The 62,383-nt window shown below is 37.0% G+C and overlaps 2 protein-coding genes and 2 long non-coding RNA genes across 5 annotated transcripts; 1 reads left to right on the plus strand and 3 right to left on the minus strand.

The window, feature by feature from the left end:
- Nucleotides 1-4,185: 4,185 nt before the first annotated feature.
- LOC138315390 (uncharacterized) lies at nucleotides 4,186-6,646 on the minus strand. Its single transcript, XR_011207490.1, has 2 exons — nucleotides 6,544-6,646; nucleotides 4,186-6,101 (listed from the first exon to the last, which is right to left on the minus strand). It is a non-coding gene; the product is annotated as an uncharacterized lncRNA (long non-coding RNA).
- On the minus strand, nucleotides 6,647-19,486 carry LOC138315391 (uncharacterized). 2 transcript variants are annotated; one of them, XR_011207492.1, is made up of 6 exons: nucleotides 19,378-19,486; nucleotides 15,970-16,186; nucleotides 13,134-13,419; nucleotides 12,240-12,377; nucleotides 9,676-10,136; nucleotides 6,647-6,670 (listed from the first exon to the last, which is right to left on the minus strand). It is a non-coding gene; the product is annotated as an uncharacterized lncRNA (long non-coding RNA). The 2 variants fall into 2 exon arrangements; XR_011207491.1 differs by having other exon boundaries at nucleotides 13,134-16,186.
- Nucleotides 19,487-36,038: 16,552 nt separating this feature from the next.
- LOC138316632 (uncharacterized) lies at nucleotides 36,039-36,739 on the minus strand. The gene has a single exon (XM_069258307.1). It carries the CDS (start codon nucleotides 36,732-36,734, stop codon nucleotides 36,039-36,041), a length of 696 nt encoding a protein of 231 aa, XP_069114408.1. The 5' UTR covers nucleotides 36,735-36,739.
- Nucleotides 36,740-46,459: 9,720 nt separating this feature from the next.
- Nucleotides 46,460-61,032, plus strand: LOC138316633 (uncharacterized). Its single transcript, XM_069258308.1, has 21 exons — nucleotides 46,460-46,589; nucleotides 48,550-48,764; nucleotides 49,116-49,230; nucleotides 49,685-49,767; nucleotides 50,425-50,490; nucleotides 51,235-51,289; nucleotides 51,549-51,653; nucleotides 52,103-52,164; nucleotides 52,532-52,649; nucleotides 52,854-52,952; nucleotides 53,507-53,611; nucleotides 56,403-56,620; nucleotides 56,902-57,016; nucleotides 57,441-57,526; nucleotides 58,078-58,143; nucleotides 58,505-58,559; nucleotides 58,941-59,042; nucleotides 59,644-59,705; nucleotides 59,808-59,925; nucleotides 60,457-60,555; nucleotides 60,778-61,032. Exons 1-21 carry the CDS (start codon nucleotides 46,575-46,577, stop codon nucleotides 60,892-60,894), a joined length of 2,076 nt encoding a protein of 691 aa, XP_069114409.1. The 5' UTR covers nucleotides 46,460-46,574; the 3' UTR covers nucleotides 60,895-61,032.
- The last annotated feature ends 1,351 nt before the right edge of the window (nucleotides 61,033-62,383 follow it).

The raw sequence follows: 62,383 nt of genomic DNA on the forward strand, positions 1-62,383 counted from the left end.
CGATTCCAGGCAAATCGGACAAGTAGTTAATTTTATCTATATGCAGTTCAATTTTGAACAATGAAAGTTAATTTTATCTATAAGCAGTTCAATTTTGAACAATGAAAGGCTGCGGCGGCCATCTTGAATGCTGGTCAGAAAAAATTAAATCGGTTGACACATCTTCAGGTCACCAGAAATTACTTCACAAAATTCCATGACGATCGATTTGAGAAAATGGTCGGACAGAGTCGTGACAGAAAAAGAAGAAGAATAATAAGAAACGGAGCAAACAAAATAAGCTCCCCACTCCGTTGAGGGGACTTAAATATAATTTCTAGCCAAAAAATTCGGTGGGGAAGATTTTTTGTCTGGGATAATTTTCAGGTCTGGGATACTGCGTACACGAATGTGAATCCTGTGATTTCTTGCCATTTGTTGGTGAGAATGTGGTGTTTGTTAGTGAGAATGTGGTGTCTCCTCTTCACTTTGTGGAACATCATTTCATTGTGTTATTTTCAAAATTTCATTATTTTTTGTTTATTTTTTTTTGTTCTCTTGTATCTGTGCTTCTGCATTATAAGTTAAATAAGCTCCTCAAAACAGCTTTTTTCTTATGATAGATAGAATCAGTTAAAGGCTTGCAAAAAAAAAAAATGAAAATTTGTCTCGTATCGTAAATATCTAAGTGTTCATTAACTGAAACAAGAACAGTAACTCCTAATAAAATATTGGAATCACAATAAAATACGGTGTAGGTTTCTGTCACCTTTAGATCTATTCATTGATAGTCAACAAAATTACGGCAGAGTATATTTTGCTTTGCTGAATCATTTTTTCTTTGAAAATATCAATTGTGATATGATGGTAAATTATAGATGTTATTAATGAACGGTAGTCTATTCTTGTCTACTTGTTATGGTTAAACATTAAACATTGTCTTCTTTCAAGGATGTACAAACATATATTATATGTATTTTAAGCATGTATATTTACTTATAGTCCGCTAAAACCTGCCAATATTATTAGGCTTTTTTTTTTTAATATATTAGGCAAAAAAATCAATAAAAAAGCCTAACAACAAAGGCAGGTTTAGCTGACTAATTTACTTACAGCTTCCAAGATATGTTTTGAGACTATGGAGATGACTATATAAGTGGAGATATCGATAAATTACAAATGATCAGGTGTTGAGAGCAGATACACATATCAAAACTAGTTAACTCTGCCATAATGTGCAAGAGAAATCTTAACTTAAAGACAAATTAAGTTTGAAAATAACCCTTTAACAAATATAGATGCTGTGACCATATAGCTAATTTAACGTTTCCTTGTAAGTTATTAGCCTGACAACATAATGTTAGGGGTCACATTCCGGTGACCTTTCGAATTGTCCAATCAAATGATTGTGCTTTCAGAATCTTGGAAGTGAATTTCAGGGGAAAAACAGTTTGAAAGAGCCGTTAAAGAATCATTTTCCTTCGGCACTTTCTGTAAACGAAAAAAAATGTTTACGAACAGTGTCGAAAGTTCCCTATTGAATTATTTTCGTGTGCGTAATCACCACCCCCGAAGAGCTCAACAAACTATGTGGATATATATGACTGGGAAGAAATGTTTCCATTTGATGTTTCTCCATTATTTTGTAGGTATAGACGTACAGGTGGTATAATGCTCGCCAGAACGAACAGCGATCTCTATGCATTATCCAATTATTTACATTTTGAAAATTATATATTTAATTGCCTAAGTCTTCAAATTGGTTAACTTGAGCATTGAAGTTGACAATTGAATTTTTTTCAGAATTTTTTTTAAGGTTGGGTGTAAAGATGGTTTTCAAGCTATGTTAAAAATCCAGTAGAAATTGCCCACACCCTGAACTTTTTATATTGAATGTACTACCAGTTGTCCCTCTAAATTAACACTACTTATTCTTTTAGGATTTCACTAAAATTAAAAAAGGTCTGAAAATCATTGTGTTCATTTTCATTAGAACTGCACAAAAATGCAAAATAGGTCATATTCATAAATTATTTAGGTATTCTACTTTACATATCTGAGCCATTTCTTTCACATTTTTTTAAAACCGAAACTATTGTAATAATTTTTGCAAAAAAAAAATACGTTTTTGGGGGGGAAAACGAAAATGAAACCTTGCTTTTTGCCATCTCATTTCACTCTGTTAAAGAATGTGTTCACAATTTCTCAGGACATTTTCTATCTGTATGTGGAAATTTGTTTCGAAATGAAAATGCTGGGAAACCGTTTTTGGGCGACTTGAAAATATTGAGTAGAGTTAGCTACGGATCACTTCTCTGTATGTATACCTAGATACACATTTCCAGTTTAAGATTCGAAAGTTCGATTTTTAAGTTAAAATTTGTGTATAGTTATAATTTTACATGCTAAATATAATGGTAACACCAAATATTTGTTGCCATGGTAACAAAGAAGTCTTTTGATTATCTTAAATTTAAATTGTCAGAATTAAGAGAAATTGTTATTTAGTGGTCATGAGGTATGCTGAATAACATGGTATCATTTTCAAAAAGATAGGTTACCATGGAAACAAAATGGAGGCCTCATTTTGGTTGCAATTTAGATGTTATCAGATATACAATTGCAAGTGAAATTTGATATAAGGTGTTTGAAGTACGTATTCGACCCAATAAGCATTAATATCCCTTTAAGGGCCCCTCCCCCTTTTTGAGGCCTCCGTTTCAATTGCCCAGGCATAAATAAAGACAAAAAAACTACACAAAACTGAAGATTTGCAATAATTTTGTCTTAATAGCACCTTTTCATTTTTTAAAACGCCCTGGGCACTTATTGGGTCAATATGGTATGCTAAATAAGATACTTAGCAGTTTTGAAATACTTTTTTGCCATGGTAACGAATTTAATGTCCCATATTGGTTAAATTCAAGATTGTAACAAATTTCATTTAGAAATCTTTTTCTTTTCCGCTCTTTAATCTAAATATTTTTAATTCAATTTGAAAAAAGTTTTATCGACAAAGAGGAATAGATAATCTTTTGAGTTTAAATAGCTAATGAATACAGGTTTTCCCAAATATTTGATTTCTGATATTTAAAAAAACATATCTAGTTAAGCATTTTTTATACTGTTAGGGAAAATACAATAATAAAAATGCACTTATTTTAGTGTATTAATATGTTAGTTTACATAATTCTATCACTAATTGTCGTTTTATTAGGGTACCTATGGTCAAGTTTGAATTTAATGTCGCCTAGAGCAAATGTTGACTTTTTAGAAAAAATCTCATTGGTTACATTTCAGCATTTGAAAAGCTACTTTCCCGGATATTTTGAAAAAGTATCTGCTTAAAGATCATACCTTAACATCTATCCCGGTCAAAAATTTGAAATACTTTGCTTGAAAAACAATTTGTAGTCAAGCTAATTACTAAATAAATTAAAAATGGATATAAAATAAAGAATGAAACTATTTGCATTAGCAAAAATATTTTAAAAATCAAAAATGTTCAAAAGGTAGATACAAGGGGACCCCTCGACACATACCCAGAATAATGTTAGAAATTATCATTTTAGGCCCTTTATTCCTTTTTAAAAAGGCAAAACAGATAAAAATCTCACATAAAGGAGAAATATACCTAAACCTTTAACACTGTAATATCTGAATGAATCCCACCTTTAAAGTGAATAGTCGGTAAAGAAAACCAGTCTAAATCACAGGCACACAAACTTTTCATTTCAAAATATTTTATATATGCCCTCTCCACATGATTACATGTATGTATTGTGTATAGAAACATATTTTAAGAGCATAACTTTAAAAGCATATTTGCACTGGACTGGATCTACAAAATTAATGTATTTTTGTTTTAATAAAGATTTTATTATAAATTAACTTCTTCCATGGAAATTGATTTTGACACGAAACTTTTTTTTCTATATACCATAAGAAATTATACTGGATATATTAACACTATTCTTACAGACTTTAGCCTATAGACTAATCATCTTAAGAATGTCGTATCAATATTATACTGGATCCTTATAAGCAATGTCTTTCATGATCAGATACAAATTAAATACTGGACAAAGACGTTACTCCAACAGTGTAGACAAGATATGTTTGTTCTGCTTCAAAACTTATCCGTACATAATTATTTCGTTTCTGAATACATTGTATTTCCTTTGAAATAAGAACACAAGACTGATATTCTTTTGAAGACTGTATTATTTTGATGCCGGACAGGTATTAGTGGACGCGTAAAATGTGCTTATCTAAGTCCTAAAATGACCTTTTGTGAAACCAAGCGAGCCACCCAACCTGAAAAATCCTGCAGTGCAGGTTAGCAGGAGGTGCACCAGCACTCAATGCTTAAGATTTCAAATACTGGATTTAAGAAGGCTGTGGAAACGAATGACCGAATAAGATACTAAAGTCTTTATTGAACAGTCTTAAAATGAGTGGCACGTATATACACTGTAACCTCCAAAATTGGACATCACCGTATCGTTAGGTCCAATATATGCTGGTCCTCCAGGATCCTACACAAAGACTAGAACACTGCAACTTATATACACAGAAATCATTCCAAATTCTACAACAGAAAAAACATCATTAGTTCCTGCACAAATTATTTATAAACAAAACTTTTTTGTTATTTATAATTAAATCCCAATAGGTTATGATTTCACTTGCTACAAATAGAGACACAAAAATCACAAAAACTCTGATTTATGCTGTGATGTGACTGGAAACGATTTGTACTTGATAGAATTAGGAAACAAGTAATAAAATGTTGAAATTTTGAAACAAAATAATAAGCTTCATGGAATAAGAGACAGTAGATCAACAAAATATTTTGTAATTTATAACATTTAGATTTTGTACAAAATTATTGTGGAGACAGTACCAATTGCACAAAATAGTTAAATTATGAAAGAGACCCAGAGAATATGTACCACTGAAATTCCTATTACAAATACTGTTCTAGTACTGTATGGAACCTGCCTCAAAATTCTCACTCATTGCTCATATACATTAATTTATTCAATTATTTTATTTAGATGGTCATAATAGCTCAAGCCGGTATTTGAAGAAGAATAAAATTTGAAAATTTAATTCCAATATTTTCAATTAATTTTATTTGTTTTCAATTAACTTACTTTATCTTATTAAACTTAAGATTATTCATTAAATAATACAATTTTGAATTTTTGGTAATATTATTAACTAAAGAATATAAACAATTTTGAATTACATATATGTAATGGGAATATCATTAACTAAAGAATATAGGAGAGAAGTCCTTTGAGTGAGAATGTGAATTAGTAGTTTTAATGATAGGGTCAGTTCGTACGCGCCTCCCATGTCAGTCCTGTCTAGTCGTTTGCGTCCTGTCATTTGGGAGGTTTTTCGTCAATGTCTGGTAGAGTTAGTATAAAGATTAAAGAACCTTGCTTTTCTATATTCTTCAATTGAATACTATAAATCGAATTTGGAAAACAAATTACACAGAAAATGGCATGATATCAGATAGTTTGTTTACTCCAATGGCTATCTTTACTAAAAAATAGATTTTGCATAACAGATTATGAAGGGCATTTGGAAGGTTATAAGAATTATTTTCAAAATCATACTGGTTAATGCAAGAGCTAAAAATGACCCTACTGGTTCCTCTAGGCTAAAACATAACGTTAACAAACATTTCATAATTATATAATTTAAAATTCTGAATTATTTGGAAAATACTACTACCAGTACATGTAGTTCGAAAATGGAAAATAAAAATTTTATCTTCTGTAATATTGATATGATTATTACTTGAACCTAGCTGTGGATAGGACATAGATCAGCCAACCAAACAACTAAAATCTTTAAAATGCAGTGATACAGATACTCTGGATCTCTTGTTCCTTACTTGACAAAGTATTAATAAAATTTCAATATAAGGTGAGTTTTTTTTTAAATAATGGTAAATAGAAATGATTTGACTAAAAAGCTACAGGAAAATACTTTCCTTAATTGCCTTATTATCCCTCCATTTGACAAAGGATCTGACAACATCCTATTAGGGTCACGTTCTGATGACCTTTCGAATTGGCCAATCAAATTTTGAAAGTCTCTCCCTTTACCAAGTGAAGAGAAAATTCAGATCCCTATATAAAAACTGCAGTTTAATTTTACAATATAACTTTTCATGGGAGTTTTACAGTAAATGATTACAGAAGAAAGATTTAGAAGATTTTAGAATTGTCTGTGTTATAAATATTTACGATATGTTCTCCGTCTACAATAACTAACCTAACAGATTGTGAATGTATATTACTAACAAAGTTAATTATTCACCAAGGACTTGATTAGTCATTTGTCATTAAAACTACAATCTGACTGAATGTTATATACAAAAGATGTACTTAAAACTACATGTTTAATAACAATTGCAAATTGTTTTGCAACATATTTTTCTCATGATTTTAATTTTGCATATTATGCCTTTATTATATAAACATTATAATAATGAGATGTTGTAATCTTCAGTTTTGAGGAAATAAAGACTATTATTATTACCTGAATGGAGCTGGTAGTTGTCTCTATCTTGGTAGTTGTCTCTATCCTGGTGGGTGTCTCCATCATGGTAGTTGTCTCTATCCTGGTGGTTGTCTCTATCATGCTCTATCCTGATGGGTGCCTCTATCTTATAAAACAAATAAATCAAAATTTTAATAATTTGGAAAATCATTTTTATTACAGTATTAACAAAAGAGCTCACATCTTCATTTGGCACTGGAAGCTGACTCATGCCAACTTGCCAGCTTTGATTTGTGGACTTTGGTCACAGGTGCCCCATTGGTAATCCAGGCAGGCTTTTTGTGATGACAGTTCCATTTTCTGATTGAAGAACCAAGGTTCTACAGCAATCGCACAGTCAAATCAATGCAGTTGTCCCCAACAGCACAGCACTACCCATTTAAGTTTCCACATTAACTATAAGTCGGAAAGGTTGCCGATAATTATGGGGACGGATTACTTATTTTCTGTCTTTCCGTCAAGAAAAGCAACCCCGCCCTAAACCGGTACACTCTAGTTTTTGTTTATTCTTTTGGAGTGGAGCATCGCTGTTAGTGACAAAAGCGGTGAGTTTGCCTGTGATTGTCATAGAACCATTCTTCAATCAAATGAAATGGCCATCAATAAGCCTGCCTGGATTATCGCCGTGACAATGATGATCGAGTGGGCTTTTTCTGATGGCGGTTCATTTTTTTATTGAAGGGCGAAAGCTCTTCTGCAATCGCACAATTAATTCAATGCAGTTGTTACCTACAGTGCAGCACTACCCTTAAAGTGTCCACATGAACTATAAGTCGGAAAGGTTGCCAATAATTGCGGGGACAGATTACTCATTTTCTTTCTTTCCGTCTAGAACAGTAATCCCACCCTAAATCGGTACACCCTAGTTCATGTGGACGCTTTCGGAGTGGTACACCACTGTTGATGACAAAAACAATGAAATTGACTATGTGATTATCTTTGAACTTCCGTTCTTCAGAAAATTGAACTGCCATCACCGAGCCCGACTGGATTATCATTGTGGCATATGTGACCAAAGCTTTAGTCACAAGTCAAACCTAATGGCCAATCTAAGTGGAAAATAAAGAGGCAAAAATGACAACACAACATTTATTTGATGCGATAATTTTCTATGTCACAAGAAAAGGCATCAATAGGTAGGAGGGGTCCCCTGTCTAACAGAAGAAGCAGCAATGTCATCTTTGCTTGAGAGAATACATGTGGCCTTATGACTTTAAAGTGAAATCTTAAGACACAAACATTAACATATATATAGTGACAAATTACATGCTTTGAAGCAGACAATATTGATACATTCAACCAGCAGCAGCGTTAGCACAACCCTTTCATATCTAACCCTCATACTAAAAAAAACATAGATCACATGTTTGAGTAAACATAATATTACTTTAAAAGATGTATCATATGTACCGTATTAGACCCAATAAGTACCCAAGGCGTTTAAAAAGTTGAAAAAGTGAAAAGGTGCTTAATAAGATGAAATTATAGTTATGTGTTGTCTTGGTCTTTATTTATATTGAAATTTAAGGCATCAAAAAGAGGAAGGGGTGCTTATAGGGACAGTAAATATTTATTTTGTTCAAGGATGCGCTTTATGGTTTCTTAGACATTTATTTATGTATATTTTGGATGGTAATCATGGCAGCTAAACCTGCAAGATCAGAAAATTTGCATTACAATTAAAGGCCCACTACCTCTCCGAAACGACTTTTAACTTTTGAAATGAAATGTTTATTTTCATAACTCGGGTTGTCTTATGTTTCCCGCTGTCATCCTAATTACCGCATATTAGTTGCCTATCACTGGCCAGATGGCAAACCAGTGAAATGAATCTTCACTGTTAACACAAATTACAGAAGGAATCTTCCATTTTTTGGCTTTGTAACCTCATCTTAGGCCATCAATATACATTTTCTGATGTTATTGTTGTTTTCAAAAATATTAAATTTTTTGTTTCGGAAAGGTAGTGGGCCTTTAAATCATAGATGTACTACATAGTTCGAATACAACAATTTAAAATACATGTTCTTAATAACAGTTTTGTAAAACTGACAGATTTGGCCAAACAGGGCCCAAACCATACATAGTCATTTGTTAGAAGTCAATTGTTGATGGCTGGACACTGGACACCGGGGTATCACATAAGCTCAGCTTGGTCCTTCGGAGATGGCTGGACACTGGACACCGGGGTATCACATAAGCTCAGCTTGGTCCTTCGGAGAACCATCTGCAGAACTCTATTACTAGTATCGATTTAAAGGTGTTACCAATTGCCTCACCTCTCCCCTTCACCAAGGATGTTTAAGGCCAATTTTGGTTAAAGAGGACTTGATGTGTATGTCGTTGTAAAGTCGGAACTGGTCAAACTAGCATTCCTAGTACATGCTATTAACACTACTGACTAGTAAAGATAATGGCATAGTAATAACATATACCTTGTGGACTTACTAAACTGATACGGTATGTACAATATTTTTGTTTATTTTGCCAAAATTTACAAACAACACAACGTTCTTCAAGTAAACAGTATACAGTTGTTTTATGCCTTATCAGTCAACAGTCAAAACTCTTTTTCCCCCGAGGGGTTGGTCCCAACATGGAGGGGGAAATAGTTTTGACTGTTGACTGATAAGGCACGAAACAAATGTTTTGTTACCTGATCTTAAACTAATCACACCTTCTGGCGAGAAAGACTTTTGTTGAAAGAATACCTGGGTCCAGCTCGCCAGTGTTTATGATTTCAACAATTGATTATGACTATGATAAGAATTAAGCACATACAAATGTTCCTTACTGGTCAACTGTCAAACTACTGACCGGTCAATAGTTTCTGAGGATAAGCCTGATCGCATATAATTTTTTTATAAACTTGGTTATATTCAAGTATACCCAAGAAGGGATATGTAGGCTCACAAAATATCACTAGCTTAAACAGGGTAATAAACCTTAATGGACAAAAGAACATTTGGACACACTGGACCACAGATAAAAGGCGATTTGAACAGTTCACCATCTGATGATGGTGGGCAAAATGCACATGAGCAATAAAACTGCAGTTTAATTTTACAATTCAAATTCAAACTTTTCATTTGAGTTTAACAGTAAATGTACCTGAATGGAATTGCAGCTGCTGATCACTCATAGTCACTTAATTTTTCCAGGAATGTCTGTCATCTGATGGTTGTCTCTATCTTGATGGTTGTCGCTACCCTGATGGGTGTCACGATCCTTATGGGTGTCACGATCCTGATGGTTGTCGCTATATCCTGATGGTTGTCGCTATATCCTGATGGTTGTCGCTATATCCTGATGGTTGTCGCTATATCCTGATGGTTGTCACTATCCTGATGGTTGTCGCTATATCCTGATGGTTGTCGCTATATCCTGATGGTTGTCGCTATATCCTGATGGTTGTCGCTATATCCTGATGGTTGTCGCTATATCCTGATGGTTGTCGCTATATCCTGATGGTTGTCGCTATATCCTGATGGTTGTCGCTACCCTGATGGGTGTCACGATCCTTATGGTTGTCACTATCCTGATGGGTGTCAATATCCTGATATATGCTGGAGCTGTTATTCGGGTCAAAATAGATATATAATTAGTATGGTTGAAAACATGATATAATAAACAAGAGGCCAAAAGGGCCTGTATTGCTCATCTTGTTAAGTACATGTAATACACATATGTAGAAAAATTGACCCCATAATTTGTTTAACATTGAATCTTCACCATATCAAGATGCTATCAAGAACATATGAATATGAGTTACGGTATTTAACGCTAAGAAGTTGTTTATATGGAAATCACAGCCCAACCATTTGTACCCCATAAGGATGTGACCAGCCAAATTTTGTGAAGTTCCGACCAGCTGTTATGAAGAAGAAGTCAAGGTACTCCAACAATGACAGAGGTATAGCACGACGAGACACTTTTGGAACATTATGTCGTGTCTAACCTCTAACTTCCGATAGGTCATTTACCCAATGTTTGGGGTAACATTTTCAAAGTTTGGATTGTGACAATATAAAACGTTTAAATCATATTTAAATAGTCATCAATGTCTAATACCTACCTCTTTTTCATAAATCAACAAGTATTTTGATAAAATCAGCCCTAAAATCGATCTAAAACAAATATTTACATCTCCTAACGTAAACTTTCATGATCCAGACAAAACTTCATGTTAATAGCGATCCGGCCGGTAAATAGAAAAAACGAATTGCAAAGTCCCCAAAACGCTTGATCTGCCTAAACTTTTACTTGCATTCTGCCCGCTTGAATTCACGTTCCGTTTTTTGTAGTAACCAGCCGCCATATTTAAAACTAGGTCAAAATGTTACGGAAAGGATTCATCATATCTAATCCGCTAAAATACTTTTTTATGAGGCCTCAAGTTATGGTTTTCCTAGATAAATGGGATAATAAATACCTAAAATGTAAGTACACATCAATGTTATCACTGTTAGAACTATAAATATTGATATTATTGCACTTTATCTTCCGCCTCATCTGACATCGGAAGCTGCATCAAAGAAATAACCCTTCGGAAATGAGAGTCGACAGTCTGCAAAATAACGACTGATAAAAAAACAGCTGACCAGTCGACTCTCATGTTATGGGAGTAAAGTCAAGTTAGCTAATAAAACCAGCCAATGCATTATCTATTTATAGTTTATGTTCTATTAAAATGTTAAAATGTATATCTTTTTATTTCCCTCAAATACTTCACTTAAACATATCTTTCCTCTTCCAAAATTCCAGACCTAAATTATTTAAATATTTGATATATTTTGAAAATGAATATTTTTCTTGTAAAAGGAATTTTCGATTTTACCACACCTTTTCCAGTTGTCATAGTAATTAAAGAATTGAAACAATTTTGAAATGAAAATTTAAGTATCCAAATAAAATTTGTACCTGGACTTTTGACTTTTACTTATAACTGTAGTACATATAGGTAGTGTACTACACGGAAATGTGAACAACTGAAATAAACTTTAAGATCAGGGGAAGATAACTCATATTCTCGATCCCCACCCGACATTTTCGGAATTTGTATCAAAATATATCCAGAACTGAATATTTAAGTAAAGCAATGTTTCAGAACTGGCTAAATACTATAGATATATAACTTAGTAAACAAAACAATATCATAAAGAAATGGTTATAACATATTTAATTATGTCATATATATCTGATATAACACAGAGAAATTATGGTGCAACTAATGAAATATGAATTTTCTAAATGAGCCATTTCCAAAATTACAAATGTATACCAATTGATGTAAAAAAAAGTACGTTATTAACCTCTAAAGGATTCCAAGGTCAGATAAGATCAAATCTAGAGCAAAATTTGAACCCAAAAAGCTGGTCAGAACTAAAAAACGTGCCTAGCTATTACAAAGGAAAAGATTTTGAAAAATAAAATAAAACTTATCTTACACTCACATATTGATGTCAATTACATGATCTGGCAGTGAAAGCATTACACCAATCACATCTGACTTCTAAATCAGTCCCTTCACCAAGGACCTACAGACAGTGCAAGGGAGATAACTCCAATTTCACTCAACTATTCACTTGAAAAAATCAATACCACTGATAATGAAACCAAAGAAGTATATAAGAGTAATATATATTTATATATCTAAAAAGACAAATTATACTCACAAATTAATACTCAGGTCATTTATGGAAAGGCAACTCTGTCTGGTGTTTTCATGAGTTAACTTCCCTTGGCGGTGTCTCCAAGTTGGGAATAGGTTGTTAAAACTTGTCATCCCAAAAGATACAATTTTCAAAGCACAGCTGAAATAGAAGAAATGAATGATTAAATGACTAAAATGAATTAGTGAAAGTAGCTGATTAAATATCACAAAAAACAAAGTGTTTTATATAGATTGATTAGGTTTTCATGGTCATTAAAGGATGTATCAATTACTTGTGGGAACCCAGAGTACCCCAATAAAAACCACCGACCTACAGCTTGAACCTATAATCTATTCCTGACCGGTTTTAAACACTGAAGATTGAAAAAGAAGACTGTACTGGATGTCTTACAGAACCAAACAACACTATCCATTTGATGACTATATACATAAAATATCTTATGGGACAAGGATAAAATATCTTAGATACAGATAAATAGAATAGTAATTATGAGAAATAGATAAATACAGGGAAAGAGATAATGCCTAAAGCCTAATACATAATGTATTAGGTTTGAATAACTCCTAATCACTGTGTATCACGCGGATTCAGAGAAGTTTATTAATATCATTGAAATACACGTCCTACATTGTATTCTAAGTCAGCAGACTTCTTTAAACCCAAACCCCCTCCTCCTCTGCCAGGACCCCTAGCCCCTGTGCCATAATTGTGACAAACACATCTTCTGTATTTATCACTTTCTAGGATATTGGTTCATGTGTTTAGGTATATTAATATATGTGTAATGTGAACATTTGACCAAAATCCCCAAAATTTACATTGTCGTTATCAAGACAGGAAGGCCTCCGTATTAAAAATAACTACCAAATATATGTATAAGTACATGCAAAATACCTTCAACATTCGATTTTCAGTCAAAAATATGCAGATTGGGTTCAGGCAAATGGTGTCCAGGGACGCTGAATTTGTCATCCTATAGAGACCGCAGAACCAAATGATTTTCCATAGATGACAATGTTAACGTTTGACACTGTCCAGATTAAATGGAGTTTTCAAGTCTAGTCACCCATCATTAATTTTTGATGAAGCTCTGGTAATCACACTATCAAGGAATGCTCTCTGGTGTCAGGTCTTCATGGTCACTATCTTCATGTCTCATGGTCACTATCTTCATGGTATCCTGAAAATATGCAAAAATTTGAAATAACTATGACATCTTGACACATGATCTTTTTTCTTATTTACAAACTTTTTTCTTATTTACAAACTTTTTTTTTTATTTACAAACTTTTTTTTTTTTTTTTTTGGTTTTTTTTTTTTTTTTTTTTTTTTTTTTTTTTTTTTTTTTTTTGTTTTTTTTTTTTTTTTTTTTTTTTTTTTTTTTTTTTTTTTTTTTTTCATAAAAACATATTTTAATACCCCAGAACATTTGAAGGCTGCCAAGGTTGGGGCCTTGGGGTCAGCCTTTTAGATATAAACAGATGTCCCCTCGCAGGGGGGGCTTTCATTCAACACACAATGCTTTCTTTCTTTGTCTTTCTTTCACTCTCTCTTTCTCTCTTTCTTTCACTCTCTCTTTCTTTCTCTCTCTCTCCCTTTCTTTCTCTCTCTCTTACTCTCTCTTTCTTTCTTACACTCTCTCTGGATTTCTCTTTCTCTCTCTCTCTCCTTCTTTCTTTCTTTCTTTCTTTCTTCATGTATTTAAATACATGTGGCACTTTTATACTTTCATTCCTTTTTTTTACATACAATTTAATTCTACCATGTCTCTTCCTGTTGTCCAAGATTTAGATGGCTGTGGGTGGGAGTGGAATTTGCCAGTGGCGATGGGGGGGGGGGGGGGGTTAGAAGGGCAATTGGAAAATATTTACTATAATTTAACATAATTTATCAGGTTGACCCCAATGGTCAGGATAAAGATCATGCTTTATCCGTTGTTTTTTCATGGGAAGGGGAAGGTTGAGAGAAGGGGGGAAGTGGGGGGGGGGGGGGGGGGGGAGGTGGTAAAAGGGCAAATGGAAAATATTTACTATAATTTAACATGATAATTTATTAGGTTGACCCCAATGGTCAGGATAAAGATCATGCTTTATCCATTGTTTTTTCATGGGAAGGGGAAGGTTGAGAGAAGGGGGGAGGTGGGGGGGGGGGGGGAGGCGGTAAAAGGGCAAATGGAAAATATTTACTATAATTTAACATGATAATTTATTAGGTTGACCCCAATGGTCAGGATAAAGATCATGCTTTATCCATTGTTTTTTCATGGGAAGGGGGAGGATGGGGAGGGGGGAGGTGGGGGGGAGGAGGTAGAAGGGCAAATAGAAAATATTTACTATACTTAACATGATAATTTATTAGGTTGACCCCAATGGTCAAGATAAAGATCATGCTTTATCCGTTGTTTGTCATATCCTGTTTTTAAACTAAATTTTGAACACATTTTGAACTTCTACCAATGTAATTTGCTAAAACATGTCTGATATCATCCGACATGGTCCTTATCAAGAGTTATTATTCTTCAATTTTATCCGAGACCCAAAATGGCCACCAATTCCGTCATATTGAAAACGGATTTTGAACTTCTCAAGTTCTACAAGAGCAATTTAGCTGAAAATTGTGGGAAATGATCCATATATGGTCCCGACCAAGTATTGTTATTTTGCAGGTCAATCAGAAATCCAAAATGGCCACTACAGCATCCATATCTAAAATATTTTAAACTACGAAATGATCCTGACATGGTTTGGAACATATGTTGTTATTTTGGGAATTAATCTAAAAAAACAAAGATGCCCACTTTGACCCCCATCTTATAAGCAAACTTTGAACTTCTTCTCAAGTTCTATCAATGCAATTAAGCTAATGATCCTGAAATGGACCCAACCAAGTGTTCTCTAAAACACATTTTGAACTTCGAGGGGTGCCAAGATTGTCCGATGACCATTAATTAGGGCCATTCATTTTTTTTTACAAAAAATTCAAATCCCATGTGGGGTAGTTGCCAGGTACTAGCCGCTGGCTGGGGTTTTCTCTCGGTCCAACTTTGACCCTGGCATGTACATGTACATACATTTATGGCTATTAATAAGACATAAAACAAATCAATTATTTACATTTTTTTAACAGGTCAACTGAGAGTGTACAGAAAGTAGTGGTTAGAATGTTAAATACTAAATGTGTGCTGTGTTTGTGCTGGGGTTGGTGGGTTGGGTAATGTGAGTATTGTTAGGGGCAGGGACAAAAAAAAAACCTATTAACTACTTTCTGTACACTTCAGTTGAGTCAAATCCAAAATTGTACACAAGTACTGATTGTAATGGGAACCATTACACATCTACCTCAAACAACTGCACAGTCTTATCACTGCATGTATTCATTGTTATCATTTTTATCTTCTTCTAGCAACTCATAAATTTTGACCAGTCAGAGGCCTTCGGTTATCACAGTATCCAAAAACATAGGAATGCTGTTCCGCATCCCTTTAAACCCCCCATTTACCAATGTAGACCAAAATCGGAGACTAAATCTAAGAACAGAAAGTGGACCTGGAAGCCATCTTGGAATTTCTATCACGAAAAACCCTTTAGCACACTCCCACGAGTATGTCTGTCAAGTTTCTCAAAACCCTTATGTACCTCAAACAACCCTTGTGTCACTGCATGTGGTTTAATTAACAGGGTATAGATTTTTGGGTGAGGGATTGGGATTGGGACGATTGTTGAGGGGTTACCACTTCCTCAAGCGACATCAGTCCATGGACTTTACAAGGATATTACAGTACATCACATGATGTAATCCTTGTGCCAAGCTGGTGCCCTCCTCACACGGCCAGACCTACGGACAGACACAGGGGCCGGAGCGGGTGGTGTGGCTGGCTCATCATCGACATCTGCAAGGCTAAGGCTATCCTCCCCTCGGCAGTCGAGCGTAGCAGCAAAGTACACAACCTGCAAGAACACAAGCTACATTTCAGTAAACAAATAAAAGTGCATAATGCACAGTATTTGGTAGATATTCAAGTTAGAATCTGGCCTAACCAATGATCAGATATGTTGATGTGCATATGGTTAACCGATATCCTTATATACATATTTATATATAAATTATAATTAATCTACCCAACGGCCAAAAATATTATTTACTTATTTGTATATCACATTGTATGACTGTTATATATATATTTTGTGATCCCGAGTGCTGAATATCCATAATTCTTCCGGTATCCATACAGTACAGTGCCAGATATTTAGATAGTGTATATACTACCTATAAGTCTCTGACAGTGTATATGAACTTCGGCTATTTTTTATAATATATTTTAAACAAGAGTCCAACTCTTCGCCTACTTTACAATAATATCAAATTACATTGGTGCCAAGTCAATCTAATTAAAACACAGATTCTTAAAATCACTCTGTTACATAAATGAAAACTGAAAAGTCACTTCTCAGTTTCTAGAAGCTGGACATTTGGACAATTCTGATGGTCACCAGAAGGTCACCCCTAATGGATTGTTGCCAGATCCTGTACAGTATTCAACCCAATAAGGCGTTAAAAAATTTTAACAAGAGGCCCAGAGGGCCTGTATCGCTCACCTGGTTTGTAATGCCAAGTAATGTTCTGAATACAGGTTCATTGTTTCTTTTCTGAAGGAATTTGAATATTTACCTCTAAATCCCCTATTGGGCCCCACCCCTCCTGCCCCAGGGGGTCAGAGCCAAAATTTATACAAGTTCTGTTCCCCTTCCACCAAGGATGTTTGTGGCCAAATTTGGTTACATTCCATGGAGAACTCTATGACTAGTAGCGATTTAAAGGATTTACCTCTATTTCCCCTATTGGGCCCCACCCCTCCTGCCCCGGGGGTCAGAGCCAAAATTTATACAAGTTCTTGTTCCCCTTCCCTCAAGGATGTTTGTGGCCAAATTTGGTTACATTCCATGCAGAACTCTAGGACAAGTAGCGATTTATAGGATTTACCTCTATTTCCCCTATTGGGCCCCGCCCCTCCTGCCCCCGGGGGGTCAGAGCCAAAATTTATACAAACTCTGTTCTTATTCCCCCAAGGATGTTTCTGGCCAAATTTGGTTACATTCCATGCAGAACTCTATGACTAGTAGCGATTTAAAGGATTTACCTCTATTTCCCCTATTGGGCCCCACCCCTCCTGCCCCGGGGGTCAGAGCCAAAATTTATACAAGTTCTGTTCCCCTTCCCCCAAGGATGTTTGTGGCCAAATTTGGTTACATTCCTTGGTTACATTCCATGCAGAACTCTAGGACAAGTAGCGATTTATAGAATTTACCTCTATTTCCCCTATTTGGCCCAGCCCCTCCTGCCCCCGGGGGTCAGAGCCAAAATTTATACAAACTCTGTTCTTATTCCCCCAAGGATGTTTCTGGCCAAATTTGGTTACATTCCATGCAGAACTCTAGGACTAGTAGCGATTTAAAGGATTTACCTCTATTTCCCCTATTGGGTTCCACCCCTCCTGCCCCGGGGGTCAGAGCCAAAATTTATACAAGTTCTGTTTCCCCTTCCCCCAAGGATGTTTGTGGCCAAATTTGGTTACATTCCTTGGTTACATTCCATGCAGAACTCTAGAACAAGTAGCGATTTATAGAATTTACCTCTATTTCCCCTATTGGGCCCCGCCCCTCCTGCCCCCGGGGGGGTCAGAGCCAAAATTTATACAAACTCTGTTCTTATTCCCCCAAGGATGTTTCTGGCCAAATTTGGTTACATTCCATGCAGAACTCTATGACTAGTAGCGATTTAAAGGATTTACCTCTATTTCCCCTATTGGGCCCCACCCCTCCTGCCCCGGGGGTCAGAGCCAAAATTTATACAAGTTCTGTTCCCCTTCCCCCAAGGATGTTTGTGGCCAAATTTGGTTACATTCCATGCAGAACTCTAGGACAAGTAGCGATTTATAGGATTTACCTCTATTTCCCCTATTGGGCCCCGCCCCTCCTGCCCCCGGGGGGTCAGAGCCAAAATTTATACAAACTCTGTTCTTATTCCCCCAAGGATGTTTCTGGCCAAATTTGGTTACATTCCATGCAGAACTCTATGACTAGTAGCGATTTAAAGGATTTACCTCTATTTCCCCTATTGGGCCCCGCCCCTCCTGCCCCGGGGGTCAGAGCCAAAATTTATACAAGTTCTGTTCCCCTTCCCCCAAGGATGTTTGTGGCCAAATTTGGTTACATTCCATGCAGAACTCTAGGACAAGTAGCGATTTATAGGATTTACCTCTATTTCCCCTATTGGGCCCCGCCCCTCCTGCCCCCGGGGGGTCAGAGCCAAAATTTATACAAACTCTGTTCTTATTCCCCCAAGGATGTTTCTGGCCAAATTTGGTTACATTCCATGCAGAACTCTATGACTAGTAGCGATTTAAAGGATTTACCTCTATTTCCCCTATTGGGCCCCACCCCTCCTGCCCCGGGAGTCAGAGCCAAAATTTATACAAGTTCTGTTCCCCTTCCCCCAAGGATGTTTGTGGCCAAATTTGGTTACATTCCATGCAGAACTCTAGGACAAGTAGCGTTTTATAGGATTTACCTCTATTTCCCCTATTGGGCCCCGCCCCTCCTGTCCCCGGGGGGTCAGAGCCAAAATTTATACAAGTTCTGTTCCCCTTCCCCCAAGGATGTTTGTGGCCAAATTTGGTTACATTCCATGCAGAACTCTAGGACTAGTAGCGATTTAGGAAATGTTGACGGACGACGACGGATGAGGACGCCGATGGACGACGCGCCATGACACAAGCTCACCGGCCCTTCGGGCCAGGCAAGCTTAAAATGAAAAGGTGCTAATAATAAGATGATATTATTGAAAATCTAAACAGTTTTGTATATATATAGTTCTGGTCTTTTTTTATGCCTGGGCAATTGAAATATAGGCCTCAAAAAGAGGGAGGGCGCTTATAGGGACATAAGCGCTTATTGGGTTGAATACGGTAATAAGGAGAGTTCAATTATAGTGTGAAAACTGTTATGGTTTATGTACATGTATGTACCCAATCTGACTATGCTTTAAAGAAGACAACATTATCTGTCTAGAAATCTTTCTAGCTACAATATTACAGCTTAATAATGCATTCTACACTTAGCGTTAAAATGTAACATCTTACCACGGCCTCCGACAGAGACAGACGCTGGCCAGCCGCAACAGCAATCGACGTTGCTACCCGACTAACCAAGCTAAGGCCACGGAAGGACACAGCCTACAAGATCAAGAGAGACAAAATTTCAGTAAACAAGTTAAGTTACATAATACACAATATTCTGCAGATATTCAAGTAAAAATCTGGTCGAACAAACTGATCAGGTATGTTTACTTGAATAAAATAAATTGATATCAGTAAAATAAGACTCTTTTTTAAGTGGATAGAGAAGTCGGGGATAATCTACCTTAGGGTCATATTTCAAATGTGTACATTATAATGCATTGTATTTGTGACCCAGAGGGTAGAATGTCTCTATCATGTGTATTTGTGACCCAGAGGGTAGAATGTCTCTATCATTGTATTTGTGACCCAGAGGGTAGAACGTCTCTATCATTGTATTTGTGACCCAGAGGGTAGAATGTCTCTATCATTGTATTTGTAGAGGGTAGAACGTCTCTATCATTGTATTTGTAGAGGGTAGAACGTCTCTATCATTGTATTTGTAGAGGGTAGAACGTCTCTATCATTGTATTTGTGACCCAGAGGGTAGAATGTCTCTATCATTGTATTTGTAGAGGGTAGAACGTCTCTATCATTGTATTTGTGACCCAGAGGGTAGAATGTCTCTATCATTGTATTTGTGACCCAGAGGGTAGAATGTCTCTATCATTGTATTTGTGACCCAGAGGGTAGAACGTCTCTATCATTGTATTTGTGACCCAGAGGGTAGAATGTCTCTATCATTGTATTTGTGACCCAGAGGGTAGAACGTCTCTATCATTGTATTTGTGACCCAGAGGGTAGAATGTCTCTATCATTGTATTTGTGACCCAGAGGGTAGAATGTCTCTATCATTGTATTTGTGACCCAGAGGGTAGAACGTCTCTATCATTGTATTTGTAGAGGGTAGAACGTCTCTATCATTGTATTTGTAGAGGGTAGAACGTCTCTATCATTGTATTTGTAGAGGGTAGAACGTCTCTATCATTGTATTTGTAGAGGGTAGAAGTCTCTATCATTGTATTTGTAGAGGGTAGGTCTCTATCATTGTATTTGTAGAGGGTAGAACGTCTCTATCATTGTATTTGTAGAGGGTAGAATGTCTCTATCATTGTATTTGTGACCAGAGGGTAGAATGTCTCTATCATTGTATTTGTGACCAGAGGTTAGAATGTCTCTATCATTGTATTTGTGACCCAGAGGGTAGAATGTCTCTATCATTGTATTTGTGACCCAGAGGGTAGAACGTCTCTATCATTGTATTTGTGACCCAGAGGGTAGAATGTCTCTATCATTGTATTTGTAGAGGGTAGAACGTCTCTATCATTGTATTTGTAGAGGGTAGAACGTCTCTATCATTGTATTTGTGACCCAGAGGGTTAACGTCTCTATCATTGTATTTGTACCAGAGGGTAGAATGTCTCTATCATTGTATTTTGTAGAGGGTAGAACGTCTCTATCATTGTATTTGTAGAGGGTAGAACGTCTCTATCATTGTATTTGTGACCCAGAGGGTAGAAGTCTCTATCATTGTATTTGTGACCAGAGGGTAGAACGTCTCTATCATTGTATTGTGTAGAGGGTAGAACGTCTCTATCATTGTATTTGTGACCCAGAGGGTAGAATGTCTCTATCATTGTATTTGTGACCCAGAGGGTAGAATGTCTCTATCATTGTATTTGTGACCCAGAGGGTAGAACGTCTCTATCATTGTATTTGTAGAGGGTAGAACGTCTCTATCATTGTATTTGTAGAACGTCTCTATCATTGTATTTGTGACCCAGAGGGTAGAACGTCTCTATCATTGTATTTGTAGAGGGTAGAACGTCTCTATCATTGTATTTGTGACCCAGAGGGTAGAACGTCTCTATCATTGTAGTTGTTACCCAGACATAAGAAATCTCTTATCATTGTAATTTGTGCTACCCAGAAGGGTAGATAGATGTGTCTCTATCATTGTATTTGTGACCCAGAGGGTAGAACGTCTCTATCATTGTATTTGTGACCCAGAGGGTAGAATGTCTCTATCATTGTATTTGTAGAGGGTAGAACGTCTCTATCATTGTATTTGTGAGAGGGTAGAACGTCTCTATCATTGTATTTGTAGAGGGTAGAACGTCTCTATCATTGTATTTGTAGAGGGTAGAACGTCTCTATCATTGTATTTGTAGAGGTTGATTTGTAGAGGTCTCTATCATTGTATTTGTAGAGGGTAGAATGTCTCTATCATTGTATTTGTAGAGGGTAGAACATCTCTATCATTGTATTTGTAGAGGGTAGAATGTCTCTATCATGTATTTGTATTTGTAGAGGGTAGAACGTCTCTATCATTGTATTTGTAGAGGGTAGAACATCTCTATCATTGTATTTGTGACCCAGAGGGTAGAGTGTCTCTATCATTGTATTTGTGACCCAGAGGGTAGAACGTCTCTATCATTGTATTTGTGACCCAGAGGTAATGGATAGAATGTCTCTATCATTGTATTTGTGACCCAGAGGATAGAACGTCTCTATCATTGTATTTGTGACCCAGAGGGTAGAACGTCTCTATCATTGTATTTGTGACCCAGAGGGGTAGAACGTCTCTATCATTGTATTTGTAGGAGAGTAGAATGTCTCTATCATTGTATTTGTACAGAGGGTAGAACGTCTCTATCATTGTATTTGTAGACCAGAGGGTAGAACGTCTCTATCATTGTATTTGTAGAGGGTAGAATGTCTCTATCATTGTATTTGTGACCCAGAGAGTAGAACGTCTCTATCATTGTATTTGTGACCCAGAGGATAGAACGTCTCTATCATTGTATTTGTGACCCAGAGGGTAGAACGTCTCTATCATTGTATTTGTAGAGGGTAGAACGTCTCTATCATTGTATTTGTGACCCAGAGGGTAGAACGTCTCTATCATTGTATTTGTAGAGGTAGAATGTCTCTATCGTTGTATTTGTAGAGGGTAGAACATCTCTATCATTGTATTTGTGACCCAGAGGGTAGAATGTCTCTATCATTGTATTTGTGACCCAGAGAGTAGAACGTCTCTATCATTGTATTTGTGACCCAGAGGATAGAATGTCTCTATCATTGTATTTGTGACCAGAGGGTAGAACGTCTCTATCATTGTATTTGTAGAGGGTAGAACATCTCTATCATTGTATTTGTAGAGGGTAGAACGTCTCTATCATTGTATTTGTAGAGGAGGTAGAATGTCTCTATCATTCATATACACAGATGATAGTATCCTATAATCCTTCCTCTCCATATATGATATAGCACCCTTGATACTCCAGGGGTTCCGATCACTGATGATCTCTACACTAATAGTAGTCTCTCTGTAGACTTCAAAGGAAATATTTGTTAGCCTGTGATTGGTTCAGATTTTTTCCTCTCAGTGGCCTTAGTTTTACTATAAGATAGTCCAGGGGTGTTGAGATCGTAAGTGATTGGAACTCCTGGAGTATCGGGGATGTATGCTATTAAACTTGAAGAAAGCATTAACAATGTATCTTTATCGATAAGTGATCAACTATTTTGGGAAACTTTAAAATTAATGATTAGAGGAAAAACGATTGCCTATTCAACATTCAAAAAGCGTGAGAGGGATAAATTAGAAAATGAATTGGAGTTAAAATTAGGGAAATTACAGCAAGAGGAAAATAGGAACCTAAATGAAATTGAAGAAGTAGAAAATGAGTTGAAATTGATAAGAGAACACAAAATTAAGGGCATTATACTGAGAGCAAAATCAAGATGGATAATTGAAGGTGAGAGAAGTTCCATTATTTTTGGCAATTTAGAAAAATAGCATTGTTGTTGTTGTTGTTGTTTTATCGTAAATTCCCTCGTTGACCTGGCGAGGCACCGCTGTAAGAAAAGTTAATCCCAAAGCTAATTATAGAAACAGGTGAGGAAATTACAAACATACAAGATATTTTAGAAGAGCAAAAAATTTTTTATCAATCACTATATTCCAGTTCAAATGTCTGAGTGATACTGTTAATGAAACATTTTTTGATGATGAAAATCCTTTCTTAAATTAACCAATGAACAAAGTATTAAATTAGAGGGGAAAATAAATTACCAGGAATGTCTGAAATCACTAAAAAATATGAAGAACAAGTCACCTGGAATGGATGTATTTACTGTTGAATTTTATAAATTCTTTTGGGCTGATATCAACAGTTTTTTTTAATTCTCTTAATCAAGCTTTATAAGTTATGATGAGGGAATACGAAATCTATATCACAACGCCAAGGTCTGATTCCATGTATTCCAAAACAAGGTAAGGTAAATAAGGTAAATCAAAATTTATATGTAAAAAAAATGGAGGCCTATATAACTTTATTGAATGTAGATTATAAAATAGCTTCCTCAGTTATTTCGAATAGAATTAAAACAGTTTTAGACAGTATCATAAGTGAAACACAAAAGGGCTTCCCCAAAGATAGGTATATTGGCCAGTGTACATGACTAATATTTGATACAATAGAAAATGCAGAGAAGGACAATATTCCAGGTTTATTGTTACTAATTGATTTTGAAAAGGCCTTAGATTCTTGAGAGTTTAATTTTATTTTTAAAACACTTAACTTTTATGGGTTTGGTCCATCTTTTATAAAATGGATAAACACTTTTTATAATAATAATGTTGTGTATTGAATAATGGGCATTGTTCCAATTTTTTTTAATTGTTTGCCGTGGAGTAGACAAGGTGACCCTATTAATCCATATATTTTCATCATATGTGTTGAAATTTTAAGTTCAGCAATTAAAATGAATCCGACAATAAATGGTATCAAAATAAATAACTCAGAATACTTGATAAACCAATTTGCAGATGACACGTCTTTTACTTTATCTGAGGATCCAAACTCTTTAAATTGTATACTTGAAATTTTGAATGATTTTGGTAATATTTCTGGTCTTAGAATAAATGTTGAAAAAACACAAGCAATTTGGATTGGGGCAAAACGGGGTTGTGGTGAGGAAATCCTTGCAGAAAGGAATTTGAGTTGGAACCATTCCGGTAAATTCAAACTATTAGGTATATCTTATAACCTTCAGTCTATAAATATTTTTGAAGATATAATTTCAAACAAAAGTTAACAGCTGTTCAAAAACTTTTACATGATTGGTCATTCAGAAACCTCACATATATTGGGAGGGTAACTATTATAAAATCATTAGCATTACCCATTTTTATTCAAACTTTTACTGTCTTACCAGATCATCCTAAAGAAATTATCAGTGAATTACAAAAATCCTTTGAATGAAAAGACTGATAAAGTAAAGCGCACTGTTATGTATGGCGATTATGATGAAGGAGGTCTTCGAGTACCACATATTGTGATCTCTACATCCCCATCCTCGATACTCCAGGCGTCCTGATCACTTATGATCTCTACATCCCCATCCTCGATACTCCAGGCGTCCTGATCACTTATGATCTCTACATCCCCATCCTCGATACTCCAGGCGTCCTGATCACTTATGATCTCTACATCCCCGTCCTCGATACTCCAGGCGTCTGATCACTTATGATCTCTACATCCCCATCCTCGATACTCCAGGCGTCCTGATCACTTATGATCTCTACATCCCCATCCTCGATACTCCAGGTGTCCTGATCACTTATGATCTCTACATCCCCATCCTCGATACTCCAGGCGTCCTGATCACTTATGATCTCTACATCCCCATCCTCGATATACTCCAGGTGTCCTGATCACTTATGATCTCTACATCCCCATCCTCGAATACTCCAGGTGTCCTGATCACTTATGATCTCTACATCCCCATCCTCGATACTCCAGGCGTCCTGATCACTTATGATCTCTACATCCCCATCCTCGATACTCCAGGCGTCCTGATCACTTATGATCTCTACATCCCCGTCCTCGATACTCCAGGTGTCCTGATCACTTATGATCTCTACATCCCCATCCTCGATACTCCAGGTGTCCTGATCACTTATGATCTCTACATCCCCATCCTCGATACTCCAGGTGTCCTGATCACTTATGATCTCTACATCCCCATCCTCGATACTCCAGGTGTCCTGATCACTATGATCTCTACATCCCCATCCTCGATACTCCAGGTGTCCTGATCACTTATGATCTCTACATCCCCATCCTCGATACTCCAGGCGTCCTGATCACTTATGATCTCTACATCCCCATCCTCGATACTCCAGGTGTCCTGATCACTTATGATCTCTACATCCCCATCCTCGATACTCCAGGCGTCCTGATCACTTATGATCTCTACATCCCCATCCTCGATACTCCAGGCGTCCTGATCACTTATGATCTCTACATCCCCATCCTCGATACTCCAGGCGTCCCTGATCACTTATGATCTCTACATCCCCATCCTCGATACTCCAGGCGTCCTGATCACTTATGATCTCTACATCCCCATCCTCGATACTCCAGGCGTCCTGATCACTTATGATCTCTACATCCCCATCCTCGATACTCCAGGCGTCTGATCACTTATGATCTCTACATCCCCATCCTCGATACTCCAGGCGTCCTGATCACTTATGATCTCTACATCCCCATCCTCGATACTCCAGGCGTTCTGATCACTTATGATCTCTACATCCCCATCCTCGATACTCCAGGCGTTCTGATCACTTTATGATCTCTACATCCCCATCCTCGATACTCCAGGCGTCCTGATCACTTATGATCTCTACATCCCCATCCTCGATACTCCAGGCGTCCTGATCACTTATGATCTCTACATCCCCATCCTCGATACTCCAGGCGTCCTGATCACTTATGATCTCTACATCCCCATCCTCGATACTCCAGGCGTTCTGATCACTTATGATCTCTACATCCCCATCCTCGATACTCCAGGCGTCCTGATCACTTATGATCTCTACATCCCCATCCTCGATACTCCAGGCGTCCTGATCACTTATGATCTCTACATCCCCATCCTCGATACTCCAGGCGTTCTGATCACTTATGATCTCTACATCCCCATCCTCGATACTCCAGGCGTTCTGATCACTTATGATCTCTACATCCCCATCCTCGATACTCCAGGCGTTCTGATCACTTATGATCTCTACATCCCCATCCTCGATACTCCAGGCGTCCTGATCACTAATGATCTCTACATCCCCATCCTCGATACTCCAGGCGTTCTGATCACTTATGATCTCTACATCCCCATCCTCGATACTCCAGGCGTTCTGATCACTTATGATCTCTACATCCCCATCCTCGATACTCCAGGCGTTCCTGATCACTTATGATCTCTACATCCCCATCCTCGATACTCCAGGCGTTCTGATCACTTATGATCTCTACATCCCCATCCTCGATACTCCAGGCGTCCTGATCACTTATGATCTCTACATCCCCATCCTCGATACTCCAGGCGTCCTGATCACTTATGATCTCTACATCCCCATCCTCGATACTCCAGGCGTTCTGATCACTTATGATCTCTACATCCCCATCCTCGATACTCCAGGCGTCCTGATCACTTATGATCTCTACATCCCCATCCTCGATACTCCAGGCGTTCCTGATCACTTATGATCTCTACATCCCCATCCTCGATACTCCAGGCGTCCTGATCACTTATGATCTCTACATCCCCATCCTCGATACTCCAGGCGTCCTGATCACTTATGATCTCTACATCCCCATCCTCGATACTCCAGGCGTTCCTGATCACTTATGATCTCTACATCCCCATCCTCGATACTCCAGGCGTCCTGATCACTTATGATCTCTACATCCCCATCCTCGATACTCCAGGCGTCCTGATCACTTATGATCTCTACATCCCCATCCTCGATACTCCAGGCGTCCTGATCACTTATGATCTCTACATCCCCATCCTCGATACTCCAGGCGTTCTGATCACTTATGATCTCTACATCCCCATCCTCGATACTCCAGGCGTTCTGATCACTTATGATCTCTCTACATCCCCATCCTCGATACTCCAGGCGTCCTGATCACTTATGATCTCTACATCCCCATCCTCGATACTCCAGGCGTCCTGATCACTTATGATCTCTACATCCCCATCCTCGATACTCCAGGCGTTCTGATCACTTATGATCTCTACATCCCCATCCTCGATACTCCAGGCGTCCTGATCACTTATGATCTCTACATCCCCATCCTCGATACTCCAGGCGTTCTGATCACTTATGATCTCTACATCCCCATCCTCGATACTCCAGGCGTTCCTGATCACTTATGATCTCTACATCCCCATCCTCGATACTCCAGGCGTTCTGATCACTTATGATCTCTACATCCCCATCCTCGATACTCCAGGCGTCCTGATCACTTATGATCTCTACATCTCCATCCTCGATACTCCAGGCCTCCTGATCACTTATGATCTCTTCATCACCTTCCTCGATACTCCAGGCGTCCTGATCACTTATGATCTCTACATCCCCATCCTCGATACTCCAGGCGTCCTGATCACTTATGATCTCTACATCCCCATCCTCGATACTCCAGGCGTCCTGATCACTTATGATCTCTACATCCCCATCCTCGATACTCCAGGCGTTCTGATCACTTATGATCTCTACATCCCCATCCTCGATACTCCAGGCGTTCTGATCACTTATGATCTCTACATCCCCATCCTCGATACTCCAGGCGTCCTGATCACTTATGATCTCTACATCCCCATCCTCGATACTCCAGGCGTCCTGATCACTTATGATCTCTACATCCCCATCCTCGATACTCCAGGCGTCCTGATCACTTATGATCTCTACATCCCCATCCTCGATACTCCAGGCGTCCTGATCACTTATGATCTCTACATCCCCATCCTCGATACTCCAGGCTCTCTGATCTGATCTTATGATCTCTACATCCCCATCCTCGATACTCCAGGCGTCCTGATCACTTATGATCTCTACATCCCCATCCTCGATACTCCAGGCGTCCTGATCACTTATGATCTCTACATCCCATCCTCGATACTCCAGGCGTCCTGATCACTTATGATCTCTACATCCCCATCCTCGATACTCCAGGCGTTCTGATCACTTATGATCTCTACATCCCCATCCTCGATACTCCAGGCGTCCTGATCACTTATGATCTCTACATCCCCATCCTCGATACTCCAGGCGTTCTGATCACTTATGATCTCTACATCCCCATCCTCGATACTCCAGGCGTCCTGATCACTTATGATCTCTACATCCCCATCCTCGATACTCCAGGCGTCCTGATCACTTATGATCTCTACATCCCCATCCTCGATACTCCAGCTCGATACTCCAGGCGTCCTGATCACTTATGATCTCTACATCCCCATCCTCGATACTCCAGGCGTTCTGATCACTTATGATCTCTACATCCCCATCCTCGATACTCCAGGCGTCCTGATCACTTATGATCTCTACATCCCCATCCTCGATACTCCAGGCGTCCTGATCACTTATGATCTCTACATCCCCGTCCTCGATACTCCAGGCGTCCTGATCACTAATGATCTCTACATCCCCGTCCTCGATACTCCAGGCGTCCTGATCACTTATGATCTCTACATCCCCATCCTCGATACTCCAGGCGTCCTGATCACTTATGATCTCTACATCCCCATCCTCGATACTCCAGGCGTCCTGATCACTTATGATCTCTACATCCCCATCCTCGATACTCCAGGCGTCCTGATCACTTATGATCTCTACATCCCCATCCTCGATACTCCAGGCGTCCTGATCACTTATGATCTCTACATCCCCGTCCTCGATACTCCAGGCGTCCTGATCACTTATGATCTCTACATCCCCATCCTCGATACTCCAGGCGTCCTGATCACTTATGATCTCTACATCCCCATCCTCGATACTCCAGGCGTCCTGATCACTTATGATCTCTACATCCCCATCCTCGGTACTCCAGGCATCCTGATCACTTATGATCTCTACATCTCCATCCTCGATACTCCAGGCCTCCTGATCACTTATGATCTCTTCATCACCTTCCTCGATACTCCAGGCGTCCTGATCACTTATGATCTCTACATCCCCCATCCTCGATACTCCAGGCGTCCTGATCACTTATGATCTCTACATCCCCATCCTCGATACTCCAGGCGTCCTGATCACTTATGATCTCTACATCCCCATCCTCGATACTCCAGGCGTCCTGATCACTACATATGATCTCTGATCACTACATCCCCATCCTCGATACTCCAGGCGTCCTGATCACTTATGATCTCTACATCCCCATCCTCGATACTCCAGGCGTCCTGATCACTTATGATCTCTACATCCCCATCCTCGATACTCCAGGCGTCCTGATCACTTATGATCTCTACATCCCCATCCTCGATACTCCAGGCGTTCTGATCACTTATGATCTCTACATCCCCATCCTCGATACTCCAGGCGTCCTGATCACTTATGATCTCTACATCCCCATCCTCGATACTCCAGGCGTCCTGATCACTTATGATCTCTACATCCCCATCCTCGATACTCCAGGCGTTCTGATCACTTTTGATCTCTACATCCCCATCCTCGATACTCCAGGCGTCCTGATCACTTATGATCTCTACATCCCCATCCTCGATACTCCAGGCGTTCTGATCACTTATGATCTCTACATCCCCATCCTCGATACTCCAGGCGTCCTGATCACTTATGATCTCTACATCCCCATCCTCGATACTCCAGGCGTTCTGATCACTTATGATCTCTACATCCCCATCCTCGATACTCCAGGCGTTCTGATCACTTATGATCTCTACATCCCCATCCTCGATACTCCAGGCGTCCTGATCACTTATGATCTCTACATCCCCATCCTCGATACTCCAGGCGTCCTGATCACTTATGATCTCTACATCCCCATCCTCGATACTCCAGGCGTCCTGATCACTTATGATCTCTACATCCCCATCCTCGATACTCCAGGCGTTCTGATCACTTATGATCTCTACATCCCCATCCTCGATACTCCAGGCGTCCTGATCACTTATGATCTCTACATCCCCATCCTCGATACTCCAGGCGTTCTGATCACTTATGATCTCTACATCCCCATCCTCGATACTCCAGGCGTCCTGATCACTTATGATCTCTACATCCCCATCCTCGATACTCCAGGCGTTCTGATCACTTATGATCTCTACATCCCCATCCTCGATACTCCAGGCGTCCTGATCACTTATGATCTCTACATCCCCATCCTCGATACTCCAGGCGTTCTGATCACTTATGATCTCTACATCCCCATCCTCGATACTCCAGGCGTCCTGATCACTTATGATCTCTACATCCCCGTCCTCGATACTCCAGGCGTCCTGATCACTTATGATCTCTTCATCACCTTCCTCGATACTCCAGGCGTCCTGATCACTTATGATCTCTACATCCCCCATCCTCGATACTCCAGGCGTCCTGATCACTTATGATCTCTACATCTCCATCCTCGATACTCCAGGCGTCCTGATCACTTATGATCTCTACATCCCCATCCTCGATACTCCAGGCGTCCTGATCACTTATGATCTCTACATCCCCATCCTCGATACTCCAGGCGTCCTGATCACTTATGATCTCTACATCCCCGTCCTCGATACTCCAGGCGTTCTGATCACTTATGATCTCTATATCCCCATCCTCGATACTCCAGGCGTTCTGATCACTAATGATCTCTACATCCCCATCCTCGATACTCCAGGCGTTCTGATCACTTATGATCTCTACATCCCCATCCTCGATACTCCAGGCGTCCTGATCACTTATGATCTCTACATCCCCATCCTCGATACTCCAGGCGTTCTGATCACTTATGATCTCTACATCCCCATCCTCGATACTCCAGGCGTTCTGATCACTTATGATCTCTACATCCCCATCCTCGATACTCCAGGCATCCTGATCACTTATGATCTCAGATCCCCATCCTCGATACTCCAGGCATTCTGATCACTTATGATCTCTACATCCCCATCCTCGATACTCCAGGCGTCCTGATCACATATGATCTCTTCATCCCCGTCCTCGATACTCCAGGCGTTCTGATCACTTATGATCTCAGGGGAAAACATCTGAACCAATCAAAGTCCTGCAAAGGCTCCCTTTGAAGAATACAGAGAAAGCGATGCTCTATTTCAAAGCCACAGTCAACCACAGAGCACCATTATACGGCTCTTTTGATGTACATCAAAGGACTAAACGACCAGTTCTTTCCTGTTGCCTCCAGTTTTACGATGAGATAGGAACCCCTGGAGTATCGAGGATGCAGTTACTGTTAACCAGCTCATTACCATGGCGATTTCATTTCATGTTTTTTCGGTTTAATTCCGTGATACAGAAAAATAAGCTAGCAAAGAATTCTTTGCAAGAAAATATCGATGACTTATTGTTTTCCGATTGCTTGCTTTATGTAAGACTACGGACTAAGGAGATTGGAGAAAGTTGGGCAACAAACATTAATTGTCAAAATCCGAAATGTCTGCCTGTCAGCCATTTTGTTTTCCAATTGCTGCCAAATGAAATATGCAATACCAGAAATCAAGGGGAACCTAGCTATTTGGCAACTAACTTAAAATGTCAAAGTCCAAGATGGCTGTCTGTCAGCCATCTTGTTTTTAAAATCCGCCTTATATGGAATATGAATAACAAGGTACAAACAGAAACCTACATATGGAGTTTGTAAAAGATTCCTACTTTCTGAGAAATAGTGATAACAAGAACTATTAACGGACAGACAGACTGATACTGAACCATCTACAAAGACAATTGGATAATCCACCATCTGATGCTATATCCTGGGCTCTTGTATTGAAAAGGTGATCGGGTAACCAAAACAAAAGTTGGAAACTACTGTTAAAATAATGATGATTTATTTCTTCTATACATTATATACATCTTACAAATATCAAATCTGTACATCAATACATGCAATGGAGATTGTGTATGTTACCTTATAAATGTATTAACTGTTGAGACAACCCCTTCATACATATAACATAATATCACATATTACAGTAAAACAGTTGCAAGAAAAGTTCACAAATCCTCGGTTCTAATTTCAAATTGAGAACTGAAGATAATAATGTTTATGAACATTTATAATTAACGCAGTAAAGTCTATAATTTACCTTGCATACAGAAAACTGATTTATAAACATTTCTCACAGTTGCTCGCTCGGCCTCTTGGTCGAGACAAACAAACTTTTTGTGGATCTCTTGACCCCAGCTGTTAAACAACTCAGAACAGACAAATAAGAGAAATATAAAATTCACAACATTTATTCACAAACAAGAGCAACAAATGGACAATGAGGAAATTACCCCTACTGCCTCATTTAATAGGCTTACCCCTTGAAATCTACATATAGTAGTAAGGCACAGTCATAGTGAAGGTGCAAGGCAAGCCCTTAGAAGGTGCACTGTGAAGGTGCTACCAGACCGTGAAGGTGCTACCTTTACTGAAGGTGCTACAGTGAAGGTGCTACCAAGCACAGAAAGGTGCCACAATGTCGACTAAGGTGCATTATTGGCCTTAAATCAATATAATATTACCACGAATGCTTAATAAATAGATATAAAAGTAGGTTTCTTTGACTATTCAGTCATCATACAAACGCAATCGTACACATCTTCTGAAGGTGGAGGTAGGTCGGCACAGCAAACAGAATGTGCTTAGATAAGCACAAACATATATTTATCAGGTCTGGTTTCTATTCATAACTTATTCTCCAAGTAATTACCTCTGCTGCCATTATACTGGTACTGGATATATATCAGCAAACAGCAACTGGTATAATATATAAAATATATACTCAGGAACACAGCAAGCAGCTCTGGATTTATTTACCGGGCTACCGTTCGAAACAGAATGCCGATCTGAGCTTGTATTCACCGCCTTTTATACACTGCGAGTGACGTCACAACATCTACTGACGTCACACTTGTAACCTCATAGGTTTCCGCTCTTCGCTCGCCCTCGATCATATCAGCCAATCAGCGTCGTCGTAACATCAGTTAGGCAAACACTGTTGCGTCCCGGCGAAGTATACAAGGAACAGCTCTCTCGTTTCGGTGTAAACTACAGCTATTTTCCAAAGAAATATAGACTACTAAACCATAAATATGGTTGATAGGTATGTGTAACATGATTATGAATCGTACCTTGTTACATATTTTTACCGTCAATGCGTATTATGAATAATATTAGTGGTGTAGGTACTTTGTTTGCTGTCGTCTGCCTGACAGTTGACAGCGCGCCATATTGTTTACAATCTCGGACATGCGGTTAGTAAACAGACTGTTCTGCCGTGTATGTAACATTGCCCCCTTCTTAAGAGTCGGCTTTGGTCCTCCAAAGTGGTAAGTTGTCAATATTATTCACAAACTTAACCTTCCTTGCCTGCACAAGTAGACTGTCGTACGTATGTACTTTCAGTCGGTATTAAATGACCGTTCACCTATTCACCGTTTTTGACATCTGCTGTCACATGCATATATTCTTCTTCACTCTGCAATCTGTCTCAGCGAAATCGGTGTGCAGCTTGGTATTTATCGTGGTAAATCCACATTCTAATAGAAAATAGATATATCTACTGATGCACATGTTAAGGTATACTTTCTATTTCATTGGATTATACATTTACAATCACAATATTTGAACATAAATACATGTAGGCCTAATTTTCAACATTGAAATAGGTCTTGATATCAAGAGTTAACATGTTCATGCATGACGTGTAGATATATCTATTTGTAGGGTAAGAATAACTTGAATAAAATTTTAAAATTTCATATTTAATTAGGATTTTTTTTTCTTTAGCAAAATCCTGACCAATTATATTCACAGTAACACATGAATATTCCATTACAAAATGTATGGTCTCGCACACACATTCCATAAGAATGTTTGGATGGAAATCCTCCAATTATTTAAATATTTACATTTAGATATGATTTCTCTGCTCACCACTCATGACAGTCATGTCACAGTGCACCTCAATGCATACAAAAATCTTGGCATTCATATCTAGCATCCCCATGCATTCATAATCATAGTCTGGTACTGTTCAAATCATTAAAAACAGTACTACTGCTACGGTTTCTGACAATTCCTTAAAACTCAAAAGTTTTTCAACTATTCGGCAAAACTTGAACACTGCCACTGGTTAAAAATCTTTACACTCGCGGTTAATAATATTATTAACTGCTATTAACTCCAACTCTGTACACAGATGTACAATGATAGTAACACACTCATTCAAAAATTCACTTTTGTTCAGTAGTGAACAGATTTTCTTAAGGTGTAAGTATCCACCAAAACAAAATACTCAGCATCTTGGCATTATACAATATGCCATGAATTATTATGATATTCCACAATTTGGGATATCAAACTCTATAAAGCTGGAAACTCTATCTAATCTGTAACATGGCATGCTTACATGTATACCATATTCGCCAGGTAATTAAATTACAATAAATGTACAAAAATGAACATTAGTTCATCTAATTTAACTGCATTCCTTTGATTCGGCTTTCCCGATATCTTAGCTGTATTATTGCAAGTAATTATTATCAGGAACTGGTACTTATTATATACAATAGTACATAATAGTAATAATACAACTTTCTGCATTCATTTTCAGTCGTCCCAAGACTTGGTGTGGGATTAATCAACTACTGCTCAGGTTTACTGATCCAAATTCTACGTTGATCTGTTATTACAGCAATTGGTTCCTCGGTCAAGCTGGTGTACTGGTAATTTGTATCAGAAACCTCAGGAATGGGCTTGGTTTGTATTGTGTACTCTCCATAAGCTTAAAGCGATATATAATAAAGACTAATTTTTATCAAAAATGTCTTTTGACTACAATATACATGTACTAAATACTCTAAGTCTACCTTGAGTTACATGTGTATGTGTACACCTTAATTAAAATTATAAATTACTTGCACACTTTACAAATAAAACAAAAATAGTGTGCTATGTAGCATAATTAACTTATGACTTTCTATTAGTTCTCAGATACATTCCCTGATAATTAATTATATTATAACTATAAGTGTATATATACACACTTATGAATATTCAGGATTATATTACTAAAAATTATATATATTAGGTATGAGAAGTGAAGTGTATAGCTAATAGAGTAGTGATATTACAAGATGAATGAAATATAAAATTTGGATGGTACCGTACAGAGACTAAAATTGGCCTAAATTATTAAGTATGATTTGTTTTAGTAGTTACATTAATTTTCCTCATGTTTAATTATTTTCCAGAACAGATGAAATCCTCGTTTCCAGGATCTTGTGGAGGTCATGTAGTTCATAGAATTCTGCTTCCAGCTGGAGCTCCCTAAGTTGTCCAGTACTACTTGGTAATGTCTCCACAAGGATCCTGGTACGGTTTCTATAATAATTTAATATGGTCCGAAAGTGTGTGCTGTCTCTGTCGATGAAATACGTATATACTCCTTCAACGCAGTAAGGTTTCATTCCGATGTTCTTTTGCACCATCCTGTGTAGTAAGCTATTTGGCACCTCAGCAAGGGTTGAAGCTGACGTCTCATACCTTTTCCCCCCAACATTGATAATAATCCTCTTGCTTTGGGCTCTTCTCAATCTATCCATCCTGCGGTCTTTCTTTTCTTTCCTCTCTGTCCTCCTGCTCTTTCTTTTCCTGTCTCTCTTCTTCTTTCTCTCGCTTTTCCCTTTCCAACTTTTCTTCTTTAGCTTTCTCATGTTCCTTGCTTTTCAATCTTTCTTCTTCCTGTCTCTCCTTCTCCTGTCTCTCTTTCTCTAATCTTTCTTCTTCCTTCTCCTGCTGTTCCCTTTCCAACTGTTCTTTGGCTCTCTCTCGTTCTTCACTTTCCAATCTTTCTACTTCCTGTCTCTCTTTCTCTTGCATCCCCTGAGTCATCTTTGGGATCTTGAACTCTTTCAGCTTTGTATCAATCTGAACCTTTCGGCTATCTTCTATCTTTCTTTTCATCGTTTTCTGGTGAGAAATGCTACGGTTTGCCTTGCTCTGGTCTTTTTCCCCGGAGACGGTTGTGATAAGACTGGACGTGGACCGTAAAAATGAATTGTACTCTTCCTCCACTTTCTGGCCACTCTCCATATTGCTTCTCCGCACAAGAACCATCGGAGGGAGCCTCCCATCCTTCGAACAGGCATGCTTGGACGTCGAGCGGTTAAACAGCCCCTTGCATCCTTGGCACTGCCAAGCAAAACCGGAGTGCTGCTCCAGCATGTGCCTCTTGGCTAAATATCTCGCCCTGAAGCGGTACGTATTGCTGCATAAGCCGCAGGAAAACATGCACTCCTGCAATAAAATAGTGAGTTTGCTAGTATATTCAGGATTAATATTTAATAATATTTTAACATCCTCTAAACAGTTACAGTTGGCACCCCTAGATAAGACTTTAGATGATCGTGGTGAACAACCTTTGGTTTTGACTTTGTACTGCGCTGGATACGGTAAATGTTGTCGTTAAGACGGTCAAGGACTATAAAAGGGCCATTCCATTTCTTCTGGAATTTGCTCCTTCGTCCTTTACATTGAGAGTCATACAGCCATACATAGTCGCCACGATTATATCTATGTAATTCTACACGTGCGTCGTATGCTCTCTTCATTCGGTCACTTGATAATTTCAGTTTGTTGCGTGCAAATTTATGAATAGTCTCTAAATGTTTTGCCAAATTATAAGCATAATCACTCTGGAATTCTAAATTTTCTTTTACAGAGTCTACACGCCCAAGAACCAAATCAATCGGCAGAGAAACTTTACGGCCTAACATCATCTCACAAGGAGAGACACCGGTGCTATCATGTGTAGCTGATCGGTAAGCTAACATCAGGAGGTAAATGTGTTGATCCCAATCTTTTTGATTGTTCGAGACAAAAGCGGATAGCATATTCGCGATTGTTCGATTGGCTCTCTCAATCATACCGTCGGATTGTGGTCGATAAGGTGTCGTCTTAGTCTTCTCTATGCCTAAAATTTTACACATTTCATGTATAACTGTGGACTCAAAATTTGGACCTTGGTCTGAGTGTAACTGCATAGGGACGCCGAAAAGGGAAACAACTCTCTCTACAATTTTCTCAGCAATAGTATGTGCTTTTTGATCCCTAATTGGTACAGCATCTACCCACTTAGTGAAATAATCACCCATTACTAGCAAATAGCTGTTGCCTTTACTGCTAAGTGGTAATGGACCCATGATATCAACAGCTAACCGTTCCATCGGTGCTTCAACTATGTATTGTTTTAAGGGAGATCTATGTTTCTTTTTAACAGATTTTCTTTGAGCACACTGATTACAGACTTTGCACCAGTGTTCTACATCTTCCCTCATATGATACCAAAAGTATCTAGTTTTAATTTTAGACAAAGTTTTCTGTACGCCAAGGTGTCCACCTGTAACAGAATCATGTAGTTCCTTTAAAACAAATTCAACTAAGCAGTTAGGTAGCACCTTGTGATATTCTACTACATCGCCAACATCAGACTCCCACTGTCTAGCTAATATTCCATCGACAAGCTGTAAAGATTCAAATCTAGACCAGTAGTACTTAACAGCTTCAGTCAGATTACTTATGTCAGCCCAGGGAGGTTTTTCCCCTTTGCACACCCATTCTCGTATGTGTCTCAGGTCTGGGTCATTTTGTTGTAACTCTTTAAGTTTTTGTGGTGTAAGGTCTTCTGTCACACTTTCTTTTGCATTTACTATGCTATTTGTGTTTGTCTGCTCTTCATCATTTTGTTCAGCAGTCAATTTGCTTGATCTTGTACAGACAGCTACATCTATTGAACAGTCATAACGTCCTTCTGCTTTACTACAGAACCTGCAGTCGTTTTCCCCGTAACACGGACGTCTAGACAGAGCATCAGCGTTACCATGACTGCGACCTGCCCGATGCTCAACTACAAAGTCATATGAGGACAGCAGTTCAAACCACCTGGCTATCTGGCCTTCAGGATTTTTGAAGTTCAACAGCCACCTAAGTGCACCATGGTCAGTTCTGACCTTAAAGTGTCTTCCATACAGGTAATGGTGAAAATGCTTTACAGAGCTTACTATAGCAAGCAATTCTCGCCTAGTTACACAATATTTTCTCTCTGTCTTGCAAAATGTTTTACTGTAGTAGCAGATAACTCTTTCCTTTCCTTCCTGCTTTTGTGATAATACAGCTCCTAACCCATTGTCACTTGCATCCGTATCCAAAACAAACTCATCATCCGATGTAGGATAAGATAGTATAGGAGCACTTACAAGGGCTCGCTTCAATCTGTCAAATGCTACTGCACACGCCTCGCTCCAGGTAAACGGCTGATCATGTTCAGTCAGTTTGTGGAGGGGTCTAGCTATGTCTGCAAAATTCTTTACAAACCTTCTATAATAGGAGCACAGTCCTAAAAAACTACGGATATCTTTGACATTCTTTGGCACTGGCCAATCTTGTACAGCAGCAATTTTGCTTTGGTCTGTAGATACACCTTCATCACTAACTACATGGCCTAGGAAATGGACTTGTCTTTGTAATAGGTTACATTTGGTAGGGCTTAATCGTAAGTTTGCTTCTCTAAGTCTGTCAAACACAAGTTTAAGATTCTCAAGGTGACCCTCGAAAGTCCTTGAGAAAACTATAATGTCATCTAAATATACAAGGCATATCTTGTAGGATAGTTTTGTCAACACCTTCTCCATCAATCTCTCAAATGTACCAGGTGCATTACACAATCCGAATGGCATGGATATGAACTGCCATAATCCACTGCCAGGTATTGAGAATGCTGTCTTTGGTCTGTCTTCTTCTGCAACCTTAACTTGCCAGTACCCTGATTTAAGATCAAGGGTAGAAAACCATTTTGAGCCAGCAAGGGCATCTAATGTATCATCGATTCGAGGTAAAGGGTGTGAATCTTTGATAGTCACGTCATTAAGTCTCCTATAGTCAATACAAAATCTAATAGACTGATCTTTCTTCTTCACTAACACCACAGGCGAGGACCAGGGGCTATCAGAAGGTTCTATTATTCCTTTATTTGCCATATCCTTAATCTCTTGTTCTGCCTCTTGAACTTTAGAAAGGGGGATTCTTCTAGGATTTTGTCGGATAGGGCGGGTAGAACCGGTATCTATCTTATGTTGTACTAAATCAGTCATCCCCATGTCATCAGATGATTTGGAGAAGACATCTTGATTAGTAATCAGCAGGTCTTTAAGTAACTTAGTCTTTTCAGCGGGTAAACTGTGACTAGATCTCGTAAACATATCATTTAAATGTTCTGGTATTTCCTGCTTACTGGGTCTTTGGTCGGTCACTACTTGGCTAACAATGTGTTCCTTAATAGTAGAGTTATCTATGGCTTCTACATTAGCTATTATAGTCTCGCTATGTATGGTGTATGGTTCATTGCCTAGATTAACTACTCTAATGGGAACTATTCCTCTGCTGGGGTCAATAACAGTTTTAGCTATGAGAATATTCTCAGACTGTTTAAATCTTGGTGAGGGCTCTACCAATCCATTGGTTTCCCTCCAGACAGGATCCATAAATCTACCTGTGATAATCATCTCACTATTCGCGGGAACAATCTGTTTCTGTACGACAGCAACTCTTGAACATGAGTGCTTTACCTCGTCGCAAAATCTGAAACAGGGTACATTTAAACCGCCAACCGCTATACACTGCTTACTAAGCAACACATCACAGGAATTCTTAGAAAGGAAATCCATACCAATGATTCCTTTGTCCTTTATATCTGCTACAAGTACATTGTGCAGGAACATATTTGATCCTAACTGTATATTGACCTCACACTCTCCAACAAAAGGTTTTCTATCCCCAGTAGCTGTTACTAAATCTATCTCCACAGGAACAATATTTAAGTCAGTCCCTAAGCTCTGTATAAAAGTATTACTTAAAATAGTAATATTTGCCCCTGTATCTATGAGCATGGGAATAAGTTTATTCTGGACCTTAGCTGACACAAACAACCCTTCTCTTATTCCGCCTGAACTCCTTACAGAAATCTGTTTTCTACTCCCTAACAATTTCTTAGGATTGGTGCTCTCTTTTTGACATTTATCACCCTTTTTATACTTAAGATCCCTTGAGGGCCCATTCTTACTAGTCGAGCTGTGGCCCCCAACTACGACTGGAACTGGTTTCCCTGATTATTATTTCCTTTATTCCACCCCTTGGAGTTTCCCCATTGCTGCTGGTTTGACCAGTTTCTATTGTTCCCAGAATTCCAACCCCCTTGGTTGTTATTTGAGTGCCTCTGCTGATTTGGCTTATTATCTCCCCTTTTATTCGGATCTGAATTATTCTTACCCTCAGATTGTCTCTGGGATTTCACTAAGGCTTTAATCTCCTTAGTGAGTGAACTAAGCTCATCTTTGACTTCTTTTAAAAGGGAGTCTGTTTTGTTAGTCTCGTCAGCAGGTTTTGGTATATTTTCTGATATAGCGCTACAGACAGTATGTATAGGTCTACATCTTTGTTTGTCTGCAAGGCGATGTGTCTCGAGTCTTACAGCTTGAATTTCTGCATCATTTATGTCTGCAGGTCTCGACTCTTTTAGTCGCATTCTAATGTCTGCATCTGGGATAGCCTCAATGAAGTTTTCTAATGCTAATGTCCCTACTAGTCCTGAGTCGGCTGTCGGGTAAGCACGTCGTGTCAGTCTTCTGATTGATTGAGCCAACTCTGGAATTGATTCATTTTTAGAACGGACACGGGTTTGCAGTTGAGCTCTAAATAGCTCTGCTTTCTCTGCAGAACCAAATCTAAATTTTAATGCTTCTACTAGAGATCTAAAATCTCTGCGGCTAGTGGCATCTAATTCACTTAGAACTGCACATGCATTTCCAGACAAACAACTAGCTAAGTACAATGATTTTGAAGAATATGACCAGTTGTTAAGCTCGGCCAAAATTTCAAACTGCGAGATATATTCATCGAAGTCATCACCTCCATCATATGGGTGTGGTTTCATTAGAACCTTATTTACCCCTGTATGTTTTAATTGTAGCGTTTCAACAGGAAGTGTGTTTGTCCGGTTATCATTCCTGTTATTGTTATCTAGTAACGGTGTGCTATGCCTATTACCCGCTATGTGTTCACCACAATCATCAGCCTCCTCATTTTCTACTTTTTGTTCAAGATTTATTAAGATATCTCTCAAGTTATTTATTTGCTCCTTTAAATCATTCTTATTTGATCTGCTCTTAATATTGTTTATATTTCTACTTGCAGATAATGATCTGGCTGGTACAACAACTTCAGCTACCTCAACCGGATGTTGACTGATTGACTGTGCCTCCATACCATCACCTTCATGCGTACTATCATTATCCACGTCAATCAACAAATTACGGCCAAATACTACTTCAGAGTCATCCATATTTTCTGCTGTTAATTTGACAAAATAAAGATTTCAGGACTGCTCTGGATTCGTGGATTATTTTACAGCTAAATTTTCATCAGTAATATAAACTGCTCAAAACGTTCACTGTTCTTTAAGCCTCATTTGCTGCCCAGGTTGTGAATATATCAGATATAAGTCTGAACTGAGTGTTTGCTAAGGACAAGATTTAAAGATCCCACTTCTGACACCAATGTTGCTCGCTCGGCCTCTTGGTCGAGACAAACAAACTTTTTGTGGATCTCTTGACCCCAGCTGTTAAACAACTCAGAACAGACAAATAAGAGAAATATAAAATTCACAACATTTATTCACAAACAAGAGCAACAAATGGACAATGAGGAAATTACCCCTACTGCCTCATTTAATAGGCTTACCCCTTGAAATCTACTTATAGTAGAAAGGCACAGTCATAGTGAAGGTGTAAGGCAAGTCCTTAGAAGGTGCACTGTGAAGGTGCTACCAGACCGTGAAGGTGCTACCTTTACTGAAGGTGCTACAGTGAAGGTGCTACCAAGCACAGAAAGGTGCCACAATGTCGACTAAGGTGCATTATTGGCCTTAAATCAATATAATATTACCACGAAGGCTTAATAAAATAGATATAAAAGTATGTTTCTTTGACTATTCAGTCATCATACAAACGCAATCGTACACATCTTCTGAAGGTGGAGGTAGGTCGGCACAGCAAACAGAATGTGCTTAGATAAGCACAAACATATATTTATCAGGTCTGGTTTCTATTCATAACTTATTCTCCAAGTAATTACCTCTGCTGCCATTATACTGGTACTGGATATATATCAGCAATCAGCAACTGGTATAATATATAAAATATATACTCAGGAACACAGCAAGCAGCTCTGGATTTATTTACCGGGCTACCGTTCGAAACAGAATGCCGATCTGAGCTTGTATTCACCGCCTTTTATACACTGCGAGTGACGTCACAACATCTACTGACGTCACACTTGTAACCTCATAGGTTTCCGCTCTTCGCTCGCCCTCGATCATATCAGCCAATCAGCGTCGTCGTAACATCAGTTAGGCAAACACTGTTGCGTCCCGGCGAAGTATACAAGGAACAGCTCTCTCGTTTCGGTGTAAACTACAGCTATTTTCCAAAGAAATATAGACTACTAAACCATAAATATGGTTGATAGGTATGTGTAACATGATTATGAATCGTACCTTGTTACATATTTTTACCGTCAATGCGTATTATGAATAATATTAGTGGTGTAGGTACTTTGTTTGCTGTCGTCTGCCTGACAGTTGACAGCGCGCCATATTGTTTACAATCTCGGACATGCGGTTAGTAAACAGACTGTTCTGCCGTGTATGTAACATATGTGATCTCACAGAAGAGTTTCACACTTGTAGTAGTTAAAAAGTATACAATCACTCACAATAAAAATCATGAAAGGCTATTAGTACTTGTTTATATCAAATTTTCTTGTCTTGCTGGGCAAGTAATGCAAGTTCAGTTTTTCTTGATTCATATATGATTCCATCTGTTTTCATTTAGTGGAATTGATATCTGCTTTACTGGAGTCTCTTGCTTCTATTGAGAATACTGAATATGACTCTAGTAAACATGTATTAATGGTAGTTAACAATGTTAATCAGTGCTAGCTTTGTGTGTTCACTCAACAGTTACCATGGTAACATATATTGTTTGTGTACTAACAAAAGTAGTTTAAAATCGAGGATCAACATAATTTGGATAATCAAAATACCAGTTAAACATTTCAAGATTGAAACGAATTCTGATGCATACAAATCCATCTGAAGATAACCCTGTCTTTATATCAAATCACAGCAGGTCCTACATTAGATAGACCAACAATCACGATACCATTGTCCTATATTTGGCACATTTGATTTTACAAAAGACAATTTTTAATCCTTCAATCGTAATGTATGGCTTTATAAACAAGCTGATTTAGAAAGGTATAGAACTCTGGATCGGTCTGCCGACTCGCCTTTCCTTCAGTCGAATAATGTAGTTGTATCGTGTGAAAAATCTTACTGAAGTGTGTTAATCTTTCTCACGACTGTATCCCGCATAAGACTATTCAGGTCAAAAGAAGAGATATTCCTTGGATGCCATTTGATATTAAAAATGTTATTTCCAAACGTAAAAAACTACAAAGATATAAAGAGTAAAACCCACTAAAACAGATTATGACTGGTCAGAATTTAGACGTGTACGCAATAAATGTGGCAACCTTATAAGGCAGTCTAAAGATAAATATTTCAGTAAGTTGGCACTAGAATTATCTCTCCCAAATCGACCCAAGTTCTGGTGGAAAATATTATCTAAGTTTACGAAAATGGACACGGACAAATTTAATATTTCTGTCATTTTTAGTGACGGTCACTACTATATTGAAGATGTTGATACGGCAAATATTTTTAACTTTTACTTTTCCAATAAATCTAGAGTTGTTGATTCTGGTGCTGCACTTCCAGGAGATAATTCGTGCAATTCCGCTAGCAAGCTTGATCATATTCATGAATTATCTAATGATGTCATATATACATTGGTTAATCTCGACCCGTCAAAAGCAATTGGACCAGATTTAGTCAGCCTAAAATAACAGATGAAGTCTTTGTAGTCCACTTGACATGTAAGCAATGTCTTCCATGTCTAAATTCACGTCGTCATGGAAAAAGACTTATGTCGTACCAGTTTTTAAAAAGGGAAATCGTGGGAAATCGTGATGATGTAAAAAGTTATCGTCCTATGTCCCAAACAAAAAGTAATTCTAAACAATGATAGTTCAAACTGTGTACCTATTAATCCTGGAGTACCTCAGGGTTCTATTTTAGGTCCTTTGCTTTTCTTAGTGTATATTAACGATATTGTTTCTGATATTGATTCCATTATAAACTTTTTGCCGACGACACTTCTTTGTATATGGTTGTAGAAAATCCTTTAACAACACATGCCATATTAGAATCAGATCTGGCAAAAATAAACACATGGGCAAGGTAATGGCTTGTTACTTTCAATTCAAATATAATGTAAATCCGAAAATATTTTAATAAGTATGAAACGAAACCGCCCAAATCACCCCATTCTTCATATGAACCAAGTACCTATTAACAATGTCGACATAATTTCTAAAGTCTCTTCAAAACTAAACCCTCTGCGATCTTTAAAATTTAAACTTGATAGGGACACTCTACAAACATTTTTTTTTCATTTATAAGGCCCATAATAGAATATGGAGATATAGCTTGGGGAAACACACCTCATGAACTAGAGAAAAAACTTAAGAATTTAAATATTGAAGCAGCTAGAATAATTACATGTGCAACAAAATTGGTTAGCATTGATAAACTTTTCATCGAATCTCATTCTATCAAAAATCTTTTCTTTCTTCTGTTATAAACCAACGGAATAATCTACCACAAATTATTCGCTGAAACCCCTTTCTTTCTGCTTTAAAAACTTACCTTAATCGTAAGCATTCAGAGAATACGCCGTTCTGATACCCGTAAGGGTCAATTATATCATCACGACTAAGAATGGAGTGCAGTGCTCTAAATAGTCATTTATTTGCAAAAAACCTATTGTACCATCTCCGTTATGTATCTGTGGTGTAGTCGAAGACAACGATTATTTATTTTTGACTTGAATGTGGTCGATTTTATGAAATAAGACGACGCTAGATTTCAATGTTACTTAATTAGGATCTTCTTCATTTTGTAGATGAATCTTTTTCTACAAAAGCTAATAAATCAATATTCTTAGCCGTAGAGCACTGCATAATCAAAACGTGCAGATTTGCTTCCGTTGAAAAGTTATATGTAAGATATTACACCCCACAAATTTCATTCGAGTTTAAACGTGTTATGTATTACCATTATTCATTATCAAATGTGAATCGAGTGAGTGAGTTATCGTGTAAGAACGGCGTTATAAAATACATGGTGATAGGTATACATAAGTGTCTGTGACACTTGTTCCTATTTCCTATTTTTATTTTACATTTGTTGTATAATATATGCATATATCGAAATAAAGTTTAAATTAAGGGGATATCATTATTATTCTTTTTCTTGTAGTAAGACGGCCATGTTTAAAGCGAACAGTTGATTTGCTGCCGAGACGACCCATCTTTACCCTATCAACCATGAGCGTCATACAACATAACTACTCCCATGACTGACTCCGAGCTCATACATATTATAATTATTTGTTTATGTCGCCATTTGTACACATACAGCTAAGGTTAAAGGAGATGAAAGTGTTTTGTTACTGAGGATTTCTTATCTGGTATACAGGTATTCATTATTTTTATCATCAACATCCTCTTGATGTACTGGTCAACACATATGAGAACCATTTAATTCATCTAATTTCCCATCTGTTCTATTTTTACATTGCGTACATACCTCGTGTATATTCTGCGTTTATTTAAGCCTTAAGTACACCGTGTACAATTTATGTATCAGTGACATCTACATATATAAGGTATGTATTACACGTTTATGTATTATATATAGCTGGGACCTGTATTGATTTCATGTTATTTACTTTCAGTATCGCTGTACGTGCTGTATTGATCATGATATGACCTTTAGTTCAATGTCAGTGTTAGGGCTATAAATAGCCATGTATTCTATGTGTTACGTGCTCTTATACATACATTTCACTAACTCTGTAGTACAGTAGTAGTAACCGTTCATTCACTCCATTCACAATGGATTATAACGTAGTAAGTAGAAATTATCATCATTTTCAGTTGGTTGTTTATAATTAATTCATTAATACATTTTTGTTATTTAATGTAACATTGATACATTTCTTTGCATACTTTTTTTGTTTTATCTACAGCTGTATTTGGACTATATAATATAATCATGTTTTGGTTGGTCTATGAATGGAATTACGTTGCATTAGTGTTGGGACGATTTTCTCTAAAAATCAATAACTCTGAATGGGAATATTTGTTGTAAATTGTTACAGTTGTAAAAATCCAATAAATTCACTCTCATTCCAGCATTATTTTCAATGAAATAAAATAACTAAATAAAGCAAAACATACTAGATTTCAACCATTTCCAAAACATGCTTCATTAAGCGACTGAATAGTTGAACGCTGTTAGATGTTAATGTCGGTATTATGTAATTTCGGAACGTGGTGTGCATACTTTCGATATAATGAAAGCATATATATACGACCAGTGACAGTAGCATAATTTTAAAACGATATTTGTATGTTATATTACTTTCTTCAGAAATACATTGACATTTAACTGTTTACTGTATTAATCTTGGGATCATGGGATGGGCTTTTCATTTCGCTTTTTTAGAGGCTTTTAAGTAGTGAACGAAAAATCGTATAATACCTTTTATACGTGTTTCTTCACTTGAGCATGCGTTCAAATGTTTGAATAGGGTGGATATATTCCTGAATATACATTGTACGTTTGTATTTAAATGACATACTTACCTGTATCGTTCTTATTAAAATTTGATATTTGAAGTAAGAATTTTCTAACCCTTGCAAACGGTGGCAATATACAGCAGAAACATAATTTCGATAACGTCAAGTTTTATGTCATTTTTTCATAATTTTCAGAATTATTAGATGCCTTATGCTAATACTATCAATATGATAAACTAAAATGCTGCTGGCATCATAACAAATCGCGTATGACGATCACAGGGGCCATTTTTGTCTTTTGTGTGTGTGTTTTGTTGTTGTTGTTGTTGTTTTTATCTATGCCTCTTGTTATTCTGTACTTAAATAGTATTGTCTTCTGACAGTTAGATGGTATGGTAATGTGTGTTTGTAGATTTATAATCCATTTAGTTTCCTATTAAACACCATGTGTGTGTGATGCTGGTAACGTTCTGCTGACGTATCGCATATCTTCGGTCAATACACAATTACAGTCAAAACAACATGTTTCATTAAAATCAAGGTCATCACGATTTGTATATATAGCTGACTTTTACAATTAAAGATAGGGGCACTGCTAATATGACGAAGATCTTATTTAATTTTCATGTTCTGTTCCCCTGACGATGGCCTGTTAAGTATCCATAAAGATTAACCTGGTATTTCTACCGACAACTTGTCATAATGTTGTATCATAAAGCATGCAAGAACGTTTTAGAAATAATGTCATTCTAGCGTTCAAAATGTTGATAAGGATATTTATATTTTTGTAAAATTTCGACAAAAGGGTTTTAGAAAAATATTATGTTTGATATCTAGCTAAGCATTTATCATTTTCGCTCTCTGTTTAAAAGTTAAGATGCTAATGCTAGCTTCCATAGAATTCAAAGTAAACTGCAATGGAATGGTCAATTAAAAAACACATATCTCCATTGTGTTTATTAGCTGCCTTTATTTTAACAATTAAAAATGAATGATTATCATCGCCAGAAACACTATCGATTGAATCTCACGATCTTTAATTGTTCTTCTATAATAATTCGGGGTAGCAGAGGTAGATAAAATGAGACACAGAGTCACATAAGTCAGTATAAAGAACATATATGGGACACAGAAGTAATTCTAACTGTGTGGACAAAACATTGTCAAATTTTCGAGGCGATCTGCCCCTTTATCAAGACACATAAAACAAACAAGATTACATAATATGATACGAACTGTAATACGGGACAATGCAAGTAGACAAATATATTTATATTTATATTTTCAGACAAAAACGCTTCAAACAATGAAGCCAAAGATAGCAGTGATAGGAGCTGGTGTGGTCGGACTGTCCACCGCCATCAATATCGAGGCCATCATTCCAGGCTGTGATATTACCATCATAGCTGACAAATTTGAGGCCGACACCACGAGTATAGGAGCCGGGGGGATATTTAGACCTGTAGAACATGCCATACCAGGGGTACCAGCTGATACTATCAGGTGAAAACAAATAAAACAAATGAAGTTCTTCTCCTAAAAATACATAATATGACTTTTGATGAGTTTAAGATTAATTAAAAAACAACTTGAGTTATTTGTTTGGTGAGCATATCATTAAAAATGCAAATTACAGAAAAATGAAATTTAAATAAAAAAATCCCACATATTTCGCTATTAATGTGCATTTGACAAATCTAAATATAAACTAGAGAATACGACTTGTCCGAAAACAATGTTATTTTCTTAAACATCAATAATATAATATTGTTTTCGAATCGATAAGCAAAATATCATTTCTATATCTTAAATGAGTATGATTTAATGTGTAAATTATTGTTATTTTTTCATAAGGCGATGGTCTTTGGAATCGTGGGATTTTTTCTCCAAGCTTGCTTTATCCGATTTGAGTAGTACGACAGGCCACATCATAATGCCTGGTTATATATTCAGCCAGGAGAAGATAGAGGTAGGTAGTCGGTGTCAATATCCTGTTAACCTAACAGGGCCGAATATAAAATGATTTTTGTAATCCCATTACTGGTATCCTAAAACAAATTCAAAACATTGAATTTTGATTATATATATATATATATATATATATACCAAAGCCGTTATCCAAAACTGACACAGGCAACAAAAACCCACAAAGAATCCAAAACAGGTGCTCTGGAAGAGAGTGCGTTCTATGTTGAATCGACGAAACTGCATACAAAAGACCATATCCAGAATGTGTTACAATTTTGGCGATAACAGAATAACGACAAAATAATTTAATTGATATGGCAAACGTGAACGGTATTTATTGAGGGTAGAATAGCCTAGACTCATCACCTGAATGGTGAACCTATCGCCAAAAATTAAGCTGTTTAAATTTCAATAGTTCATGCTAAATTCAATCTGTTTTCTCTATTGGTCCACAGAATCCTATATACGAAGATATAATATTTAGCTGCCGTGAACTTACCCAAGCAGAATTAGCAAAACTGAACATGTCACAATACAGGTAAGTTATATAAAGAAACATCAATTAAGACCTTTATTATCGAATTAAATGTGCCAATAATATAACGTCATTTTACAGAAAACTTTCTTGGCTATTTTAACCATCAATGTTTGGCTGCTATTTTGAGATACATATTCATGATATTGATCGCGTGTTGTTTTGCTTATGATCGCGTGTTGTATTACTTTTCATCGCGTGTTGTTTTATTTTTGATCGTGCTTTGTTTTACTTTTGATCGTGTTTCGGTTTTCTTTTGATCGGATGTTGTTTTACTTTCGTTCGTCTGCTGTTTTACTTTTAATCGCGTGTTGTTTTTTCTTTTGATCGCGTGTTTTATTTTTGATTGCGTGTTTTATTTTTGATTGCGTGTTTTATTTTTGATCGCGCATTGTTTTGCTTTTGATCACGGGTTGTTTTACTCTTGATCGCGCGTTGTTTTGCTTTTGATCGCGCATTGTTTTACTTTTGATCGCGTGTTGTTTTACTTTTGATCGCGAGTTGTTTTACTTTTGATCGCGTGTTGTTTTACTCTTGATCGCGTGTTGTTTTACTCTTGATCGCGAGTTATTTTACTTTTCATCGCACATTGTTTTACTTTTGATCGCGTGTTGTTTTACTTTTGATCGCTTGTTATTTATTTTTGATCTTCGGTTCCAGGCATGGTTACCAGCTGACCAGTATAATAGTGCAGATGACAAAATATCTTCCATGGTTAATGGAAAAGTAAGAACATTTTTAGATAATTAAAAATGTGTAATGTAAAGATTGTTAAATATATCGTAAATCAAAACCTATTAAAATTGCCTTTTATCTGTTGTCATCTATCGTCCATGGTGTGTCTTACGTCGTCAGTCCGAGTTGAACATTTATACCTCATTTGGCATTGACTAACCCCAGGGGCCTTAGGGGTGAGCAAAACAAAGTCAAAATATCTTAATTTTTAAAGGTTTTCTTTTTACATACATTTTTATGTACACATAATATATGGATGATATCAATAGGATTTTAGCTAGTATAAGTACACAGGGCCAAAGAGTACTGGCACATCTTTGTAACACTCGCGTGACTGTTAATGCTCTTGTGCCTCATATGTTTTCTTTTGCAATCGTGATACTATTGTATAACTGATGTTTTTTGAAGTACAATAACGTCTTACAAAGTCTTCACAACATATAATCAGAGCTTTTAATGACGAATGTATAAATATAAATAACAGTGTAATGAAATGATTTGATCAAAGACATACGGATTAAAGGTGATTTTGAAACTACATCATCATGCATTTTCGCTCAGATTCAGAATTAGTGTGAATCCTTAGCGAGTTGATATGGAATATAAAGTGTGAAATGCCGAATAAAATGAATAATGCCCTATAAGTCTTGAATATTTTGCAAACCATCATCATTAGAATTCGTCAGGTCATAAGTTGAATATTTTCTAATTTTGTACGAACTGTTGTCGTTCAAGGTTTGTAAGGAATGGAGGGAAAACATTGAAAAAGAGAGTGGACGACTTAAATGAGGTAATCTTATTTAAACAATAACTATTGTTTTACATGTCGATAACGCCTTCAAACGTCATTGTTTATTCCCAAACGAACTAGACTGGATTGTGATTTTTATCACTGTTACGTGGCACTAGTTATAACTGTTTCATATTTGCGCTGACAAATTTCTCTTTTAAACCACTTTTGCATTGCGTTTGTTATCAAAAATAATAGAATCTAAATAATGTATATTTCTGGGCAGGCATCCTGCACTTGTTGATTTCTTGTGATATAGTTCCAAGGAGGCCCATACGATGTTGTGGTGAATTGTACAGGTTTAGGGAGCAGAGAACTTGTGCATGATAAATCTATATATCCTATCCGTGGGCAGCTAATCAAGGTAAGCTATTCGAGATTTGTAACCGGAATGACTCCATTCAAAGTTTTAATACCCTGATGGAATTTAACTGTATGGATTAATGTTTACTGTATTTAGACGTTAACTTGAATAGACTTTATAAGTTTTGAAGATATAACACAAAATATGAGACTACGTCTGTCTAAGCTCAATCTACTATTGATTTTGTATTCAAAATTACTAATTCATCTCAGAGACTCTTTTTTTCTATGAAATCATAACGCAGTTGTTTTCGCTGTCGATCAGTAGCGATTTTGCAAACGGCAATGGCATTCCTTTTATAGGTTAATAAACGGAATTTGCAAGCCAATGTGAAAACTTGTTTCAAGCAAGATTGGATTATTTTAATGTAAAACATTAGAGATACCTTGAAATGTTCAAAGTACTTTGACATCCATCGATTGTCATGCTATAACATGTTTACATTACAGCTCGAAGCTCCTTGGATAAACTTCTGGATATACACAGATCATGGTGCATACGTATTACCAAAGTAAGTTTTCTTACATAGACTTAGATCGTCATTCTACGATACAATCACTAACATGATAATTACATTAAATTAACTTTTTATTGTTTCCCTTATAGAGTCAGCTTTGTGTCATTTCAACAGGGATATTTGTTGGACATGTTTTTCAGCTTGTTTTTTTTATCCAAATATTGCCTCTTTGTTCAATTTCTTATCAAACTTGTAGTTTGACGAATACCTATACAAATCATATCCTTTAAGCACCGTCTTTCTCTTTCTATGGTAGCATTGGAAAATATCAAAACTTTTAAGCATCGTGAAACTGGTGATTACTTTTCACTCTAGTTTCTTTTTTTCTGTGTCGATTCCAACTTTTTATTCCATTTGACAGTGCTGAGTTCGTGGCGATAGGAGGGGTACGACAGGAAGGAAGGACAGATCTGGCTGTGGACGCAGACGACCGGAAGGGGATCCTAGAACGGTGTTACGACATGTGGCCTCCTCTTAAGGTACAATAATTAACATATTCTTCAGTTGTATATAATTACCTGGAATTGTGTAGGGGAATGTATATCAGGTGAATGAAAATTCAAAAAATCGATATCTACTTTCTTTGTATTTGATGAAATTGGCTTATTAGTTATCTAACTTATTACAGTGAGCTCAGATTTCACAACATATAACACACTAATCCAAGGATGTATCCTTTATAGGGTGCAAAGATAATTGGAGAATGGGTCGGACTAAGACCCACACGGAAGCCATTAAGGATGGAGAAGGAATATATACGGTCATCGGGAAACGTTCTGAAGGTAAGTAACAATGTATTTTATTCAAAGTATTGCTAATAAAAAAGTCTGATTTAAAAAAAAGTAAAATTTCTTTTCATGGCGTTTTCATATGCTTTGTTTTTACACTGAAAATGAAGATTATGTTAGACCTAAATTAAGGCAGTGCTTACTCGTCGGAAACACACGGGTCAGGTTGTTCAAAGCAGGATATGCTTAATCACGTGATTACAGTGTTCATTTCTCGTTTAATGCAAAGTTTGTGATTAAATCTTCATTATACTCAGCAAGTAAGTTCTTGAGATTGTTTTAAAAAGTAAAATGTGTATAACCAGATGTTATATTATTTTGATTTATAAATTGTCGTTAAACTGTGATGAGCCTAATCACCTTTTGAAAAATTGGGCCCAGGTCTCGACATGAAGATTTATATTCCGAGTTTGTCGTCGTTTAATCGATAATTCGTTGTGTTTACTATTCACATTATTATCCCTTCGCTTTATTGAAAGAAATTCCAACACTTTAATCTTTAAGAATGCATTTTTGAAACCAACATAACGTGAAAGTGTATGTTTCAGGTTGTCCACAACTACGGTCACGGTGCTCACGGTATAACGTTAAGTTGGGGTACCGGTAAAGAAGCAGCCAGACTAGTCAAAGAAATGGTGTACGGATCTAAACTCTAATTAAATATAGGCGAAAGTTTCTGTTCTGTGCTTGTACCAGCTGTACCGAGAATGAAACGTGATTGATTCTACATTATGACAGCGAATCCTGCACTAAAATTAGCCTTAGTGAAGAAAAACACGCATTGATTTCAAGTTCCTTATGCAACATACGAAAATCACGCATAGCTCTGATTTCATCGAAAAAAATATTTTCCTATTTCAAGAAATACCTTATATATTTCCATAATCATGACGGAGTCACAGTTCTTTCATTTTGTATCAAAATGACACATTTTAGATAATAAGCAATGCACATAGTTTCTGCTTCCTTGTAGATAAGCCACATGGTTTTCAGTACAACTGGTACAAACGCGTTGATAGTGTCAATATGAAATTTAAATCTAATGTATCTAGTTAGAGAAAAAACATGTGAACTTCGCCCTTTTCCAACTTGTTATAGCGATAAATATGTAATAACATGATTGGTAGTAATCAGTGGAACGTATCCGTCTATGCGTCATCATGAATTGCATGTAGTTACTGCCTATATCATCATATGAAAACCGAGGAGTATGATATGGTGTCTGTTCCTATAGTATTAGGGTACCATATTTGTTGTAGATTTTAGTACGAGGGCCTATTGAAGACTATGGAAATTGGATTAAATGATATTACTTTTGGAACACCCCTCGTACAATTAAAATCCCATTTGTTGTTTGCTGTCGAATAATGTGAACTTTACATCAATGCTGTACTGCATGAAACCCTTTCATAGTTGTTGATTGATAGACAACATGTGTTATATTACAATGTAGAAGTATTCTTAATATTGAACTTTGGCATTATCTATAAAAGTTCAATATTATTTAGAATAGTTAGATAGAATTAACGTTGAGATTTAATTATTTGATGGAAAAGAGTAAGTTTTTGTTCTAGTATTGGAGTTTGCATTTAAAATATATATATAAATAAAATGTATCTCTACCTCTAGGTGTTTTTACAGAACATTCATTATATATATACAATAACTGGGTAAAAAGTCTGCATAAGAAGTGAATAGAAGTTCAGAATGGAGTTTGCCTTATGTTAATTTTAAGTTATCTCCCTTTACTTTTCCTTTATTTTCGAATCTCTAGAATAATGTGTTCATATTCCTAATTCGAGCTTGGGAATGCTAAAGTAATTATAAAACATTCGGAATGAATGTGTTAAAACGATTGTGGCAAATACAAGATTTAATTAATAGTGAAAAAGAACTTCCTATCTGTTAACTTCATAAACATATGCTTTTAAGTTTCTTTTCATGTTTCATTATGATTTTATGCTTTATTTTATTAAAATTAATATATTGTTAAAAAAATTCCAGTTCTTTGTCTTATTTGTATAACAGTGGATAAGTGAACAGAACAATGATGAACATTTTTCATTTTGATGTCATGTGTTATATTGTAGTACACTTCGTATTTATTTATTTTTGACGTAATGACATGTATAATTATGTACATATAAGACCGTCACAGTCAATGTATATAAATACAGATTTTATCACTCTCAGTGTATCATCAATAAATATAAGTAACTTCAATATCTAGATGTTTTAAAAGTTACAAAAAAAAAAACACACAAAAAAAACTGGGATTAATGAAAAGATTGGTGAAAGACCTCTGCTGAATCGATAATCAATATGATATTTCCTCTTCAAACCGTCTTAAATCTTGTGTCGTCGCAACCAGATAAATAATATATATTTACAAACTTTTGTCACTTAAATTGTTTGGGAAGAAATAATTTATGGACACTGTAAATATGTGGTACGAGGTTCAGTTCACATCAGATTGACACCTGTTTGAGTGGTATTACTTTCACCAGTGATTAGTCGCCGCTTCACACATTTATCACATAATGTAAATATACTAACTCATGTAAGGTCAGTTGTTCTTAAATGACCTCTGAGAGAAATAGATACATGAAACGGCACAATACAGCTTATCATTGACCTGGATTTCATACAGAACACCTGAACATATTTGAGCCTGTGCGGATGTAAGTGTCTATTATTGTTCAGGTATTGTAATATGTCGGGATTTTTGGTTTTATTAGTTAACAGCCAGGGTCATGTAAGGAAGTTTCATGTTTATTAGTGGAGGAAAGCCTGAGTACCAAGAGAAAAACCATTAACTGGCGGTCAGTACCTGGCAACTACCCCACATGGGATTCGAACTCGCGACCCAGATGTGATAATATGTCGAGATATCTCGACCACCGCTCCCCCATGTCGGGATCATTTATTTAAGGGGACATCGTTTTCACCTACAACCTTTTTCATTTAACAGAATCTAGATGAAAGAAACAGATAAACGAAGCTGTTCAATAAGAGATCGTTTAAGGATGTCTATATTTTTCAGTCATTTTTACTTCAATCATCTCAAACTTTTTATGTCAAAGGGTTTGTTGAAGAATAAAATCAATATTTACTAACGTCATGTAGAATAAGATTAATTATGCACGAGTATCAATATTTGTTCATACACGTACGTCATCTTGATCATTTGTTTCACTGCTTCAAACTTGTTTTATCCCAAGACATCGTTCCTTCAACAATTTGTTTTATTGTGAAAATCAAAGCAAACCAAACATAATTGTTAAGATTAAATATAATTGCCTTTGATATGGCCAATGAGGTGTAATATCGAAGCGTTTATCAAATAATGATTAATGATTAGCCCACTATCATTCATCCAAAAGCAAGAAATTACTAAGATAAACATTTGAATACTAAAAGTTAAACTGACAAACTTGATGCAAGGCCATACACCAGAACACGTGGACAATGGTGGACATCATCGTGATCGGTGCCGGGGTGGTGGGTCTATCCTCAGCTGTCTCCATCCAGCGCGCACTTCCGGGAGTAAAGGTCAAGGTCGTCGCTGACAAATTCTATGATGAAACAACAAGCATTGGAGCTGGAGGAATTTTCCTACCGTCAGAAGAAGACGTTCCTGGAGTACCCTATGAAACGCTTAAGTAAATATACATCGCCGATGTAAGGCGCTATCTAAAACACAAAAATCCAGATTAATAACAAAGAATTACGATTTAATATACGTTCATTTCATTGAAATGCCATTATTTTGTGCCAGATAATCTTTAGTTAATCTGAGCTAAAAGACACATTTATATTTCTATTTGACCTCTGAGTTAAGAAATAGTAAGTAATAAAAGTAGTATTTGTTTCATAAAGATTGTTAAGTTATTTTTTAACAAATACAGTAACAAACTCTTTGTCATTTGCATAATCCATGCAGGCGATGGTGTGAGACGTCGTGGAACACATTCTCTAAGATGGCTAGTTCTGAACTAGCGAGTACCACCGGCCACAGAATATCTCACGGTTACTTACTAGAAAGAATAAAGACAAAGGTAACATATCTTTGAACTTCATCTATAGCGCATTTTCATTTAAATTCCACTTATCATGTAGTTACTTATTTAAAGTATGAACATTTGCTGTCTATTTGGACACCATAGTTTACGGTGATATTATGATGCAATATGTAGTGGCGAGCTTCCCTGAATGTGAATGCTACAGCCCATGTCTTGTCAAACATTATAGCTATTTCAGGTTTCATAATTATGATAAATAACAGTAACACTTGGGGAACCTCTATTTACCAGACTTACTTAATCACTCACAATACTCGTAATCTAAAACCTGATGAAAGAGGTAATGAAAATAAAAAACAAATATTGCTCAAAACTGTATCTTTGTTTGATATTCAATTGCAAAGGTTAACTTAGTCTTAATTGAAATATGTTTTGAATTGTATGGTTATTAATTTTACAGAAACCAGTGTATGCCAGTACAGTTTACTCATTCCGAGAAATGAAACCAGAGGAACTTATCCGACTAGGGGTTTACGATAATTTTAGGTAGGAAAACACCGAGCGGAGTTAAAGAAAACACTCTTTCTGTTTCTTCAGTAATAATCAATATATTTTTATTTAATGATATTTTATGTATCCATGGTAACACGTTACAGTGGAAATACTATCTACTGTAAACCAAATTATTTTCGCGAGATACAAATTTTCACGTAATTTCGTCATTGCATATTACAGAGTAAGCTCCCTTGCGGGAGTTCTGTATAGCCATCCATGCAATACAACTTCGTGACGTCATTGCGTCAACAGAATTATCAACGGTATTTTCGTTGAAAGCATCATGCAATTTTCATGTATGGAGAATTGGCTTGCAGTTGCGAGTTTCTACAAACTTATTTCAAAATGGCGGGATATCATAGGTGTAAAATTGCAATAAGACGTCGAGGTATGAGAGAAAAATACTATTTCATAAGGGGATATGAACGATAGGGATATTCTACACTCAGGTATGTTGCCAGCCCAGGGTTTTCCAACATTTGTGACCCGAGGTTAGAATAAAAGAGTCTTATGATATTACATAGTTGTTTTATTTACAACAGATTTGGATATGAGGTAACAACCATCATTACTAATATGAGGAAGTATCTGACCTGGTTAATGGATCAGTAAGTTAAAGTCATAGATATCATATTCTGCGATCTCATAGCGCATCTCAACAGCATTTTAAACAGTCTTATTCTTTTGAAGAATCGCCATGGCGAAATGTTATTTACAAAATAAAATATATTTAACCTGACAGATGCAAAAATTAATACACTAAAAGACACATATAATTTATATATACATACGTATATAATTTGGTTCAAATAGAATGTATTACTCGCTTTTCAAATCGCGAATCGGCGATTTGTCTTTCGATATCTTGACATTGCGGATTGATATCGTTGTTTTTCAGCACAAGCCATAAGGAAATCGTAAAAAAAATTTAGAAAGTTCGTAAAATATTTATCAGCAACACTTTTCCAGATTTACAGGAAACGGTGGCGAGGTAGAGAAAAGAAAAGTAAAGAGTTTAAATGAAGTAAGTGGACGCTTTATGTATGATAAATGTTAGATTGCACCGTAAATATCAGTGTCCAAAAAAAATTAATAAAAAAAAAATAATAAAAAAAAATACGGAGGGTTCTACATGACAGAAGAATCAATTTCCATAAGTTTGTGTAATTGTTGTATTTACTGTATTCATTCACAGAAAACGAAACATTTTCGAACTAGAATTGGACTGCATTATACCATTATAGCTTATATCACGAAGTGTAAATCTGCTAAAAACATTTTCTGGTTTTAGTCTAAATCGTTAATTTTTTTACTGAAAAATAACTGTCTATACGTTATTACACATATATTACACACTGTCTGGTCAAACATTGTTTATTTGGTAAACTTGACGGTTGTATTGTAGTTGTATGGTCAGTGCGATGTAGTGGTCAACTGTTCCGGACTGGGTAGTCGACACCTATTTGGAGATTACCACCTATATCCAATAAGGGGACAACTTGTCAAGGTAAAGTGCGTTACTTTAACGCTTATAACATTTATCCAGCTAATTGTATAGTTTTTGTTGATTAAGAAGAAAACATGTTAATGTGATTAATAGCATTCTCAAGGAATATGAAATATGTAATGATCAGAACATTTTCTAAATCTGTGACAAAATCAGCAATATCATGCTTTCCGTCGAATAAGGTCAAATATCTTAGAACTTCACACCTGGATCAAATCCATAAACAAATAGCTCAAATATTTCGTGTATAGTAACTTATCTAAAAACAAATAAATCAAGCAAAATTAAATGCTATATATTTTAACCAATGCTTTCAATTAAAGATAACGGTATGATACTTAGTTTTTCATACTTGAGTGTCTAATACAATAAATGCTCGTCATGTATCTGTTAGTGTAAGACATGATTCGACCAGACTTACTTCCCTTCATTCATTTCACTCTAGCAGTATTTACGAAAGACGACAGTAAACAGCGCTTTCTGTCGTATGCCTCTCTGTTGTTGACAATCCAGCACCCAGCATTTATTATCCATCCAAACCCTTTTGCGTTGCGTCCTATGTGATTATTAGTTATGAATACTGGATGTTGTTGAGTTGCAGATAGAGGCACCCTGGATGAAGGATTGGATTTTCACAGACGCAATGACACACATACTTCCAAGGTATGTGTTATGCTGAGTAAAATACATTGCTGAGATCATAATTGTTGATTGATGTTAAACAAATATTTGAAGTGAAATTGAGGCTTTGTTGTTTACTTGTAGTGACGATTTCACTGTCATCGGAGGTATAAAGGAAAATAATAATTGGTCTCTGGATCCTGATCCATCCGTTAGACAGGGGATTGTGGATAGGTGTCTACGCTTTTGGCCGGCGCTAAAGGTGTGTTTTATAACATCAGGTCAATTACAATCATTGATTTACATGTAATGTCGATTACTTAATCTTATATCGAACACATTCCACACACTTGTCATGTTTGTGTATTGACGGAAAGATCGAGACCGTGACGTGATGCACTCGTACATTATTTCAATCACTCTCGCATCTTAACAATTAATTCATACAATGCAATAAACTCAATGAATAACAATCTTCAGCATTTATATTTCTATGTCCACAGCATAAAACTGCCACGCTACGTCCTAGCGCTATTTATGTCGGAATCTTCAAATATTCTCTACCCCACAGTATCGTTTATGTAAACTGGAACACCTCGACCCGATCCCTGATCGGGTATATGCCCTAACCACAGGCCACTAACCTGTTTTGTTACATCTTAAACACTGTATCTTAAATGTAAACTGGAACACCTCGATCCAATACCTGATCGGATATATGCCCAAACCACAGGCCACTAACCTGTTTTGTTACACTATGATTGTTAACTTGTATTGTTTACGTCTGGTATAGGGCGCTAAGGTGTTGGGAGACTGGGTAGGTCTGAGACCCATGAGGGAACCAGTTAGACTGGAGACAGAGGTCATGCAGTTACCACAAGGAACACTAAATGTAAATACATTATACATATACTATAGTTTTCTATTCCAAATATGTCATCGAGGAAACAAGGTTTTATTAACCAAAACCAATTAAATATTGATTAGTTCTAGATGTGTGTTATTTTTTGCATAGGGGGGAGGGGGGGTTAGGGTGTAAAGGTAAAGCAGGAAACAAAATCTAATCAATTTTGATTTAAAGTCGTCTTAGTACCACTCTGTTATTTTGTTGTAGGTTGTTCATAATTATGGCCATGGTGCCAATGGCATTGCTCTAAGCTGGGGAACTGCGGTGGAGGCTGCAGAAATGGTGAAAGATCTTACATCTAACACACAATTATCGAAACTTTGATACGTCAGCTGCGGTATTATGAACCACGTTAACATTTCTTTAAAGTTTCATTTCGACATGCTATTTTCCGTAATTAAAATTATCTTTATTTTTTCATTTGTGTGATAATTTGCTTGAAGAATAAAGAGAGGGAGTGATTTAGAGTGTCCACATTTTCTACCACCCTCGATACTCAAGGGATTATTATCACTGGTGTTATATCCATCCCTGGACCATAATAAACAGATGAGATCTTACGTCAAAGAACAAAAGCAAAGGCAACAGATGACATACCGAATATCTTTGAAGAATAGATTTCGCTGATTTTGTTGAATAGATTTCGTTGAATTCGTTGAATATCTTGTAAAATCATTTTTTTATCTATTTGTAATGATATGAACTAGGAGACATTTTGTATATGATGTTTATCAATATCTAGCTTGATGTTTTAGGATATCATCATCATTAAATAAATATAGCAATTAAGATTATTTATGTATATATATCAATATTAATTTGTATCTACTGTTCATATGTAAGGAGAGGGCGTGTATAGGCATGTTGCCCGTTGCCCAATTCCGATTGTCTGTAACATCTGACAATAAAATATTCTGAAATCTTCGAAGTTGCTTTATGCTTCGGTCACAACCCCTTCCGATTATACTTGGGATGTACTCCCGGCATGGTTTTTAGTCATTTTGGTTGGGTTTCCGACCGGTAGATTTTCATAACCAGCAACATATCCTTCTCTCATCCTTTAGTATCGTCCGATATTCGGCCGGGAATCGAGCGGAAATCACATCGCCCGACATTCGACCGGGCCTGATACAAGTATCGTTGGTTATTTATAAGATACTCGGGCGATATTCGTACGATGTCCGGTGAATAGACGGTTATCGCCCTGACATCATATGATAATAGGCCGATTAGCATTATATGTTCGGTCGATATTCAGTGCCTCACCGGTCCCCAAAAAATTATCTCTCGAAACAGATGCCGTACGAATACCGCACGGCCTCCTTTTTATGTAAGTGATGTGTGACAAAACAATGTCTAAACAAAATACTGTGCAGTTATAAAGCGACGGTCAATAAAAGCTAAAATATCATAAATACTCTAAACGGTAATATTACCAGCGATAATGTGAAACTACCTGACAAAAATGTCTCAGAAAAATTAACTAGTCAAAGCCAGTGTTGCTACATTGTACATGTATTTCCAAAAATTTAGATAGCTAGCTAATTTTCAAATGGATATTTTCCAAATATTTTAGAAAAGTTTGGGTTTGAAAGTTTTGAAATAAATGCCAATAACACTTTTTGAAAGTCTTTGTCAACGCAAATGGTTGTTACTTCAAATAAATTTAACTTAAATGGAGATTCTAATTTAGCTTTAGTTATTTTGGAAATTCAAAGAAAACTGAACCGCCAGCATTTCCAAGGTAGTATTTTATCTGCCATGTACTTACGGATGAAGGGAACATCTGCCTACAGCTGAATACAATGCTCTC

Source organism: Argopecten irradians, chromosome 2 (assembly GCF_041381155.1).
Source record: "Argopecten irradians isolate NY chromosome 2, Ai_NY, whole genome shotgun sequence".
Taxonomy (NCBI): Eukaryota; Metazoa; Mollusca; class Bivalvia; order Pectinida; family Pectinidae; genus Argopecten; species Argopecten irradians.

Coding starts and splice junctions, on each gene's coding strand:
- LOC138316632 (XM_069258307.1), bottom strand. CDS start 36,734: ATGTTTTCCTGCGGCTTATGCAGCAATACGTACCGCTTCAGGGCGAGA.
- LOC138316633 (XM_069258308.1), top strand. Junction 52,953..53,506: donor CATCGGGAAACGTTCTGAAG/GTAAGTAACAAT, acceptor TGTATGTTTCAG/GTTGTCCACAACTACGGTCA. Junction 57,017..57,440: donor TAGAAAGAATAAAGACAAAG/GTAACATATCTT, acceptor TTAATTTTACAG/AAACCAGTGTATGCCAGTAC.